Below are 68411 nucleotides of genomic sequence, written 5' to 3' on the forward strand. Positions count from 1 at the left end.
CAAAAATCCATTGGTTTGGCACTTCATTCTGCATCATGAACAGATGTCTAAGTCAATAGCAATAGCTTGTGGGGATTGAACACTCGAAGGTGAAGTGTGATCTCCCTCTATATATTAACATGAACATTAATGATGAATAGGACGTACATTTTCATGATTTATTTTTCTAAAGGTAATGATTTGATGGAGTTAATTCCCACGACTCCCCTATCTGTATCATTTTGCAAGAATTAGTGTTGGATATTGTTCTTTTTTTTTTTTTCAACTTGTTAGGATAGTTTAATATTTGGTCTTGATTGGTTTAATTTTTAGTTATTTACTATTATAGTTGTTATCTTGATAGTTGAGTTATTCTAGGCTGTCAAAAATGGGAAAGGGACTTCAATTCTTAGTTACAATTCCCCCTTAAAATTATGTTAAATCATACTTTAAAATGTGTTATTAAGTATTTTGGTGTTCATAATGTTATAATGTAATAGATTTTGAAGAAAAAAAAATTTAAATACTATATGTTAAACACTAAACTATGAATCCTAAATACTAATTTTTTTTTGGTAATGAGGGAACCCATTGAAAGCGTATTCTACCAGACTCCACCCCAATGGTAAACCGATGGGCCACACGCAATACCCACAAACCACATGGGCCAGTTAAGTCCTGGACTGAAGCTTAGAGCTAAAATAACACCAAAACATGCTAGAGTGGGTGTTAGAACTTGCGAGCTCTCACATACATGCACTAAGTTGTTCAAACACCTAACTTAATCACCTGAAGCAACGATTTTTTGTTCCCTAAACACTAATTCTTAATACTTAAATTCCATTGTCATTTCAAACAAAAAAAAAACATGGTTTAACATGATTTTTTGAGGAATTATAACTGAAATTGTAGTTAAGAATTGAAATCCCTACTAACTTGTCCAAAATGAAAATCTGGGGGGTCTACTACTCGCAGAGTACTGTACAATTTTCATGCAATAGTTGAGAGGTGTGTCACATAACATCACACTTTTGTATTTTCTCAAAAAAAATTATTTTCTATCGTTGGATGGGTATTGTAATTGGTAGGGTTTTTTTTGGCAGAAAAATGTGTGTAGTTGCATACAATAAATTGAAACCCGAATTCATGGGTTCTAAATATTGTTGGAAACTGTAAGCTAATTAGCAGGATATGTGCCATTTTTATTGGGCCGGTAAGACAAAACATGAAAAATTACAATTCGTTATGGGCCAGACATTTCCAAGAAAGTATATTGGAGGCCCAATGATAAATAATGGGCTACGTAGAAGCCTGGGACGCGCTAGCTGTCAATATTCTGTTATAAAGTTAATCACTTATATCTGGGCCAAAAAATGTCATCCAAACTGGCCCATAGTCCAATTTTCCATATATCTGGGCCCAATCAAGGGTACTAGTAATGGTACTACCACTACTACGCAACGTTGAACAATTTAGTCAACAATTATGAGTAATCAGCTGCGCTCAAACCACGACGTTTTTCAGTTCCTTTTGCTACACTCAACTCAGCAATCCAATCCTGTCTGCCGCCCACAGGTTTTGTTTGGGTGCACCCACTTTTACGATAAGCATATATACGACTCCATCGAAACAGAGACTCATATAATAAGAAATCTTAGAAAACCAGAAAAAAGGAAGAAAAGAAGTGCAGAAAGAGAGAGATGGCGGAGTCGGAGGAGAAGAAGAGGAAGGTGATGCTGTCCATAGATGAAAGCGAGTGCAGCCACTATTCTGTGGAGTGGGCTCTCGACAACTTACGCGATACGCTTTCCAATTCTCACCTTGTCATCTACACTGTACAATCCTTCGCTGATTACGCTTACATCTATGCTTCCACTCATGGTGTCGCCGGTGACTTCCTCCACTCGATTCTCCTTCATTTCTCTTTTCTTTCTGCTACTGATTATTTCTCTTGCACTTGGGGTTTCTTTTCCTCAAGTTAAATTAAATTAGTTCTGCAGCTGATAGACTTGCCTTCCATGGACCGTCTTTACCATCTCTACCTTAGAATTTTATTGAAATTAAAGGAATCTGCGCGAAATATGGTAATTAGTATCATGAACATGTAATTGATTTCCTTGCGAATTTGAGCTAGAACCAGTTGACGCGTGATTAATTACACCGCATATACTGTATTCTTGCAAAACCATGGTGCTCTGATCATAACTGTTATGTTTTGCTTGTCTCCAATTTACTTCGTGACAGCTCCAGAACTGATTCGATCTATTCAAGAAAATAAGAAAAGGGATTCCCAAGCACTCCTGGAGAAAGCTAAGGACATCTGTTCCAAGCATGGGGTATGTGTTTCCTGAGCTTTGCATACTAGTATTAGACAAGTAAATTTTACTTTGAATCCAAATTTACGTGTAAATGAAGGTGTCATGTTAATTCCACTGAATTGTTTGATTCAGATTCCTGTAGAGACAACCATTATGGAAGTTGGGGATCCTAAAGATGAAATATGTAAAGCAGTTGAAAAGCTTGACATTCAGTTACTGATACTAGGTAGCCATGGTCGGGGAGCCATACAGAGGTTTGTCTCAAGCTTGTGTTGACATTTCATAATATTTCTGAACAGAGTAGAATTTGTAAATTACTCCTATTTGTTGTTGATACTGTCTTCTATCTGAAATTCACCTGGACAGGGCTTTCCTGGGAAGTGTGAGCAACTACTGTGTTCATAATGCCAAGTGTCCTGTTCTGGTTGTGAGGAAACAAGATTGAAGAGTTTTTTGTTACATTGTATGTGAAGCTGAATTACTCAGTCTTATTCTAAAGAGTAGTAAGTTATTTTTTCCTCTCCATTACAAACTTGTCAAGTGTGTAAGGGTGAATCAACACTACTTATTTATCCATGCTTGTAGATATGGTTAAATTACAGGACCTGTGAATTGGATTGGAATTTGTACTTATATAAGTATATATCTATATGTCTATATATATGGTTAAGATTGAGGAGTTAGTGACTTCGAAGTCAATATTTGGTATTCTTTCACTTCACCAGGATCCTACATACATGAAGTGGTTGAGAAATCAATATATGTGACATTTGGGGCCCTGATAAATCATAATAAAACATCGACAATAGAAAATGACACTGAAGCAACCAACTACCCATCACCAAGATCTGAAGAAGATTTGGTTGACATATGGAATCGTATTTCATGATTATGCGTTGGTTTCGGCTAGCCTTGCTACTTCCTGCATAGAAAAGTAAGGACATTTACATATGTTATTCATATATTGATCGCATGCACCACAATGTGTGTATTCATCCATTGATTACTTACACTAAAATATATGTTATTCATGTATATTATATTGACTTGTATACTGAAAATACTAGAGGGTCATCTACAAATTGGAGTAGGATGCTCTGTTTTTGGGATAAAAAGAAGAAGAGTACGTTCTCTGTTTCTTTTTTCGTCATCAGATTGATGGGATTAACGTAAATCTCACGTTAATGCAAGAATTATTTTTAGAAGCAGGTACACCAAGTTGGTGTTCAAATGTCAATTCTTTATGTTGTTCATGGAATAAGATAAATTAGCTTGAGACAATCTAAGCAAATTCATAAGCTTGTGTTTATTATGTTCTGCTGATCATCACACTAAAGAAGGGTACGAGAAATGTAAAAAATTCCGATTTTCTCAGATTGGCAAGCTATGTCAAGAACTTCCAATAAGTTGATAGCATTCAGACATTCACTATTCAGTTGCATAAATTTACACAATAATTCTATTCTCAACTGAAGATACGGTTGAGAGTTGCTGCCAATCGGACCCCGCCTTGCGCCAATCGCAACTTGACTATCGGTAGCCGGGAAAGGAAGTAGTCATCTGCAAATAGTTTCAAAGACATTATATCTATTCTACTGAATGAATCAACATACCCCAATGCAAATGAACTAGGAGGAGTTTCTTGCTGTACCTTCCAATGTTGATCCTTCAGTCACACCTTTATATGACCAATCACAGGCTGCTTTGATGCTTTCAGATGCATATCTGCATAAAAATGGTGGAATATTGAAAGAATGGATCGTAGATTATTGCATCGTAAGAAAGCCGGTTTGTGGAAACATACACATCTGGACAAGTAATCTGATTACTACTGCAGGTCTCCCACTTTGGAACTAAATCAGCCCATCCAGTCTGTTAAATTCAGGACAAGTAAATATCAGGATGAATGACAGAAGAAATCACTAATTCCTTTCAACTGAAGCAAAGCTGCGAGAATTTTCGTACCGTGATATTCTTCTGAATTGAATCCGCAAATTCATCCACATTGGAGTCATAGAACCGTTCTTCAGCTGTTTCAATTATATTGACATCCCATACCTGTCCTTTCTTAATACAGTTAGTACACAACTTACATTATATGTACATAAATCCATCAAGAACTTAAGTAGACTTACATGGTGAAGATTTTGTTTCCTGGTGTACCAATGGATTTCAATGTCATTACCTCCCCTATCTGCAGCATACCCACAATGCAATGGCTGCATTGACACCGTATACGGAATTTAAATCGGAAGGAAAAATTCTACTTGGTTGTTGAGTTGGTGTTGAGAAAATCATTTGGCATACCTGATGGATGTCTCCCATGAAATGAGAAAGGAAGAGGAGTGATTCTGTGAGATTATAGTCAGATTTAGAGGAATCTTGTTTGTAGGTAAGAAGCTCAGTGGTGTAATTGTTGATTGCTGCTGCTACACACCTTCCCTTCACCCCATCTTCATCTTTACAATCCCCTGATGACAAATAATAAAGTGAAAGTGTGAAACCAATAGCAAAGTTTTGATTAATTTCTTCAAAGTAACAAGTTAATAAACCTTAGGCAGCTACAATCCTACATGAAAGGAAAAAACACAAAACTCGAAATTACTCAAATTAGGGCTAATAGACTTACTGTTGTAGTCAAAGTTGCAAACTCCAGGAGTATTAATGAAATGAAGAGGAGCAGACCAGTGATAATGAAATCTGACTTGGTCTGCCCATGAACATACACTCGCTAAATCATTCTCTGCAAATGCTGGCAACAGTTCCTTCACAGCATCTGCTGCAGCTTCACTCAATCGAGACTACATGAAAAACACAAAAACCCATTTCACCAAACAACAAAACATCAATCTAAAAACAGACCCAAAAGACAGAATTGCCCGAGGACCTGCGCAATTTTGCAAATCGTGTGGTGCCCATCAGCACCCCAGCCATGTATGCCTGGTAGAAGGAACACAAGAGAGAGAATAGCCACTACTATGTGAAATCTGCAGGCACCCATCTCTGTATTTTTCTCTCAAGTCTAAGACTGTTCAGTGTACAAACCATGGTTTTATAGAAGTATTTTAGTAGAGGAGATGGCGAAAAGGAAAGAAAGCATAACGTATACAGATCTTAAATGTGTCGATTGGTGTGAATTAGACAATAAAGAAAGATGATTTCTTGCTCGATGAATGAATGACCGGCACATCCGTTTGTTTTTTGTTTTGAACTGATTTAGTTAAAGGTTGACGTCTCCTATGAATCTTGTGTATCTGTTCACACTTGGGGTTCTTTTTTGATTGAGATTAATATACATCGCATTCTTGTTCTGTGTGCTTGGGAAGGAAAGTCGGATTTGAATGATGAAATTGATGGAGATTTGGTTCGGAAATGATTAATGAATGAATCTTGAGAGAATATACTATCTGGGAATGAAAAGATTCTATACATTGAATTCCCTGCAATAGTGCAAATGTGCAATGCATCCGTTTCAGATTTTTCAAATCCGGATGATTGACGAACTTGCGATGAGTTGGTTGGAGAAGCGAAAACTGGGCTGATTTGTATCGACCGAAGTTCAAAATTGGGGATTGGGCCTCTTGCGAAGATCTGACATCTATTTTGAGGCCTTAATGGGCCATGAGCTGATTTTATCCAGGGCCCATAAAGTTTTTAAAAAAATAAAAAAAGGAAAGGAAGGAGAGGTGAATAGAATATCATAATACCAAAATCACCCTCCTCTAGAATCTTAACACGTGGCATAGGATACTGAATTGACGAGTCAACCTAGGAGCTACACATGCTCACCTTGATCGCCAACCTAGCCAGAGTCGAGGAGTCCAATCGAAAAAAGGCATCCGAAAAGTCCACTTAGAGCATGATAGTCAAGAAGAGAGCATCTCAACAAGAACAAGATGCTCATTCGGTACGATGTCGATCATCTTACCTTGGAAACTCAAGTGATCGAACACCCAAGGGAACTAAGAGTCCAAAAGCGGACCAGCTCCACTAAAGAAATGAATCAAGATGAGATTCATCCTCCTATAAATCCATATAAAGATCAAGGAAAAAAAGATTTACTACTATCAAAGTCTCCAAATCATATAAAAAGGAATCTCCACCTCCATATAAACTATCTTGAACCCTACACTCTTAATAGTGATAGAGAAAATTCGAACACCGAACATCTCCACCTCTATGTAAAGTATCTTGTACCTGACGTTCTTTTTAATTAATCACACACAAAAAAAAACACAAAAAGCTTTTTGTGAGGAAATGGGGTGCAGTACACGTGTTCGTCAAAATGCCTTATCCAGAGTTCATAAAGAACCAGTATATTAGCGTGACTGCTTTGAACCTTATTTTTGGCATTGTTATCAGTATTTCTCTTCGACTTATTGGAATATTAGTTGGAAACGGACCAATCAAAATCAGACACCAAAATTAACAATACAAAGTTGTTTTGACAACAATAATTATTTAAATAGTAAATAATCCCACAAATCTGGGTGGTGGGACGACCATCTAATCATATCCAATTTACGAGTAATTGCTTAGCGATTAATTTTCTATTAATATTTTTCAACATTGTGGGAGCCACCATAACATGTAGCTGTTTCTGGAAAGACAATAAACGAGGATCCCACCGTCTCTTACGAAACAAGTGGATCAGATTTTCTCTGATTCTGACTCGGACCCCATCATATGATTCGTCGCTGACTCAGCCTCTCCTTTTGTGCTCCAAAAGGTTTATGACGTGGCATGCGATTTATACAAAAAAAACCAATAACTATCCGCCACATCAGAAATAAACTTTTATTTCACTATAGTTCTTCATCATCTCTTGCGTCTATATAAACTAAATCGTACCACATTTACAATCCTCCTCGCTTGTTTGCTTAACAGCCCTATTATCATCTCCTCTGTATTCTCCCCTACGCCTAGAAAATTTTCCAAATATTCCATATTTAACCTCCTCCTCTGCCCAGATATACATCTAATAGAAATCGTTGTATATTAGCCATGGAAATCCCCGTGCTCAACAGATTAAGCGATTTTGAAGCTGGAATGACTTCTTTACAGAGCCCAACTTTTCTTTCACAGATTGTATCGTTTTCAGGGATTGAGGATCTCCTTCAAGATTACAGTTTTTGGAAATGGGGAGCGTTGATTCTCGCTCTGTTAGCCTCTTTTACTACTTTGGTCAATAGAATCAGAATTCTTATCATCAGATTTAGATTCCAGGCAAACCAATCACTACCCACAAAACCCCTAATTGAGGAAGATGACTTTGACAGCGAATCTGATTCTTCTTGCTCGTCCTCTGATGATGAAGAAGAAGAGCCGGCAGCATCGCCGTCTTCTCCCAGATGGCGACCCACTGAATATCAAGATTTCCGCGTCAGCGGTTCTGCTCATTACATCGACGATCGGTTGAGAAACAGTGACTTGAAGCTTCGGAGACCCCGCAGCAGCCGTAGCTTAGGAGATTTGTTTTCACTGTCTGAATTAGCGAACAGTAAGAGCGTAGTGAAGCTTTGGGACAATTTGAGTAATTTGGGATTGGGGTTAGATCTCAATCGCAACTCGTCTGGAAACGAAATCGACACTGCAGGGTTGGGTATTGCCTCGATGTTTGGTTGGAACAGCAAGATTCAAGCTTTTCCGGCATCCTCGCCGCCGGCGGTAGTTGTTTCCGCCTCGACTAGCAAATCCAGAAATGTGGAATTGAAGGTCTGGGACACTCGCGCCGCATTTCAGTTGCCGGCGATGATCGCAGAGTGGAGACCGACTTTGGGAAAGATTGTGGGGGTCTACACCGGCGGCGTGGAGAAGGTTTACGTCAGAGATGACGTCGTCGGAGATTTAACGGTTGGTGACTTACGCAAAGTGAGCACGCCGTTAGGGAACTTGACGGAATCTGACGTGGTTGGATGAGGAGGGCGGTGTTGACGAGCTGGCCAGTTCTGAACGATGGTGATTGGTGAATCGGTGTATTGCGACGCGTACGTCCTCAGCTGGCGCATCCAATATGGGGGTAATATGGTCAATTGCTTGATAGTAGGTAGAAGGGCAGTTTGTAAATAATTGTGCATTAATTCATTAATAAAGACCTCAAATATTGGTATTTATTCTAATTCCCATTTATTAGTTGTACTCAAAAATAAATAAAAAATTAATTGTTTAGTTCATTTTATATTATTTATGCTGTTTTTCTAAGTTTTTTATTTTAATATCACTAAGAAATATGTTTTATTAAAAATCGAACATTGGACATACATACGCCTAACACAATCAATTGCCATCCTAATCATCTACTGTTTTCCTAAGTTTTCTAGTCAGTTTATAAATGGTCTTGGAAGGCTCATTTGGGCTTAAATTGTAAGAAAATTAGGGAAAACACGTTTCATTCCAAGCACACGTGTCAAACTAATTCACAACTAAAACAAAAAAAAAAAGAGTGATTTTCTAGGTTGGAGTTGACAAATTCTTCAAGTGAACTCAAATGTGTTTCGAATTATTAAGATATACGTATATAATTGAGTGCACCAACAACTTCTCAGTCGAGCTCGTTAAGTTATATACTTTGAGTTGATAATACCAAAGTTCGAATCTTTCACCTGCTTACCTAGAAAAAAGGTATAGTTGAGTGCATATTTTAAAGGGTGGTTTTGATGCACCAACCACCCTCGATCGAGATGGTCAAGCTAGCTGATTGGGCTTTTTGGGTTTGGTCCTGCTAAAGCAATGTTACGAGGCCTTCTTTTGTTGATATTAGCTTGCGGAACAAAAAGTGAGCTAAATGGGCTTTTGGTATTGGGCCTTCTATAGCCATGTTACGAGGCCTTCTTTATTGATATTTGCTGGACTAAGGTTCAGGTCATTTGGATCCTTGATTTAGGTCCAATCTATTGGCATTTAGACTTAAAAATATAACATTTTTAACTCAAGTAGAGAGACTATACACCCACGGTCGTCTTCTTCCAATGCCGTATTAATTCTAGTAGAAGTGCTGCAAACCCTAGTCCACAAACAATAATGGGTCATTCTTCATTACTTATTTTAAATCTCATCTTATGTCTAAAACAAAAGCCACAAAGTAAACAGAAATGCTGATTATTATAATCCTGTGAAAGAGTTGATACCTTCCATATATATCTACATTTTAATTTTCCTCTTAAGCATGATTTGCATTTTCATTTAATTTATCATTCTACTTTCAATGCCAAGCTAGGGTTTTTTGAAAGTGTTGTTAGGGTTTAGTTAGACATTAATTGTAAGCCAGCTCTTCGTACCAAGGCAGTTGTTCATCATCTCCAATTCTCCATACAGTATCACCAATGTGAAATTCTTGCATTTCATGCTCCTTTTTTTAAAGAAATCGGTCAATAATAAAAATCTCACATCAGTCTGACATAAACCAGTCGAGTGATTTATAAAAAAAAAATACTCATCTCCTCTCACAGTCACATTGTAATCACGTTTTATGGGCCAAAGTGTTATAAATAAAGTGACTCATATTAGAAGAATTACTTTACACTTGTAAACTCTAGAAAATGAGAAGTTGTGCAAGAGGGGAGCGAAGCCCCCGCAATATGATACGGTATTATTGATGAGTGTTGGTTATTTTTAGTATGGAGTGTATAATTGTATTTTTGGATACTTAGGTAGTCAGCTATAAAGGACAAAACCTAGCTCAATTGTAAACACTAGATTTCTCATAGTGAAAATAAGCCATAAACTTCTTGGACGTAGGCATTCTTGCCGAACCAAGTAAAATTCTCATGTTCTTGTTCTTTCTCTTGGTTTTGATTGCTCTATTTACTTTGCTCAATTATCTATTTCGTCTTCGAAGATTCAATTTACAACACTAAGTATCAAAAGCGACTACTCATGAAAAACAAATTCGAATGGACAGTCATTCACAACCGACAATATTTTCATTGTTTTTTGGCTAAGAATTTCAACAAAATAAAGTACGCGAACATATCAAAATGCATCAAAACACGTATTCGTATACATGAACCAACAGATTACCAAAGAATGAATTGAATTGAATCATACAATAATTGTCAATCTCTAAAGCTGATCTTCTTTCTACCTAAGATTTCAAATTTCAGAGATTGAAAGGAAAAAAAAATCGAATCCGAATGAGATCGAACGAAAGAAGAAAAAACCTATACATGAACAAGAATGAATCCATTATTTTCGAAGAAACCAAAACCCAATTCACCTTGGTCAATAATCAGAAAATCCTCTCAGGAACTCCAAAAAAGAGGGCGAGATAGGATTAGCCTTGTTTGGAGAGCAGAAGAAATCGGCAGCGGAGGTTGGTGTGAAGAGGGGAATATCAGCCAGACGAGAATCCTCATGCCGTGTATTCAAATCAACACCTGTACTATTCTCTCGAACAACGTTTGTTTCTGATTTGAAATCCTGATCAGAAGCGGTGGTTTCTGATGATATTATTTGATCGTCTGAACTCGAACGACCGGTGAGTTTCTGGACCAACGCCATGAAATCTTGGGGTTTGGTATGAATAATCTTGGGCGAATGCGTGTAGATTATTACCGGACCATGTTGTTGTTGCCGCTGCCGCTGTTCTTGTGGTTGTTGTTTGGCGAAAACAGAGGACGAAGATTTGTGAATGAGATGCGAATCCTTATGGATCCTCAACGGGGATGGACGTAGACCGTTGATCTCCCTCCTGCTGCTGCTGTGATGATCAAGATCAAGACTGAAGGCAGTGGTTACAGGACTCATGATTAAACTCTGTGTGCCCGATTTCTGCCACAAAACCAAACAGAAAGAAAGATGTGGATGTGAAGGGTAAGGGGCGTGGTTGCTGTGTGTATATATATAAGAGGCTCGTTATAGCCAGCAATTCTGACCGTTGACACTTTGGAGGTGTTGAAATGTAAGCCTTAAGCAGAAAGTTGTTTTTGTACGCTAACTCTCTCTCTCTTCGCTCTTTTGACTTTTAATTTTTTAATTTATAAATGTTTTTGCGCGTTTTCCTCGGCTGAAGCAGTTGGAGCCTTGGAGGTAATAACTAATAACTAATAAGCAGAATTTATTATTTTTATTTTTTAACGAGTAACTCATCCGATAAAAGATAACATTAGATCCTACTTTATTTAACCACGATCCACGGGCAACACATACTAGGTAATTACATGCCTTTTGAACCATGGCCTGCTTCGTAAGAAATTTGGTGTACGTGAGAGTTGAACCTAGTATCACTTACCTTTGGAAGAGTTAATCCTTACAATTTATCACCACCCAACTCATTTAGACTACTTGTGAATGCCTTTTGAATAAAGTCTTTGTTTATAAGTGATAATATCAAAATACCCCTCTAATAAGACACTGATACATGTCATTACGAAATGGATAATACTGGGAACACCTCGGTCTGACCAAGTGGCACCTCGATAGGCTTATCATCGGTTACCATGAAGACTATTCCGGGCAGTTTGATAAGGTGTCCCATAACTACTTTAAGTGGATTTTCAGGGATCCAACCCGTAAATCCCTCCCACGATTATAAGAAATCAATTATTTCAGAATCATATAAAATGGTACCTCCACTCAGGTAAAACTCTCACACTTTTCACTTTTTCAACTATTTGCTACGAGAGAGCTCCTAGTACCGAGCTATCTCATTAGCCTTCTTTTCTATTGAACTGATTTAAGCGTCAGAGTGACCTCCTGAGGTACCTCGAGGACCCCATAGTTCACGTTCATTACATGTGTAGAGAAGAACCTATATTCAACGGCTCTAAATCTGATCAACTAAGACGACTACGGGTCCGAGCAACAACTTACCGAACAATCACTTAGTTAATCCGATTCTGCACGACATCAATAAGTATGAAAGTCTTTATATAACGTGTTAAATTAAAAATTAAACCACTTTGTGGTTTGGTGTGCGGTGTTGGTCTTAGGCATGGTTTGATTAGTGTTAAAATTGTTGGACATTATCCACTACAAACTTCTTTATTCGGTAATTAATTACTCTAATTGAATTGGGCAAATAAAAGTGAGGTTCGAAGAAGAAGAGTACTGTTTTCAAAATTCAAGAGCAACTTGCGATTTTCAAGAACAAAGTTGTGGAGCATGCTTGACCTTGAAAAACAACCGATCAAGTGGGGAATTAATTAACCAAGAGTCTTAAGACAACAGGGAACTAAGTCCTCAGCTTGATTGATACGTACAGATATTGACATTTAAATTAAAAAGAGAGTTGTATAAAGTCCAATTTTGTAAGTCCGCAAAAAAAAAGGCCTTAAATTCGACAGCGATTTGTGGGACAACCTTGTCTATCATTTTTCAAACAAGCAGTTGGTATATCAGCTGCTGAATTGGACGTACGTGATTCAAATGAATTTGTGCGTTCCACGTGATGCACATCAACACATGAAATTCTGTGCTTACAACTCAGTAACTGAGATTAACTGTGACAACGGCTGCTGGGATCCCCATCCTAAGTGTAAACTAAATTAACTACTATTCTTTCTTTCTTTTTTTCAACATTGGTCGATTCGATGAAATAGTAAATAAATAACAGATGTGAATTATTGAATAGTTAAGGTATATACCTATTACATATGAAGCTTCCTTAATTTTAGTTTGAAGATGAATAGATGATGTCATGATGATCGATCAGTACTGGTCAAAGTGGGGCGGGATCACCCATGTCAATGATAATGATTAGAGATATACTGAATTAAGTTGCAATTCTGAGGTGGGATTGACCAACAAAAAGATAGAACAAAATTGACATGCAGAGGCGTAGAGCGTATATCGACCACATACATTGTTGTTGTTGGATTCAAATTATGTGAGTTTTGACCCACATACTAGTTTATCCCAAAAGATTTCCACAAGGAATCTATATATGTTCATTTATGACATGTATTTCATTATAGTAATAGTGTAATACGGATGTCGGATGACTTTTCCTCCTTTAGACAAGCGCAGACTATAACCGTGAAGGAGAATGATATTAGACAAATTTGTCCGCTAGATAGATAATATGGTCATAAATTCGGATAATTAGGTATTCAAGTATAAATTTTTTACCTGACGATATGTTAGATAAGGCAAAAATCTAACACGTGATGACAAAAATATTATAAATGTATTTACCAGTAACTTGTTAGTGTTTGAGTTGACATTTTATAAAAGTATTTACAATAAAAATATGGTCAAAATCACGTGTAAAAATGCTATCCATCAATATTGCTTAGTCATGTAGCGTTAGTCAAGAAATTGAATTTCTGTGCTGCGAATGGTTAGAATTGGCCGAAAATTAATCTCCAATCCTCTCTATTGATGTTTTGTCTTTTACTTTGCTCAAGATTATGATGACCTTTCCTGTGGAGCCACGAATAGTCAAAGTTGAAGCATAGCTGGATCTTTTAAGGTTTTTAGCTTCCCCATTGGTTATTTTCCTAGGTTTGACCTAAGCGTATAGTCCACGTCACAAACTACACTCCAAACCGGGCCTCCATATGTCCTTCCACTTGGACTCCGAAAGTGGGCTCAACCAAGGCCTTGATTCATACGGGATAGCCCACCTACAATTCGAAGCAGCCACAAAATTCAGGCCCATAAAATACATTAGCTGCGTTGCGGTGGGTGGGTTTGGACTTTGGAAGTTTGGATTGGAATTGCTACGACGGGGCCATGGACCCATGGTAATGGGTTATGAATAAATTTATGAATATTCATTATCGATACGAAATTCAAAAGAAAAAAAATCAACATCGCAACTATGAGGTTTTTCTTTTTCCTCTTTCAATCTCAAGTCAAATTGGGTATGATGATGTGCAAAATCATACCAACTATTTGGTTCTATAGGCGTCTCAGTTAATCAGATTAGGGATGAGGAGATTGTCTTTTCGTCTTTGCACAAATAGAAAACGTGAGCTTTGAAGTTCCCGAATTGTAGGGAACGCTCCGACACACAAGTTAGATTGGTAAGGAATGAGGTTAGTGAGACAGCTCAGTATTTAGAGCTATTTCTTTAGCTGGCAGTGAATAATGAAAAAGTGAGGGAAATTTACCTAAGTGGATCTCCCATGTTATACGAAGTTCGAATTATTGATCTCCCTTGATTGCGGGTGATTTTTGGGGGTGAATCCCCTAAAGATCTCATTACAAATATTTTTCTCGATCAGTGATGAGTGATCCTCAATACCCTGAGATATTTTGGTCACCCGTGACTCCCAAAGCTCATGCTTGTAAGGTAGTACCGAGGTGACATCTGGGTGTACCAAAATACTTCCCAATCCGATCTCCTCGCCTTCATTTTGTACGGTTACATGTGTCAACATCTCATTAGAGAGGGGTATGCTATTATCAGGGTCAATGTAGGGATGCCGTAGGAGTAGGTAAGCGTGGCACATATCATTGCTCTTGTAGAGAAGTTCATAGCACTCCCAACATGCGAATAGTTCTAGTAAGACTAGTACACCCTCAACACATGGACCAAGCCTTGTCTTGCGTCTCCTAACAAATAAAAAAAAAACAACATATATGCATCGTTTGTTGGGTGCGGAGCCTTGTAGAGTTATAGGATCGTGCGCAAAGGAACCGCACGCGGACTGACTCCTCTTCTCGGTCTCTGCCACAAAACCCATCATGTTTTCCTCTTCTAAACATATATTATTGTTTATTCAAACCCAAGGTGGAAGGTTGATGCATTGTATAATTGTGAATGAATTCTAACAATTGTTTGTTTGTTTGCTCTTCTCGAAGAAGTTTTTTGTCTTTCCCGGACCCTTTTTCTCTCCTCATTGGATCTCTCAATTCACAACTTTCCATCATTCCCTTTCTGTCATTGATTTATTGGAGCATTTGTTTATTAATCACCACTTTGAAGCAAGCAAACAACATTCTTGGGGCAGCTTCACCAAAACCAGCATGCCCACACCACAATAATAATAATAATATGTTTTCATTCAAGCACGTCTGATGCTTGCTTCAACACTTGCATCTCAATTAATGGGACCCATCAAATTATAATATGCCTCACATCCTCGAAATCATGATTAATAGGCATAATAACATTCGCTTAGGATGAGCTTGCTTTCATATACGACTTGAGTATATTTAATTTGTAGTGTATTGACCAACCAGTTACTAATAGGTTGTGTGGAGCCTGATCATGAGAAAGTTGGGCTTCGGGGAATTCCGTATTATGATTAAGGGCTATTACTTTGAAAGACATGAAAAACTTATCGTATCTTATTCTTCATAATAGTGAAAAAGCGACGACTATCGTGGATGTAGTTTATACGTTAAAATATTGTGTTTCTCTTATTTCTTGTTGTTTTAATTTTCTGTCATTCGTTGTCAATTGGAAAGATCGATTCCCAACAGTTCCTATAATCTAGTACATGTTGTTACTCACAAGGTTTCATCTGTATCTGCACCAACACACTTCCAAGGGGAACTATAGTATAGTTGTGGCCCTGTTTTTGTTAGTTCCAAGACTTCTCTACATTTCATTGTCTGCCATACACATAATGTTGCATTATATAGTCCCAATTGCCTTTTTTTTTTCCTCCTAAATTTACATGCTTTTTAGTGCTAATTTCACATGCGTATTGATCATTAAGCAGTATGTGATTGTTCTTCTAGTCTTTCCTTGCAAGGAAAGCCTTATTGGCATGAGAATAGGAACATTCCATTAACTAACTACTAATCAAACAATGAAACGAAATGTAAACGATAATTTAAGAAGAAAACAAGTCTAGTCAACAACATTTGTGCTTGTTAGGCCAAAAGAAGATGAAAAAGAATTAAGTACCTAATTTGGAATTATAATTAGCACTTGTGAATGTGTTAATGGGGGTGGGTTGACTGGTGACATTATTATGATTTCTGCAGAATGGTCATTAAAGAGTGATCAAGTAGTCGAACGAAACCCATCAACATGAGCTGGATCAACAAATGCGTACACAAGTAGCTAGGTCAGTCCAATGGCTATTATTGCATATGCTTTCAACTTCCAATTTGAGGTTCTTTAATTGAAGAAGATGGAGTTGGTAATTCAAAACAAGATTGAAATTTATGGGTTTGAGTAAATGTGATTGGAACCTGTAAATTCTGGCTTTTTGGAGCAGGGGAGGGGAGTATGTGTCTTGGTCCCCCCCACTAAGCAGATGAACTTGGGAGTATACAAAACAAAACAAAAAAAAATCAATTTTGGAGTTTTAGGACAATGATCTGAACCTGTCCAATCACTGAAGTTTTGGGCTATTGTTTGATCAGAAGATTCAGACTACTTTGAATGCTAAAAAAACAGAGTCCTATTGAATTGCGTGATTGGCAATAACATAGACCACAAACAATTCTTTATTGTTTGATGCCATTAATGTCCAATTATATTCTATTTGGTTAAAATTTTACTACTTGTTCTCTTCACATTTTGCATTTGAGATTTCTTCACCTCCTCTGGATCAATCACAGCATTGAATCAACTTTATCTTCCAAGTTGAGGTTCCTAAACCTTTTAATGTTTATGGGTTGTATTCATAAACTCAGTTTGTAGCTATTCGCAAGTGTGACAGCAAATGGACAACCCATTTGATTACATCTTAAGAATTTGTGTGTTGGATAAAGACAAGAGAAGGAGACATTCTCCACCATCCTACGAGAATGGAAAGAAAGTATCAACACATCCCATTCAACTGTCCTAGCACAGAATTCAAAAATCATTGGTAGCCTTGGGTAGGAATTTAGAATGAGGACCACCTCTTATTCTCAACTTTTATGTCCATATTCATAGCATAGCAATGTGATTTAGGTTAGGTAGTCCTTGAGTTTAAACCCCAGTCAATGCAGGGTGTAAAGTACACTATACTCTTTAAAAAAGACATCTATTTTCCTTATAAAATATAGAGAGAAAAAAACTTTTAGTATTGACTATCAGTGTTTAAGATTGTAAGTTATCCATATATAGTGAAAGATTAACAAAGATCTTTTAAGAGCGATCTTTTAAATTTATGCTTTGTCTTTAAGTATGATTAGGACAGTTAATTGTAATCCAGATCTGCCAATTATGTAATATGCTTGAAAATGTGACTTGGGATAACACTTGAAAAGGTAGAAAACAAGAGGAGAAAGAACAGAGGGCTTTTCTTCATCCAGATAATTGGGTCTTGAATTGCCGAATGCGCGGTGGTGTTGGAAGCCACAAAAGGCCAATTTTGCTTGTTTTTGTTCTTCCACAACTGGACTACCACCACTTTTATCCGCTACAGAACAAAACCAATCTTTGATCAAAATGGCATTTTATAGTTCAAAACTGTTGTCTTTGTCCCAAAAAGTCATCAGCTTTTCATTCTCCACCCCAAACCCAACTCACTAAAAGAAAAAAAAGGGATAGTTTGTAAAATTTGTATCTACTCTGTTTTTTACACTGTAAACCCAATGACCCAATCGAATGAACCAAAATTTGTCTTCCCCCACATTAACAAAGTGAACTGACCATCTACTCCTCCTCCTCAAAGAATTGCTTCACTATCTTCATGGTTGGCTGCAGTACGTCCTTGTTCCATATATCAATCCACCTTCTGCTCTTCTTCTTCTTCTGGTTCTCCGGTTTCAGTCTCTGTTTTCTATTCCTGTCGGACGTCATCAAAACTTCCCTAAATGCCATCGTGGCGTCAACTCTATGTAGGTCCCACCCGGCCCCTCTCAGCTTTTGGATTTTCCTCAGCTGTCTCTTCACAAGCTGAAACGTGTTCTCTTTTATCTCCCTGACTGCCTCATCGTACGCTTCCCTCCGCATGCGACGCCACTCCCAATCATCCTCCTTGGGCTCCGTCATTGGCGGGTATTTACTGAAATACCTATCGAATTCGGGCACTCCAATCGCTTTCCTCAGCCCGGTTTCAGTTGGGGTTTTAATCCGATCCGGGTTATAGAACTCGGCCAATTCTTCGAACATACCCAAGTCGAGCATTTCGTCGACGCGTTCAGCCAGATAATTGCATAAAACTGGAAATGACACATCAACCCAGATGAAGCAACAGTTGTACCTGAACTCCGTGGAAATCGATTTCGAATTCAAATCAGTAAAAACGTCGTCGTCCGGATTAAACTGTTCCACGATTAGGGAGTGAATGAACGAGTTCGACCCACCAACAATTAGCGGCAGTTTGCGCCGTGAAACAATCCCCGCAATGGCAGACCCGCCGAATGAGCGGAAGTCGGAGGGATTGAACTCGCCGTCTTCGGGGTCAATCTCACCGAGGAGATGGTGAGGAACATTGCGTCGGTCTGGGATTGAAATTTTATTGGTTGTGATATCCAAACCGTCGTAGACCTGCATTTTGTCTGAGTTGACGACTTCGGAGGGGAATAGTGTGGCGAGGTCGATAGAGAGGCTGGATTTGCCGCTACCGGTGGCTCCCATAAGGACGACGACCTTGTCCTTTCGAGGAACAGGGGATACGGAAGAATCCATTCGAGGTGGGACCCACCGAGAGGGCCGGCGGAGGCATTCGAAAGGTGGTCCAGATGGGAAGGACAATGAAGGTAGCTTTGTGGGAGAATAGTATTGTTGGTGGGTTGTTAATAAGGGTAATATTCTCATCTGCGGAAGAGCAAGAAAATAAAATACTGAATAATCTAATACAAATACGGAATATGTGACTGTGTTTGTGTACGCTGTTCTTGGTTAGAGAGAGAGAGAGAAGGGAGATTGATTACCTGGGTCTGGGTATCTACTGCTTTTTTTGGATCAGATTTTGGCGGGGAAAAAGGACTGATGGATTCATGGAAATGAAAGATGGGGGCTTTGGAGGGGTTTTTGATTTGTTAGGCGCTGGCGTTGCTGTCTGACTGTGTGTGTTCTGTTTTGAGTATATGCTCTGCTCTGCGCTCTGGTCTCTCGTATGTGCAGTAAAAACCAAACCCCCTCTGCTGAGTTGTAGTTGTACTGTGATCAGTCCATGGTGCTTTTCCGATGGATGGCGTGAAAATTGAAATTAAAATGATATTCACAGGATCGAAATAGCCCAAGTACCTTTTGCAAGTCAAAGCAAGTGTTGATGATTTCTTCAGTGATGGGTAGGGTCATTACCCAGTATTTCTGCTTCACAGTTATGGGGATGACTTGTGTAGTTGTGTGTCTCTCAATTGCTGAGCGCAATGTGTTTCTGGTTTCTGGCTTTGTCTCGGGGGTATGCTACTTAGCTCTTCAAGGTTCGTTCACTCTTTGGCTCGGGATTTGGAGAACCAGTCTTTTAGTTCCCGTTTCTTTCTGTCTGGAGTTTTGCAGGTTTTGGAGTTCTTTTACGGGTTCGTTTTTAGGGTCATTTGCGTTCTATGGCACTCTGTCTCTGTCTTAATTATTCTCCATATATATATATATACAAGAGAGAGGGCTCCTATACTGACGCCCGTAGTTTTTCAAATCACAGGGCTTCACTTTTTGTGACTAAAATGTGTGGCTCAAGCCAGTGGACCCCTTCATAAGTCGGAGTCAGACTCTTGACTTGTGCAAAAAAACGGACGCCCTTTTTTTCACACTCGTAATATGAGCGTAATACGAACGTCCGCACTAGAGCCTCATCCTATATATATATGTGAACAATGGTCGGTGGCGTACTCCATACTTGAGTTTTCGGGATTTTGGACGAACTCTAAAAGATTGATCATTTTGAAAAAAAAATATCGTATATTACTTAAATATGTTATTTTAAAAAATATTTTGAGATATAAAAGCACTAATATGGTCCTGAGTATTTGAGGGCCTGGGACTTGTTAAAACGGGTTCAACTAGTTTTTCCAAGCATCGTCCTAAATAATATGTAATGCAAGCACATGATTAGTTGGCGTCTATATAAGTATAATTAAAAACCAACGATGAGGTGACTCAGTTGACAATTGACTAGGTTAGACATATATGTGTGCTCTAGATTCGATTCCAATGAAAAACATATTTCTCAATAGTATTTCAAAGATAAAAAGTATAACTATATCAGAAATTCAAGGAGGACCCTAACGGGTTTGTTCTTTTGAAGCCCGGCAAGTAAGTTAAGCTCAACTTACTAAGTTTGAAAAAAATGTCTACTTATTTGTTAGGGGTGCGCTTTACCCATATAAACCCATTGATAGACTTTGTGTTTAACCAATGTGAGACTTTTACGTTCTTAACAAACTATATAAACAAAAATAGATCAAAATTACTATTTAGGATGAATGAGACTTTTTCAAACACGCAAAATACATTTTACCTCTCTTTATCGAAGGAATGACTTAATAAGAGCACTTTTTATAATATTCTCCATTTCATAATTTAGTACAATGTGGTCCAACATGATATTCATCAATCAATCAATTCAACATCAAGCAAATGTACGTTCAGTTGCTCAAAAAAGTCTCCATGGGTCTCTTTGAATCCTTTCCGAACAACCATTCATGCATTGGACATATAAAGTTAGGAAACCAAAAATCAAAGATAGCCCCTAAAATATTTCATGCATTCACATCATAATTTATACCCTACTTTGCTCAACAAGTTGTATGTCTCATACCTTAATTTTGAACAATACACACACACACATATATATGCTGAAACTCGAAAGATTTTTCTAACAAATCTCACGTGCGCAAAGAATGGAAATGAATTCTTTTGTTTTTTTTTTCCTTTCTTTCAAAAGGAAGTGTGGGTAGCTAGCCAGTCAACACGAACACATGGAAAACTCATCATAACGAAAGAGGAAACTCAGCAAAGAAGAAGTAGAAAAAAGAGGCGTGTGACATTACATAGATATCAATCTCGAACTCAAAAGTGACATGTAAAATATAGCTTTTGCCGTCTCATCTTTATATCTTCTGAATTGAGTGTTGAAAATCCATCGGCTGTGGGGAGGGTCCCTATAGATTTCGTTGTGGGCCTCTTAAAATCTCGACAACTTTAAAATTTTCCATTCTACACGATCCTCTCTAAAAAAAGCAAAAAGCAAGTGTGTGTAGATTGTAAAAAGTACCATGCTTCTAGAGTGCACATGCACACATATTCATTTTTTAAACCGAGAACGATTATCATTTAACACTCAATATAAATCTAAACTCGGGTCATAACACTCACGACCACAAAAATTTATCACTTAACAGCAGGATAAATTGGGTCGAAACTATGTGTATGGCGACGTGGTTACAAGAGTATTGCTCCCGATGAGGATCGAACTCAGGGTATTTCGAGTCTAACAAGTTTGATCACAGAGGAATTTACCACCTTGCTATCACCCTAGTGATTCACACATATTCATCCTAAATTTAAGAAATAATTCCTTCGAAGGCGAGTAATTGCAAACTCCTACTTAATTATACACCTGAATGGAAACGCAAAAGAATATCGCAGTAAACATATCATGCAATACTCCAAAAACACATGTATGATATACATGATCAATATGAATAAAATTCTAACATGATACGTAAGAGAGGGAAGTAAATTTGTCATCACCACGAAGATACATGAATCGTAAAATAGTTGCCTTTCACTTCCTCCTATTTTAATCCGTCAATTTAATTTTCAAGTGAACTAGTCGCCTCTTATACTGGTTAGAAATTAATCAGTGGACGTAAACATGAATGAACATAGGATATATCTTTTAGAGTAGTCGGCTAGCTGGTCTTAATCTCCATGTCTTTTCCCGTTGATGGCGTGTTTGTTTATGTATGTGTGTATATATATACATATATCATTGATTTGAAATATATGGGACCCAAAATAGTGGGCTCTACTTATCATTTCATTTTTAAAAACACTTAAAAAGTGGAGTGCATAAGTTATTAAGTTGCGGACGTCTACACTTGAGAATTTATATATATATATATATAGTAGTGATATAATTATTTGACAATCATGTACTTATATTGTAGTTGATTGAGATGTTGATGCAAAATTGCCATCACTGTTTATGACCTTACTGGAACAGAATTTGTTTCATAGAACACTTGGATGATAGTCGAGTGGTGAGTCTCACTAGGGTCAAATCCTATGAATTCGCAAGGTCATGAGTTTGATTCCCACTTTTAATAATACACTTGTGACTACGCGATGAGCTTTGTCATAATTTTTTCTGTTATCATATGAGAAACTTATGTGCACGTTGGCCTTATGCTCTGAATTTAGACTTATATCGGATATCTAAAGGGTAAACTTGTATGATATAGTTATCGGTTACTCAAGAAGAATTTATTTCATAGGCTATGGTCACTATTTCTTTAATTATTATAGCTACTAATCGCAAGTTCTAAAGTCAACGCCTCCAAGGACTAGCTCCATGTTTAATGGTCACAAGAGAATGACATGACAAAAAAAGAGACGTACACTGATTAACATATTAATCATCAATCCTATACGCGACCTAAAATTAGCCCCAAATAAGGTTACATACAACACACAAAAAAAAAAAAATATATATATATATATATATATATATATATATAAAAGTTAAATTTGGTATTTGTATGTATGTATTTAGCCCATCAATATTTGTCACTAAACCTTATAAAAGTTCATTGTATGAACAGTCATTCTGACGGACTAAAAATATATATGACTATTAACAAACGCAGAAGGTAAAAATGGTAGTTGATTTAGTAGTTGACTATAATAATGTAAAAGAAAATATTGTAGTTTTGATGAAATGAAATCGAGTTTTGTGGAAATTATTAACATGCATGCATGGGTTATTCCAAGATCCTAATGATTATTATAGACTTGAAGTTTTCGTTCGAACGATGTAATATTAGTCTCTGGACATCAACATCACAGAAAAAGTTACTTACAACCCTTTATTGATGATTATTTTGATGGACTTTTTTTTTCCCTTGACTATATTGCCGCACGTACGCCTTTTAATTCTATAATATTGTTCATCTATATCTGGAGAAGAAAATAAGAGTTTCCCCATCTTCGGAGTGCCTTTAAAAAAATAAAAAAAAACAACTAAAAGTAAGAGATAAGATTCATCGATCCCAACCAACACCCCAACCCTAATTGATTATTATGAAACAAATTGTAATTGATGACGTACAAGACTCGCTCAATTCTGTTGACCTATCAGGTGGTCGGGCTAGCCGTCAGGAAGTGACTTTGCAATTGTGTTTTGATGACCTGCACGGGAAGAAATGAGAGTTATGGGGTCCTCGGGGGAGGGAGTGGTCCGACGCTCAAGTCAATGGAAGTGCTATTGGGAAATTGAGTGTGCTCGGAGCTCTCACTTTTAGCAATCAAGAGAGGAAAATATCTCTTCCTTCATAATTCTTAGGAGAATTTTGATTGGGGGGATCCCTTCCAGATTCCTTTCCTAATAAGTCTAACTCCTCCCGAATTCTCGGCTCCCTCTTGTGTTTGGTCACCCAAAATTTTCGATGTGATGTAACTCATTTAAGATCGATATCTTCTCTTTTCGGCCACATTGCTTGGGTGCACCATTTGATGAGGGTATCATTTGCTCGGCTCAACACCTCGATTATGTCTTTATTGGCAATTCGGTGGGAGCCTGTTCAGAACCCTTGACAATGTGTATGCTTGACATATTGGTGCCACTTATCGTCACTCCGGTGGAGAGTTTTTTTTTTTTTTTTTTGGGTATCATCAGTAATAACACATATCAACTGTGATAAATGAGTACATCATTTCTAATCTAATTGAGTTGACCCATACCAAATCGTTCAATAAGAACATGATTTTCCACTTACCGACCACTTCACCCAAATTATTCAATAGTTGGTATTGCAGGTTGCATCAAGAAATTTGACTTGAACAATATAATTTGAAAGTCACATGAAAACAAAGCTAGCTAGGTTACTCTCTTCAACTCTTCATCATGATTAATGCCATTTTTGCCGGAAACATTTGAATCGGCTGGGATTTCGGGGAACCGTACTTCAAACACAGACGTGTCCAATTGTTAATGGCATAATTTTCTCATCAATTTCTTGACAAAATTAGTACAAGTTTCATCAATTCAATATGGTGGTAGCTAATAAGTCGTTTTAATGATCACAATTAGGCCCTACCTTAAAAGTTTCAAAGAATTCTCAGTCCTATTCCTTAGTCGGCAAAGATATATGTCCCTTTTAATAAAGTCGTTTTATGCACAGTCTCCTCTGCCCCATCACCCTAAAATCTACATCAAGATTAGCTAATCTCTCAATTTTGGACTAATCTTGATTATTTGTGGGTCCTAAATGCGGTTCGACCTCGGTCAAGAAAAAAAAAATATTAGACTATGATTAGCTCACGAGCTCAAATGAAAGAGACATGTAAGAGGGGATTAAGGTCGGATTAACAGATAGTTTAAAAAATTGAGTTGATTTCACAAAGCCAAAGTCGTCATCGATCATGAAGTGTTTTGGTGTATTGTTTATGGGCTAGAATGATGGTTTATTGGGTAATTGCATAGAACTTTTTTTTTTTGGAAATGGAGGAGAGAGATTCGAACCTAGTGATCAGGATGATATACATCATCATTACCACTTCAACTAATGACTTTGGTGTAATTGCATGGAAACTTATATATGAACATAATATATGTACAAAGCATGATAGTTAGTTTAGAGGGTTAGAAGTTGGTGCAGGTTAATAAATTAGGGTTAGACTTGGTTTTCAATTTTTAGGTGGAACCCACACTTGAGGGTGGGAGAAAAAAATATTTTTGAATTAATGATTGTTTAATTTAAAATAAGACCAACATGATGTACCAACGAGATGAGACTCGGTTGACAATCAATTGGGTTAAGCATATGTGTGCCCAAGATTCGATTTCAACCTGAAACATATTTCTCAATGGTATTTTAGAAAAAGAAAAGAAAAAAAAGACTAGCATGATGTGATGACCCAAATAAGATCCATGTTCCGGCCCACTAATATTTAGGATGCGAGGTTTCAAGTTGGGCTTGAATACGAGATCAATCAAGTTTTGGTTTAGCCCATAATAGAGGGCTGATTCTTGGGCTGCCCACCATAAAAGCCCACTCTTAGTGGCTTTCGAGTTTCGAGTGAGTATTGAGTAAGTCCTCCAACGAATAGCCTTGGAAAAGGCCATATCAAATAATTTCGGACTACGTACCGTTTGATGCCATATAAGTCCACTCCAAAGAGAAAAAAAACAACTCATTCAACTACAAGGGCCCATCTCTCATTGGACCTTTCATCGTATGACCACTTGGGCCTTCGCCATACGGGCCTCAACACACCCCCATAACCTCCGCTACAAGGTCATGTAGACATTTTGAGTCTTGGAGAGTCCACATTACATGGGCTTAAAATTGGGTATACAGGACAAATGAATGAGTGACCCATTCTTTCTCACAACACCATGGGCCATGGCATGTTAGTTGGGTCCAAACATGCACTTGTCTTATAAGTCACTCAACATTTTCTTTTCAATGTGTGGGTTCTTATACAAATATGTTATACTAATCATAATCTACACACATCCAAACCTTAACCATCCATGGGTGTTCGAGTAACTGGGGAATAACTTAAGTTCAACTCTCCACGTTAATATTCCACGATATATTCAGACTCTTGAATGAACATGGCGATTCTAGTATCCTAAGTTTACATTGACAAAGTTGCATACCTTGTCATAAAGATGTCAAAACCTCAAAAGCTACATATAGAGTGCTCCCTGCAGTTTATCTGATCATCCCGATCGATCTATGGTTGTTATCAATTAGTACAAGCATACTATTGCAAGAAAAGCCAAACTACACTATGTTTGCTCCAGTATTGTACTTTCATATTTCATTATTAATGATATCTTAACTTAATGAGATAATCCAATCAAGTACAATCTATTAGCAAAGCTATTGTCAACCAACTTATATCAATCCCATATTGATTGAAAAACAGCTATGGCTAAGTGATTGCGCCGGGCAATTTTGTTTGTGGCGGAGACAATATCCCAAATTAGATCGCGAAAACCCTAATAGATTTGTGATGGTACAATCATGGTTAGGACTCAGGATGCGTTGGAGGGGGACCATGTAGTTTTAGTGTTCAAGGTATATAAGACTGGCACTAATTGTATTTGGTACCAGGAACATTTAGTTAAGATAAAAAGGACATAGAAATTGTTTGATGGGTCATATCTTTTAGTAAATGAGATCTACAGCAATCGATATGCTTATATACAACACATTTAATTCATTATATATATGATTGAACAAGATATATTACTACTAGTTGTTGTTGTAGAACAATAGTGACCTAGCTAGGGCTCCTCTTGACTGAAGCAAAGTCCCTCTCATTCCCTTCTCACTCACACAAAACCTAACTAGCTAATAACACTATCATCTACTCTCTCTCTCTCTCTCTCTCTCTCTCTCTCTCTCTCTCTCTCTCTCTTCTTGGCCTTTTTAAAGTCACGAGACCCACCGTCCCTTAGAATATTAGAGAGAGAGAGAGAGAGAGAGAGATATGAGTGCAGTGTGTGTGTGGGGTGGCAGAGTAACTGATAGAGAACTTTCAAAGCTCTACTTACTCTCTTTTTTTTTGGCTCTCTACCTTCACTCAAACTAGAGAGCAGTATCAAACTCAAGTCTTTGCATATATAATCTCCCAATCTGAAAGACTTTGGTCTCCCCCTCACATTTTTCTGTCTCTCTCTGTCGGTACCATGTAGGTCTCCCCCCACACATACCTCCTTATATTCTTCTTCAACTCCTAAATACCCCACAACCATACATGTAACTTTCTTTTGTTTTGTAATTTAATTTTTTTGCAGGAGACCTGAAAGCAATAATAACCCGTTAGACCTCAACAACTACCCTGAAGACTACGGTACTAGAGACGGTAAACATGTCATGGAAGAGGGCTCTTCTTCTGGTACACACACCCATTCTTTCCTTTTTCTTTTTTTTTATTTCTCTAATTAATGCATCAGATGAAACAGGAAGCAGTAGATTTGTTCGAAAATGATAAAGATCCTAACAATTGAGATCCCAATTATATTAACTGTTGAGTTAAATGCATATGATACACGTAAAATCTTGTGCGTATAACTCAACAGCTAGGATACGGGATACCAATTGTTTGGATCTCTGTCGTAACTGGTTTTGATTAAAGGAAACTATTATGGTTTTTTTTTATTAAAAAAGAAAAAATGGGAAGCTAGGGTTTGGTTCAATTAATATTTGTCAGTTGCAGGTGGTGCAGGGTACAGGAAAAAGAAAAGCGGCGGTAAGGATGGGAAGGATGAGGAGAGCGGGAAGGTGTACGAGTGTAGGTTTTGTTCCCTCAAGTTCTGCAAATCTCAAGCTCTCGGTGGACACATGAACCGACACAGACAAGGCAACAACAACACTCTTCATCTTTTCTTTTCTTTTTTTCTCTTCTCTTCTATTAATATTATTTAATGGAGCTGCAGTGTGGTTGTTATTAATGGGCAGCTGCTCCTGCTGCCACTGCCATGAAATTAACGTGGTCATGTCAATGTTTGTTATAATGTGGGGAGCTGAAATCTGTGCTTTTCTTTTTGGATTTTGATTTGATTTGATTCTTCATGTTTTTTTGTGGTCAGAGAGGGAGACAGAAACCCTGAACCGTGCTCGTCAACTGGTCTTCACCAACGATAACCTAGCCGCCCCTCATTTAGGGTATCTTATCTCTAAATTACTTATGAATAGTTAAAATAAGGATTCCAATAGTTGGTATATCAATTATCCCAGCTGTTGAATTTGTTTATGTGCATCGTGTGTAACATGTGGATCCCATGAATTCATTTGAATTCTATACATCAAATTCAACAGCTGAGATAATTGATTGTAATTCCTGTTTTTGTTTTAATCTTGGCTGCAGGTGCCACCCGATTGCACCAGGCGATCCGTTCAGGCCAATGTACCAGCAATCAAGATTGTACCCTGGCTCATCCTCCGTAACGCCGCCGCAGGGTCCACACCAACCACTACTATACACATCTCCTACGCGATTAGTCCCTTATCCCTCTCAATACCCACTACAACAACCCATCAACGATTACTACGTTGGTCACGCCCTTACCCCACAACAATATCCTCACCAAAATCTAAACTACATGGGCGGACCAGACTCCAGCAATAATTACACTTGTGTCGGTGCACCGGTTGGGCAGGTGTTAGGGCACCGCTCGGGCCGGGGTAGTTCGGACATGGGAGGAGCAGGAGGAGGTGGAAGAGATGGGTCTGTTCAAGAGGAGGGATTGAATTGGGGGAGGAACCATGGAGGGATTTAATAATTTGGGTTCTAATCTTTTCTTTTCTTTTCTTTTTGTCTTGTTTTTATTTTTGGAATTTGTAGAATTAATTGATAGTATGGTTTGACACGGAATCTCTATCCAGAGAGAGAGTTAAGAAACTGACAAATGGGGTCGGAGGAGGAGGGTAGCATGCACGGAAGGAGAGAAGCTATTTTGGTTTATGTATGTACACACAACAGCCAACAGGGGTATGAGGCAGCTTTTTGGGGGGCATATATATATGATATATATGTGTGTGTATAGTCTCAGCTAGTTTGGCTTGGAGTGTTAACTTTGTACTCGAGTACTAACCACCAATTCAAGATTGAACTGAACTAAATGTGGGACAAGTAGTTAGATTTCAACTGGAACATCCTCACCCTTCCTTTTGCATGGCAAACCATTTTTCTTTTTCTTTTTCTTTACTTTTACTACATTGATAGTTCTCTCCTTATCACAAGAAACCCATATCACATATATCAGGTATTATAAATGTGTACATATATATATATGCATGATATTGAGATCAGTATGGAAAATTGTAGCCATATACCAAGTCAATAAAAGCATACCTTGCTCATTGATCGTAATTAATTATATTTGCAGTTCGTGTGGGTAGTTGACAATGTTAATTAAGCCAGTACTGAACAGAAAAAAGAAATAAAGAATTCAAAGTCCTCCCCTAAACATGGGAAAGATAGTGAGTTTATAAGTGTGGATCACAATATCTCCATTGCTATGAGGCCTTTTTGGATAGAAATCCAAAGACAAATCCATTCAGACCTAAACTTAAAACAAACAATATCATACCAATACCAATGTGAAAATATGTAGAATCCATATATCGAAGACGTAGAAGTTTAAGGGTAATGGCAGCTCGAGAAAATTTAATTTATACTACATCCTCAAAGCTTTAAAAGAAACGATGCCGCCACATATTTGAATCGAATGCCGTGGGGGGGCTCGCATTTGAATTAGTACTGAAGAGAAGATTTGTGTTTCAGGTGATCCTCCATCAAGAAAAAGGAGGCTAGGTCTTGTGCCTGCCTGCAATTTAATTACTAATGTCAGCAATTTAATTGGCAATATTGCTGAAGCTAGAAGCACCCAAATGACAGGGTTTTTTAATGAGAAGTAAGTGAAAGTAACCCTAACGCTAGCTATATAATCAGACCTAATAGTTTGAGACAACACAAGCTAGATATGTAGTAGGATAAGCTGCACTGCAACTGCAAGTCTGAGACTCTCAATCACTTTGCTTGGATCATGTATATATGTCAACCAATCAATCTGCATCTCGATCGGTCCATTCCACTTTTAACCATAAATGGTTATTCATCTGGATATGAACAACAAATGCGAACGCAATTAAATATATACATATATACTAGTATATATATACACACACACACACACCCCTGTGTGTATGATAAAGAGCCTAGCCATTGAAACAGGTTTTTTCAAGTCTTAAATCGACTCATTAAGTAAATAGAATCTAAATTAAATCTATAACTCTAACTTTGTGTATAGTTTTTTTCTTTGTCGGTCATCGAGTAAGTCGAGAGCCATATATATATACTCCATAGTGATGAACCTAAGCGTACACAAGGTGAATGAATTGTGTCCCTAAATCCCAAATAAGAATTTCCTCAAACCAATTTGTAAAATAAAACACCAAACAATCAATTATGAACAATTTATGCAATAGTTAAGAGCGTATAAATAAGTAAAGTCAATTTGATCACTATCAATGAAATACCAATCTATTAAATGCTCAAATAAACAAGAGGAACCAATCTCATGCAAATCCAACACACAATTTCATAATAAGCACTATATAATCAGAATGGGCATGCAAAATTGTATAAACAACACGAAATTTATCAAATTCAAGTGCTACATTCACAATTAAATCAAGTAGATGAATAATGAGTCAACCACAATCCATAAAACAAGTTTTGGGCAATATAATCAAATGTGAACTTAAAATCCAAATTGAAGGTAAAATAATGCACGGATAAAAAAAATTAACACAAGCAAGCAATATGACAAAAAATCAAGACAACACATGAATTTAGAGTAGTTCGGAGGTCTTTCTCCTACATCCACTATCTCAATTCACTAATTTAGGATTTTCTAAATTGAATTAGGGCAATGATTTTTCAGAATTCACAAACAACTTAGTGCTTCCAAACAAAGTTAACCTCAAACTATGGATTTTTTCAGTCAATCCCCAAACTAATCGCACTGGGGTTCTCACAAAGGTTGAGGGTTTAAAACAAACCAAGAGAGCTAACTACTTAGGGTAACTATTGAGTCACTGTAGCTGTAGCTATTTGTCTCATAGTCATTCAGCATCTTTGTCCCAACCTCCCTCTAATATATCTCGGGATCGGACCGAGAGAGAGAGAGAGAGAGGTTTTTTAATGAATATATGTGTGTATATATATAGAGGCTAGGGGAGAAGTAGTAGTAGACTAAAAAAGTGGCACATAACTGTCAAAATAGTGCAAGACAATGCATATAGAGGGGCGGTAAAAACAGACGGCTATAGACCGATGTTTGTTCATGCAATTTACAGCAGCTGGAATGTTTAAAGCTGCTGCATGCATGCCTTTGTGTTTTATCAAATATTTAATTTAATTACCTTATTTAATTTGTCTTCTTTCCTCCAAATTACGCGTTGATTAATGCATACTTTAACAGCAGCTTTTGCAGTAATTTTTTTTTTCTTCTGCTATTGAATCTATGCCTCTGTCACATCTGTCCTAGTTTTCATTGACCTTTTTTGCGATCTTAGCCTCTATATTTAATGCTTTTATATGCAAAGGTAACAAGATATAATATATATATATATATATATATATACACGAAAATATTATACCATATAATTCGACTGTTCTATTAAACATGCATTGATGGCTTGTACTATACCAAAATAACATAAAGACTTGAGTGAAATTTGTTCATAATCAAGCTAATAAAATCTACAATTAGTCAAATGTTGCTTGATTTTGTTTAAGCTGGGCAGCCTTTAAACAATAAGAAAAAAAAATTAAGACCATACAAGCTTGTTCGGGCCGTCATACTCACTCACATATGAGTTTTCTACATGAAAAACATGATAAGTTGGGTCAATACTTAACGCGTGACCACAAGAAAATTATTTTAGTGGGAATCGAACTTAGGACCTTCCGAATCCATACTTTTTTATCATATAGAAAAATTTACCAATTAGGTTATCACCAAGAATATTACTCTAGATTATTTAACGCACACAGATATATGCTTTATATATAAAGCTTTCTTTTTAGCTCCAATGGAGGATGCACTAAAAACAAGAGCTTGAAAACAAGAAAATAAACATGGATCTTTAATGTTACATAACTTTACCATACTTGGGCAATCATTTCCCAACAAAGAAAACAAAAAAACAAAAGAAAACTTATTATTAGAAAACGACCCTTCAATTCAACAAAATCAATGTATCTTGTTAGTGTGGCAGATGAGATCACGCGAGGGTAGAGTCCTACTCTTCTTCTTACAACATATATATATATGGAATGATATCGTTCACACATTTTTCTTTATTGGTTTGTGTCCTTAACTAAGGACACATTTTTATCAGTCACTCTCCCTCTCTCTGAATGAATATATATATTACGATATCATCTGTACGGCCCATTTGTGTAAAAGATTTGGTTTCATGGAGATATATGCATCACTCTGTCTTTTCTGAAACAGACTTGGGTTTTTAAGTTAATATTGTTAATAATATATATATATATATATATACACACACACATTCATTCATGTATATATGCAGTGTGTACTGTGCAGATGATAATAATAAATTGGTGTACGCATGCTATGTTATGTTGAAACTTGAAGCGATATGTACATAAACAACACAGACGCTGATTATGTGAAAAATCCCTAAACATGACGGGTCTCAGATGTAACCCTAGACTGTTTCTAGGTCGGTCCATTCCAGAATACCAACAAGAATGTTTTGGTTCTTCTGACCAGATTTTCAAACTCTCTCTCTCTCTGTCTGTGATTGTCAATTTCTTTGCTAATCATCATGTTCACCGAGCGATGTGACATTTTAACACTCTCCTGCACTTATGCGCTCGGTTATTCGAGACCCAACAAGTGTAGCGGTCTGTCTATAAGAACATCTGAAAAGTTCAACGAATGAATGTCCTTTTAGGATTGAGCATATGCTCTAATTCCATATTATAATTTGAAGAAAAATGCGAGAAGTAGAAGAAGAAGGCAAAAGAAAGGTTTTGACGCATACCATTTGAGATATTGTCCACATTTTGGGTCCAAAACCTGTGTGATTTTATTCTTCTACAACGCGACTCAAGGATATTATAATATGGACATGGTGTGGTATGATATTTATATAGCTCAAAGCCACCAAGAATTAACAACAAAAGCCACCAACATTCATGGAGGTTGTTGATCGAGATCGAAGATTCATGCATATAGCGTGACTAGGCGTATCGGCCTTTGGTTATGATTATATCTGACTTGTTTATCTTTATTTCTATCTGAAGATTTAATCTTCTTATTGTATGGGGATTCTACTGCTGTTTTTTCTGGATATGGGGGATCCGTAATTTTTTAGAGTTTATAATTCATATCCAATGATGAAGAAAAAGTCATACAAATTTTAAAAATTAAAAAACAAAAATATGGTATGATGTGACACATCTCTCAAGCCATTAGATTCCAATTATAGACTCTACAATTTAAAACTAATTACGGAGCCCTCTAATCCGTTTTTTCCCATGTGTATGTTTTTTTTCTTACAAGTTCTTATAAATGATGTCAGGACCTCTTTTTTGATTGTTTTAAAAAAACAGACAATTGACATTAAGAGTATTTTGGACAACTTAATTGTAAAAAGGTCATGGGTCTTTTAAAAATTGTAAAAAAGTGCAATTTAAGAGTAATTTAGTCATCTGACTTAAGACATTTTTTGATTTATACCTACAATACCCTTCTTCTTCTCTCCTCTTCTCCTCTCCTCTCCTCTCCTCTCCTCTCCTTCTTCTTCTTCTCTCCTCTCAAATTCTATTTGGCTTTTTATGAAGCTTTGTCATTGATACTCTCACAAGAACCATCTTATGCATCACAATCTCTGCTTTGTACAGCAAGTATGAGGAGGACATCGATAAATATTGCAGTATGATTCATAGAAAATTTTCTCGACACTATAAAATATAGAGAGTGAGAACTGATGAGGTGATCCTCATCAAATTGATCGGAATGACTCTTCTTTGGTCTTGTTTTGTATTTGTTGTCTTTTTTTCTTCTCGTATAATAAGCAGAAGAAAATTTAGGAAAATTGATACTGTACAGCTGCAGAGATGTATTACTATAGTATCACCAACACCAAAAATCCACTAAAAAGATACAATTGAAACAATATGCATACTTCCTCTTCCTAATTACTTTTTCTTTCTTGATTTTATTTTCTTGGTTTGTACCTCTCTTGCTTGTTCTAGAAAAACATTTACAGCTGCAGAGATGTATCACTATAGTATCACTAACACCAAAAATCCACTAAAATGATACAATTGAATCAGAAAAACATGTAATGCAATCAAATTTACATTCCAACATTTGTATCATCATTTTATGAGGAAAATATATAAATTGAACACTAAATTGAACCTTCTAATTAAAAGTATCACTATTGTACCGCAGTTCGTGGAGAGAGAAATTAAAATTTGAGGTTATTCAAAATCCACTAAAATGATACAGTTGATTCAGAAAGACATGTAATGCAATCAAATTTACATTCTAACATTTGTATCATCATTTTATGAGGAAAATATATAAATTGAACACTAAATTGGACATTCTAATTAAAAGTATCACTATTGTATCGCAGTTCGTGGAGAGAGAAAATCAAATTTGAGGTTCTTAAAAATCCACTAAAATGATACAATTGATCCAGAAAGACATGTAATGCAATCAAATTTACATTCCAACATTTGTATCATTATTTTATGAGAAAAATATATAAACTGAACACTATACTGGATTTTTTGTTTAAAAGTATCATTATTGTATCACAGTTCGTGGAGAGAGAAAATCAAATTTGAGGTTATTTTGGTAAAAGTTGGTCCCAGTGTACTTTTTCAAAAGAATGTTTCAGTGGTTGCACCTTTTTACAATTAAGTATAATTTAGTGTATCGGCCTACAAAAATTCCAAAAAAAAAAAAATGAAGGGAAGCCCAAATTAAAAGGACCCAAAGCCCTATAAAAACAAGCCCAAACCAGCAGAGTAAGCCCAATAGAAGAGAAAAATTGGGCCCAGAGGCCGAATGTGTTGTAAAGCCCAAAAGAGTTTCGTTGCTGCGGTCAGAGAGTAGCATTTTATTTTTTTAAAAAACAATTATTTTATAAAACGAATCATACCTCCCTATCCATATCCGTTTTCATGTTACTAGAGCTCACGAAGAAGAAACACGCATTGGCATCGCCATGGCAGCCTTTCTCCCTCTATCTTCTACTACTCCTATGAAGACAACAATAACTTCCCTTCATTTTTCTTCCGCTTTCGTGGTATTCTCGCTCTGCGATTTCTTTGTTAATATATGTGTTTATGTCTCTCTGCCCAATTGATTGAGTTTTCTCGACACTTCAGGGAAATTCTACGAAGTTGAAGGAAAATTCATGTCAATTTCTCCCTCTGAACGTCAATTTAAAGACCAAGCAACAACGGAGACAGCAAGGGAGGTCCCTCGTCATCGTTAATCAAGCCGCCGCAACAGCTGTTCCTGCAGCCCCGGTTTCTAGTGTGAGGTTCCGATTGAACAATCTAGGTCCGCAACCGGGTTCAAGGAAGAAAGGCAAGCGAAAGGGGAGGGGTATTGCCGCTGGGCAAGGCAATAGTTGCGGGTTCGGTATGAGGGGCCAGAAATCTCGGTCGGGTCCGGGTGTCAGGAAGGGCTTCGAGGGAGGCCAGATGCCCCTTTACAGGCGTATACCCAAACTGCGTGGAATTGCGGGAGGTAACATTTTGCAACTGCTTGAATATTTGTTCCTGTTTTCCTATTAGAATATATAGTATTCTTGTACTTCATATTGGTGATTAGTTGTTTCTTATTCTGTGAAAACTGTTGGCCCGATGCCTGTTTGAGAAAATGCTCCATTTGGGAGTAAGTTTCTCTATGCCTCCTTAGTTTTATGGTTTTTCTAAGGGAATATGCTCCTTGTCACATTATCTGATTTCCATTAGTAGTAATAACTGGTATGCAGCACAATGTCTTGGGGAATGCGGGTTAAATAAACTGTTGTTTAACTGGAAATATATATCATCCTTTAGAAATATTGACATATTATGCTTCTTTCATTCCCATATTCAGTCTCAAGATGTGGAGTTGTATGCTTAGGTTCCCAGCTTAGCTTTAAATTTGTAATCACTTTCACTTGGACCAAGTAACGGAACTATAGCATGATATACGTGGGGATCACTTTTGGGCTCAGGCTCCTAATTACCAGGAACAAATTGAGTTTTAACTACCAGTGAATCTTATTATTAGCCACTGGCAATTGGCACTTCCGTACTTGTACATTTGATCGGAAAACGTCTCTTGCCATAGCATCACTGTGGTAACTCCTAATTACCAGGAACAAATTGAGCTTTAACCACCAGGAAATATTATTCCTAGCCAATGGCAAGTGAGATGCTTGTACCTTTGATTAAAAACGCCTTTTTCCATAGCATCACTGTTGCCATTCAAAGTTACCACCACTCAAAGACTAATGATCATTGTGATGATCATACTAATATTATGAAAAACAAGCAAATAAAGAAGTTGTAGTATATTTAAATAAGTTGCAAACATTTAGGATGCTTTACTCAGATAAAACATTAGTTACTGGATTTCATGATAAGTGTCCCATTTGTGATTAAGTGTTGTCAAACCGGATTCTAAGTATTCTGCCTCTATGTAAGGAGAATAGTACTATGCGAGATTAGGAATACTTAATCTTTTGCTGTCACTTGTTTTTTGGGTTTTGTTACAAGGTATGCGTGCGGGTTTGCCTAAGTACATCCCTGTGAACATAGAAGACATAGAAGCAGCAGGGTTTCAAGATGGGGATGAAGTGTCACTGGAGACATTAAAGGATAAGCGTTTGATTAACCCATCAGGGAGAGAAAGGAAACTACCTTTAAAGGTATTGGACAATACATTGATTTAATTTTGCGACTGTTATATGGGAGTACAGTTGGAGCCATCATGTTATCTTCTCTCCACTTCATTTCTGGTCTGAATATTCTTTTGACTGTTAAAACTTGAAAAGCCTTTGAACTTTGTCTTAAGTTTTAGCCGGAGCTTATATGACATATCCGATTTGTGAAATTTTCAGTAAAAAAATCTTTGTTTAAATTTCGAATCATTACCTGTTTGTTACTTCTAACTTTTCATGATGCCGGCCTTCATTACTTTTGGGTTGGCTTTTGAACTGATTTGGTGAAAATTTTATTCAGTTAATAAACAGAGTATGCCAATTGCGTAGATTGACTCAATTTGGCAGTATTGACTGATGTTCTCTTGATTCTATTTGGGATTGTGGTACAGAATTGTATTACTGCGTAATAGACTATAAAAAACCTTTGCTGAAAGGGTTTCCCTGTCTTATGACTTATGTGATGCAGAGACACACAAGTAGAATAAGATGCCATGAGTACTATAAGCTGCTCTGAAATCAAATCTGTAACTGTCTACCATAACAAAAAGCTCAATGAGGGTACATATGTTAATTCTTTATCAGAAATAATGACCAATATATTTAACTCGTTTTTGTATTTTTGTTTTGGATTTAGATTCTTGGTGATGGTGAATTAAGTGTGAAGCTGAATATAAAGGCCCGTTCTTTTTCAACATCTGCAAAGGAGAAGCTAGAGGCTTCTGGCTGTACATTGACAGTATTACCAGGCCGAAAGAAGTGGGTCAAACCATCAGTTGCAAAGAACCTAGCACGGGCTGATGAATATTTTGCCAAGAAAAGAGCTGCAGCTGCCGCATCAGAGCCTGCATCTGCATAAACCAACGGTGGTAGATCAATGTAATTTAAAGTTGCATATGAATGTTGCGGCAAGGTAAGTTCCATGCTTTTGTATTCCTCCCTTTTATCATTTTTTTTCTTCTAATTCTCTTAGGCTGTTCACTCGGTCATGTAGTTTGTGGTGTTTAACATTTAATATCATTCATGCATCTGAGACGATGAATCAAAAAAAATGTGTGTTAGTACTCTTACAAATCGATCACTGAATTTCCATTACATCACGCTTGCTTATCTTACTTTGCTATTCATTCTCACTCTGGGCTTTGCTATATGACGACATACAGTCCTGGTCGGAACCCGGGTGCAACGATAAATGAGCGACAATCCGTGTTTGCGGAAAAAAACTTGATAACTACAGCGGCAGCAGTAGCTATGGAGTATTATCATAATTATTTGGTCATTTTCCGTTGCTATTTTAGTTCCTAGTTAGTTAGTCTTGCTACTCTTAACCACTAAAACATTGTACAAGCTATTTACTATTCAAAAGGCTCATTAGGTCCGACCTTTAGCTAGTCCACAACTCACAACACAAATGGGCCAGGCCTATGCAATATTCTTGTCCCAAATTCAAAGCTGGTCCGTTCTTGGCATTACACATTTGTTGACTCAGGGCTCGGCCCAAAAAGGTATGGCCCAAATACTGCCCGCGAGGTTCTTGGGACGGGCCGCCGGCCCGTTTCACATCTCTATGAATTACACCTCAGAGTTCAGATTTGGTAAAAAAACAAAAAGAAAAGAATCGAAGTCGCATGCCAACGCAAGTTCTTTCTTTAACGCGTGCAAAACACGTTCATCATCAGTTGGACGGGTAGTTATATTTGCCGCGAGTGGTTTCAACGCTCTCGATCCTCGTGCGGGTCTAAAACTTTTGGCTTTTTTTCCTAACCAAACAGCCTTCGCTGCTTTCTTCTTCACTGCGTAAAAAGTAGGTCCTCGCTTTCCCACAGTTGCTTTTCTTATCAGCTGCTTCACTCGATCACTGGGACTTGGGTCCTCTAGAATTTTCTGAATCAAAGAGATGGGAGAAGGAAAGGGCTCGACCCTGGTGCACCTACTGGTTGTGGTGTTGTGCCTGGTTGCGTTTGGTTTCGCCATTGCTGCTGAGAGACGACGAAGTGTTGTATGTCCCTTTTTTTCTTTGAACATTTCGATTGTTACTCTTTCTAAAGCTGTAGTTGAGGCTAGGGTTTAGAAAATACAGCAAACTGTAAATATATGCTTGATTAATCAATTTCGATGCCATCAATTCATTCATTTGAGATCGGTTTCTTGAATTAGATTCTTGATTGTTTTTTGTTTCTTGCAACACCGAGTAGTTTCTAGCTTGTGACTAATACAGATCCCTTCTTGTGTTCTCGTGATGTGTGCATAAGTGAAGACTTTGTGTGATTTGTTACACATTACTGGTAGATTTATATGTGAAGTGTGCGAACAAGTCGTATTTAGACTTAAATGATCTATTTAAGTCTTTCGGATTTTTCGTAGAAGTTCTTTCCTTATTTGAGCTCGTAGGTTGTCAAAATTTTCTGATGATGCTTTAATTCTTAACCTCTGCTTTAGTCAATTGGAATTGCAAATTGATTCTAGAGTTTCCTTAATGGAAATGGGATAACGTGGTTCTTTACAGTTTACAGCAATATGTTCAACACTGCTGTGAAAATGGTTTGTAATGTCACAGTCTCCCTAGCAGAGAGTGTAATAATAATTTAATACCAGGTTTTTAAGTTTTAAGAAGGGCATAGCCAATAGGGTATCATTTGGTTTAAATATTGATTGCCTAGCATGGGTATATCTTGGTGGCGTGGCAAGGACCAGTCACTATGTTTAATAAACTTTGTCGAAAACAATTAAAGATGATTTCGATGACAGGAGGAAGGTGGGATGATTTGTCGCGAGATGAACAGTTGAATTCCATTGATCATGCTGTCATTAATACTAAGGTGTCTTGGCTGAGTTGCTCCATGGACATGTCTGTTGTTTATGGAAAATGCGGGATGATGATAATAGATATAAGCTTCATGGTCAAACTGCTATACATTTTGTACGATTCCAGAAGATATTATTTGTCTGAGGCTTAACTTGCACCACTTTTGCCACTCTAATTAGACAGTGTTGCCATTCCATTTTTAGTGTCATGTGCACCTATTTATCAGGAGGCATGCCATGATATGCCATTATACTGCTTCACTTAGCAACAGAGGAGTGTTGTGTGCCAAGACATAATACCCATTTTCTGTTTGCTTCTATTAGCATAACAGCATCAATCTGGACATGTTGCATGGCATCTTAGTATCTACGTGATCTTAGCCTATTGGAAGATCTCATGCTAAGAGAGGCGATATGCCGGTTTCTATACTTTCGCAATGCACCAATAAAAATTCATGTTTTTAAACTTAGAATGAGATGCTCTTGTAAGTCAAGCATAAGCTAACTCTAAGTAGACTTTCACGGTGTCTTGGTGCAAAAAATGTTTCGATTTACATAATCAAACTTGTGCTGTGAATACTGATAATCAAACTTACTACTTGTTGTCTATTCAGCTTAATCATTATATGACTATATGATCGTTTGTGTTAATGCAGGGCAATATAATCAAAGATGAATTATCAAATGCCACGTATTGTGTCTACAGCTCAGATGTTGCAACTGGTTATGGAGTGGGTGCTTTTTTATTCCTTCTTTCAAGTGAATCACTACTCATGGGAGTGACTAAATGCATGTGCTTTGGGATACCTTTAGCACCCGGTGGGGATCGAGCTTGGTCAATTATATACTTTATATCGTCATGGTGAGGCTTTATATTCCATAAATCTCTGAATCCAAGATGTTGAAGCCACACAACTTTCTTATATTTTGCATTGTTCAGGGTGACCTTTCTGGTGGCAGAAGCATGTCTGATTGCTGGTGCAACAAAGAACGCCTACCACACAAAGTACAGGGGAATGATTTATGCGCAGAATTTCTCCTGCGAGTCATTGCGGAAAGGCATTTTTATTGCTGGAGCCGTCTTCATTGTTGCAAATATGGTACTCAACGTATATTATTACATGTATTTCTCAAAGGCAACTACAACCCAAGCAGCTCACAAGACAAACCGTGCTGCTTCAACTGTTGGGATGGCCGGGTATGCATAAGATTGAACTGATAAGAGCAGTTTGCAAAGTTTTGTTTCTTTCTCAAGTAAAGAGTCTGCAGGGGAGTTGCATGTGTATTGTAATGTATTATGCTTGTCTAGAGATATGTTGTAGTGCGGTTATGAATTCCGAACCAATTTAAGGCCTTAAAAGCCACCATGCCATGGTTGAAGTATCAAATGCTCTTCCTCCCCTCGGCCTATTGAAGTTGCCTACCCACCTCGGACCTATAGGTTGCATTTCTGTAATTCTATCAAATGCTATATGTTCGCGTATCATATAGGCTGCCTCTCTTTTTCATGTATCTAAAATTTTAATCTGTTGTGCTTGTGCAAGCTGCAACTGTCAGAAGAAATTTCGTGTATCATAAGGAAGAAGTAACAGGGAAAACTTTAGTCACACCCCACCTTTTACTAAAGACACCCCAATTTGAGTTGACCATCCCTTGTAAAACTCAGTTGACGTGGTGTTTTTAATAAAAAGTGGGGTGTGACTAAAGTTTTCCTAACAGTCGTTGGTAAGAACATCAGTTTTTGCGAGCAACAGACATTATTTTTGTTCTCAAGTTGTGGATCCAATGATGAAAGATTCAAACTAGATTTCTTATATATAGGCCCAATTAAAAAAGCTAACTAGATCAGCTATTGTTTATTGCTGGCCCAGCTTGTGAATTCAGTCCGAAACTAAATATGGGCCCAATCTAAAGGTTACTTGAGTCGCTTATTGTTTACTACAGTCTACAGGCGTAGCATTTGAACTTGGGCTTTGTCTGAGAGTAGACGTGAACAGAAATTCAAATAGATCCATGCCTTGCTCTTTGAATTGGGTTCTTCTTCTTCTAGGGAATCTCATTTTCTTATATGTTTCATGTGAATCTTCGTCAAATAAGTTCAGCTACAAACGGCATGAATTGAATGCAACCACTTTGGTGATATCCTAGTTGGTGAATCTCTCTGAGGTCGAATTGCACAAATTCAAGAGATTATGAGTTCAATTTTCACTAGAAACAATACTCTTGTCGTCGGATGAGAAACTTTTGTATGTGCAAGCTTGAAGGTCCAAGCTTTACGTTTATATCGAATGTCTAAATGGTGAATCTTTAGTTAAGATAAAGAAAGAGGCATGAATTGAATGCGGAGTATCGATATCCAATTATTGCAAGTTTAAGGGTCTAATGTCAAATACTTGACTGAGTACAAAAAGGGAAAATCCTATGCAAAAGCCAAAATAAGGATTAAGAGTGTTCCATTAACAGGAAAAGGGCAAGAGGAAAAGGAGGAAGAAAAAAAAAAGGGTCAGGGTGAGGAAGGCAAACGCAATAAAAGACAGGTCGAAAGGATTACAAGTTTCAAACAGAAAAAAGACCAAACTGGAGAAGTAAAAGACATCCAGAGAATGACAAAAAAAGCGTCTGATCATATAGAGAAGTTAAAAGTTCTCTCCACTCTAATACCTGCAGAATGTCAGATTTAGGGTCTTTTTAAAAAATATATTTTTACTTTTCAGTGTCTTAAGACAGACTTGGAGTTATGTTCTTGTTTTATTATCATTTTGACAATATAAAAAAAAAAACCAGACCAAAACAAAAACTGCTTTTCAAAATCCTCAAACTTTGAAAAGATTTACTTACCTGTGTCCCCTACCCCTTTGTAAAGGAGCGTGAGCTTTACTCGCAACACAATCACGTGGGGGTTAGATTTGGTTTACAGGGTATGGATTCACAAGATATCTGTGTCCCTATTAACTGGGTATTTATTGCGAATAGCTCTCTCTGTTTTTATTACTATATGGAAATGACTTTACCTTAATTTATGAATTTCACAATCCCAGTAATTAAAATTTAAAACCTTTTTCTTTTATTTTATGGGCAAGGAATAGACACGGTGATGAATCAATCAATCAGTTTTCCACATGATCACTGCAACTCTGAAAATTGTCTTAAATATTTTCTTTCATACTGTAACATGTGTGAAGTTGCAGCTCGTACGTACGTACATGCTACTACCTGTGAAAGCTATACTGTGACAATCAGATCCAATTAATATGCTCCAGATCCAGTATTGTGTGTGTTTGCAAATCTGGTTGTGCTCGAAATAGATGGTAAATTGTTGTACTTGAGCTGAATCAAAAGGTAATAAGTAGGGAATTGTTTAGATTAATTGGGACACATGTTCCTTGTTACATACGTTAAAACCACACCGCCGCGAGATTCCCGGCCAGCCTCGACCCAATCCCATGTTTTTTCTTTAATATATATAGGTGTATAATACAGACATTCTTGTACGTGTTTAGGGTTACTAATTGGGGGAATGTGACCCATATTTGTTTTCACGTTAAATGATAACAATAATTGTGCATAAATAAAAATATTATGTCTAGTCAGTATGACATGTGTTATAGGGAGGGAAGAACGAATTTCTTAGACGTATCTTTATATCACAACAGCCCTAACGACAAGATCAACCTAAATGTCAAGCTCAAATTTAAATCCCGACGAACATAACAACAAGGATAAGAAAGTCTCAACAAACATCTCACAATGCCTTTAAAAGTAACTATCAACCTGAGACAAGGTATGTACTGTGAATTACAACATCTGATATTTTGATTCATTCTTGACAAAAGAACACTCACTTGAGCGTCGGAATGTCCTCACGCCACGAATGACTGTCCTCTCTTTGCTTTTGTAGGCAAAAGATTCGCCGTGAATGTCACAGTTTGGACCCCTACTGCTCACGTGTGGGTCGTAGAAATGTTTACATCGACAATAATAATAATAAAAACAACGTTATCGTTGTTATATTTTCTTGTCACGTGGGGCCAGTGTGGGAGGCCTGGGGGTGGGGGGCATGAGTTTCCATCTATCTCTTCCATTTCCATCTCTCCTCTCGCTAACCAAAAACACCTCTCATTTACATATTTGAACCCACCACAGACAGACAGACAGAGAGAGAGGGGGAGATATGACATCACTTGAGTTTGATCACCTAATCAAACCTTGAGTAGTGGAATATATCATATCATATCATTTTGGGTCTAAAGAGAGCGAGAGGGTGTGCGGATTTGATATGTAAGCTTTTATGTGGATTTTCCAGTGATGTCGAGGAGAATCATATACTCATCTTTCTTGGTGCTTTTGGTGGTTTTGGTCTCACATATCTGGGTCTGCTGCGAGTGTAAGGCAGGGGCAGTACGGGTATTTCCTCAAAACGCCATGATTAATGTGAAAGATGGCATTGACAACAAGAACAGCGCAGAGGAGGCTCTGTTCCATGGAAGGGATGATTCTTCTACTTTCAACAAAACCCAGAGAGCATTTGAAGATAGCAAACGAAGAGTCCCCAGTTGTCCAGATCCTCTCCACAACTAGCTCAACTCTTCACCTCCATTTTTCTTTGTCCTCTTTGTTATTTTGAAGTTTTGCTGAATATTATCCAAAATACCCACGTTTTTCCCTTAGTGTTTTGATTGAATTTTGTACTATTTAGGGGGAAAAACTGGGGTATTTTGGTACTTTCAGGGGGATTTAATTAGTCTTGTTCTTCGAATCCAGTTCCAGTCGGTGATCATGACGATGATGTGTATACAAGAAGCTCAGGATATCTTTCAATGTTTGTGTTGATTACTTACGAGAAATCCAATGCTTCAATGTTTCTGTTTTTTTGGATCCTTGTAGAGAAAAAAGAAGAAGAAGAAGAAGAAGAACACATCACAAACAGTGGCACAATGCGTAATTATGTACTAATGTCTGTTTATTCAACTGTTTCGAATGGGAAAAATACAAAACATTTTTTTGGCTTTGTTTAGCACGTAAAAAACAACAGTTTTACGAATCTCAGTGTTTGTTGTCTTAATAATCTCAAATGTTGATATGGATGTACACGATTTTATATAGATCATATGGAGCATGTGGGTCTCATGATTACACATGAATCACATACCTACATCTTAATATTTGTAATAGTTGAGAAGAAAAACTCCGATATCCTCCCAACTCCTAAATCTTTTGGGTCAAATCCTTTTTTTGCATTCTACGGTATTCATGCAATCTTAGTAAGTCTTTTTGTTTTAATTATGTTACAATAACCTCTAGCTAGCTAATTCCATATCTTTCCACAAACAGTAATTTTTGAAATAACCGAACATGTCATGCACCAATGTTCTTTCTTTCAAACCAAAACCCCATTTCATGTGTACATATTTTTTTGGAAAACAATATCGGTCAACGACAGTATATATAAGTATATATAAAGCATGACTTTACACACAGATTTATTTGACGAAAAGCAGTTGAAAAGTGTGAGTATATACGTTGAATGTTATATGGATTTTAGTGTTTGTAGACTTGTGTGTAGATTTGGAAACTTGTATAAACTTTTTTGTAATATTTTCTTCAACGGACAAAAGGTGGATCAAGACAAGTTTTAAGTCATCGAGTACAGACAGTAAAAAAGGAGGGTAATAGGAAAATGACAGGAGTCTCGTATTCTGGTAATTTTGAAGTGCATGCAGAGAAACCAATGCGAGAAAGCGCCACGTATTACGCGGCCTAAGAAAAAAAAAATTGCCCCTCAATAGGTAAATGTCACTTTTCATTACCCAAAAAAACTCACATTACGATTTAGTCACTCGTTATTCAAACGTTACGTTTCAGTTATTGATCTTATATATAACTGTTTCTCAGACAATTGGTGGCTTATCTCGAAAAATAAAAATAGAATAAGATACATTTTTCATCGTATTTGAAGTGATTTTTTTGGTTCGGATCAAAAAAACATAATCACTCGATTATTATCAAATTGATTGAAATCTTTTTTTGTCTGTGAGGATCCTATCAGAGTCGTCTTCTACTTCTAATAGATCATGAACTAGATCAGAATCATTGACAATCATTTATGTGGAATGAGATGAGCCACTAATTGATTGAGAGACGATTATGTAAGATCAGTGATCAAAACGTAAGGTTTGAACAATGAGTAACTAAATTCTAACAGAGAGTATCTTTTGGTGATGACAAAAATGACATTTTACCTAGTCGTGTAGTTTGTCACTTTGTGTTTGGATTTGGAATCAATTCCACTCCCCTACAACTATAAATTCGTCTCTTATTGTGGTCAACTTAATGTATTTTTTTTTATCTAACCAATGCATGCTTCACTGCCACTCCCTCGCTGTCTCTACTTGTACTACCACCACCACCACTTACATTATTATATTTATGAACAATTATGGACAATTATACCTTAAATACAAGGCATGCAGACCCTTAATTTCAAGTGGACCCAGACTAACAAGGATATATATTGAGATTTGAATTGTCAACGCTTTCAAGGATATAATTGTGAACGTGATGAGGCAGGGAGGTTTGTTGATGAGTTATTTTCAGGAATAAATAATAATTATTATTATATTATAACCATAACCTAATTCAAGGTGCACGTTTTATTAATTGCTAAGCCCATTGACAACTCATTCCCGTCCACTATCTGATTTGCTGGACGCAGACAACTTTCAATTATTAATTGGTGCATGTATATGTCATCATTAAGCCCCCTCATTATTGCTGGAGGACCATGAATATATTTTCTTTTTGTAAGGGTTGGTGAATATTTTTCACCCAACTTATCTTGTCCTCATCAGGTGAGAAATTTTGTGTGTATGAATCTAACAGATTGAGTTTAGGTTAAATTTATTTGGTGTAGTTCCCCGTTACGAAAAAGAAAAATTGGTGAATGTTGCTGATGATAATCATAGGGAAACAGATGCCCTTGATTGGGTTGTACATCCAAGATGCTGTTGGTCTAGCTAGTCAGTATCGCTGTCGTAGAACATGAAATGCATATGAAGGGCACGTTTGGTGCAGCTTGAATTTGATGGAGTGGAAGAGTCATTTTTTAATACCATGACGATGGATCCAAATGGGAGAAAAAAATTATTATTCTTTCCCTATTTTAATATTTCAGTTCAGATACGATAAGCCAATCATTGTCGGTATATTTGACAAATGGTGCCAAAACTAAAATAATACTTATCTTTCAATTAAATAATTAGTTTCCATTATATATTCAATTGAATAGCCCAATTTAAATAGGCCCGGGATGGTGTTTTCGGCCCAATCATGAAGCCTTCTACATTTGTGGGCTTCTTGAGTAGTCAAGGCCTGGAATCTATTAGTGCCTCAAGCTCCTTACGGCTTACGAGTCAGCTTAGCCACGAGGCTATGGGCCTGAAATCAAACCACGTGGTGAAACCTGGACTTGAAAGTGGCGGGCTAGAAATTGCCTCATGGACCCACGGAAATGGGCCAAACAGCAGTCGTACATCCGGACTTGGGTTACAAGCTCATGCGAGAGAGCTCAGAGAATGTATACTTGCATATTGATGTGATAAAACTTTATCCGGTCTGGATAATCGAATTTGTCAAACCCAGATTAAATTATGTGTTCACATAAATTATATGTTTGAAATGTATGATTTAAAATCGGGTTCGAGTCCAAACACAGAATTTTGCCTAATTTACTTGTCTAGACCCTAACCCAAATTAGGTTGTTGTCCGGATTTAAATCAATCCCGATTTGATCAATTAAATATGTCTGAAATTTAATCCGAGTTAAGGTCTGCACATGTAAATATTTCGTAAACGTGTTATGTTCTTCAATCCAAAATCGACCCGAAAAGAATTTTTTTTCCACCCCTACTTGCTTAGTAGCCATCTCACTTGTTCTTTTCAGAGACTTATTGGTCATCTTCACTGTAATGCATGTCGCAGTTTGTTGATGGAGAAGATAGTTGGATTTGGAAAAATCGAGAATCCTAGATGGGGATCACCGTATATTATATTGTTTGATGCTTACCCGTTTTCTTGTTTCTGTCATCAACCATAACTTCCATTGAGGCCATCCACTTGGCATGAACGTATGTTACGCAGAGAGTCATCTTCTTTGTAGATGGAACGCAAAGTACCAACATAACAAAGTATGACACGTACATGACATGATATATATATATATATTAAGTATTGAAAATAAAATATGGCTGCTCTCAAATTGATGAAATCCTAGTCCGGAACCCCTTTTTAAGGGTCGGTTGTTAAATAAAGTGGCTCATATCATAAAAATTATTTTATATATGAGAATTTTAGAAAAAAGAAAATTGTGTGAGAGGAGAGCGGAGCATATCAATCGAACACTCTTACCAAAACACATAAAATCTCGTGTTTTTTTCTTTCTCTATGTTTTTTGGTTGCTCTGTTTGTTTTTTTTTACCCTCTATTATATGTGTTGTGTGTGAAGTTTTATTTTTCACATCATTATATGTTGGGAATTCAAGCAGTTTGGAGGAGGACATGTGGATAATTTTGCATAACGAATCTAATGATATATTTTTTGTTCAAAATAAAAATCAAATTCATCACGATCATACATGAAATTCTAGAAAACATCACGTAAAAAATTTGGTGCACCAAAATATCAAAATAACTCTCGAACTGATTTGAGCGTTGGAGAGGCTCCCGAGAACAAATTTGGAGTCTCGATATCTTACTTTTCTTCTAGTGCAGGTCATCGAAGAACAACCAGGCAATTATTATTCAAATCAATTGATATGTCGATAATTCGGGCAAGTTTTTAACCTCATCAATCACAATTATTTTCCAAGCAAACATTACTTTATTTATGGTATCCTTACAAAAATTGAAGGAGACCAAAAGATCATGACTTATCAAAATAGGGACCACCGGTGACATATCAAAAATAGGGACCACCAGTGCATGTTAACCACAAGCTCCTCAAAAGTTTGAAATTTAATTGATGGGCCACTATCACTATCCAATTTTACCTTTCAATATAGATTGAGAGACATTGTATTTTATATATATATAAGTTCATAATAAGTTGCTTAATTTGAAACGACATGTGGTTCGGTTAGCAATCAATTGGGTTAGGTATATGTGTGTCTAAGGTTCGATTACAATAAGAAGTATATTTTTCAACGGTATTTTAAAAAAATTGCTTAATTTGTGTTCAATTAGGGTTTAATTCTGTCAAGTGTTGCGAGATGAATGCGTGGCATAACCGTTAGGAGTACAAAAACTTTCACGTTCACCGACAAAATATGCTTCTATTCGTATGAGACTGGACGCTTTGGTGGAAAGAACTTATGTGTTTTTTAGTGATTCATGTTTCGTTCTTGGACTCAAGTCATGTATAGCTAGATATTACATTCTGAGCACTGCAATGGAACAACAGTATTATCCTGTTATCTACTCTCCTTTTTTAGTAATCAAGAATTATCCGGCCCAACATGGCCATCGCATTGTTAAACTATCTCTAAACTCGGACCGCCAACCCAATATGCTCTATATTGACGATAGTTTAGACCGACTTGAAACCCTTACGGGAAAAACCTCCAAATCTACTAGGCATGGGAGTTAAACCTGTAACCTTTCGCATTTACATTCATTTGCTTTATTGGATTTGTGCAAAAGCCAGGAGGCTAAAAAACACACCCATTTTAATGAGCAAGTGCAGAAAACTTAGTGTTAGCGAATGAACAATTTAACAGGATGCTTGAAAGGACGTCCTCTTGACAAACCTCCCTTTCATTCTTGGCCTCTTCTCGGCATTCAGTTTCCGAACTTCATACCTAATTTTCTTCGAGAACAACCTCGTTCGGCGCTTCTCTCTGTACCTTGACACTCTTGCCTCTCTCCCTCCGTCCCCCATGGCCCGATATCCACCAAAGCCACCGTAAGGATGCTGAATTGTTGTTCCGCAAGTACCCTGAAAGTGTTCATGAGCACAAAGTGTTTGTTAAAATGTCTCTATCAATTATTCCAAATGGATTAATAGTAAACAACAGCAAAAACCTACCATGCAATCAGGCCAGCATTCGTCGATATCCGGCCTACTCCCAGTAGTCCATGGACACCCTTGGCTTGCCCATGCTGTCATGACCCCTTCATAATCTAAACTTAATTGCATCTTCCTCTTCTTCTTCTTTCCACCATTTTCTTCCTCCCCTTCACAGTTCTTGACGACCTTCTCCTCGAACCCCACCTTCTCTTCTTCCTCGGCACATGTTGCATGAGAGTCATAGTCAAAGTTCAATTCGAAGGGTTCTCTTGTCATATCAATCTGAGCACCATGACGTTCCCTTACAACAACTTCAACTCCATCTTCCTCTTCTAGCTTCACTTTTCCCTTCTCAACAGAGCACTCCCTCATATCCTCCTCTGTATAATCCATAAGACCAAGCTCTTCCATTCCAAAACACTCGTTCTCAAGACCCCTTCCAAGCAAACTCTCCACATCAGCTGCGAATTCCGCAAGATCCATCTCTGATGGAAGAAACCCGTGACAACTATCTCCATCCCCTCCATATCCACCTATCAAATCCTTCGATTCACCTCCATTAGCTACAGTCGGGGCTGCTTCTCGTTCATTTAAAATAGTTGAGGTGCATAGCTCCGACTCAAACGGGTCATATACGGGAACCCTATAAAGAAGCTGCTGCTCCTCCTCTTCATACTCTTCATGTGAGTTCTCATCAGAACCAACTTCAGGCACAAGAGGAGCAGGGTTTCCTGCCTTTTCTTCAACCTTCACGGATTTCGCTTGTCGTGGTGTCCGAGCCTTTCTGGTGAACCCTTGGTGCCACGATGGTGCTGAATTCTTGATGTCCAGACTCTTAAAAGATGCAGTTTTCAAGCGAACCCTTTCGTGTCGACGGGCTAACGGGTTCGCCGAGTGCACCGAAGAGTCACAAGCCTGGCAAAGGAAAGCATCATCAGCTGCACAATACCATCGTGCACGCTTCTTGATACAACTATCACAGGCTCTAGCCGTTTTGCCTCCAACGGCGTTAGCCAAATTCTTGCTAGAAATCATGGTCTATACTCTGTATATAAAACCCAAATCAGAATTGGAATATAAAAGAAGAAGCAATACCGAAAATATCAGAATTCAAATCAAGCAGGGCGATTAAGGAGTTGGCTCTGTAGAGCACAATGCAATTATTTGTTTATAGGTGATATGTCCCACAGAAGGTCCTTTTACAGACTAACAAACAGTAATGGATGCACTTTTGGTTCCACTAGAGGGCCTTATCTCGTTTTCTATTGGCTGGGTTTAGAAAGTTGATCAGAATCTCTGTGTGCTCATTGGCTGACTTATAATCATAGAGATTTCTGGTGGTGGCCCAGTGGGGGAAAGGATGAGTATGAGTCATCTGATCCCATTATTTTTGCTTTCACTGTCGAATTTTTCCTCGCTAGAATTCGATGGAGACCCTTTTGTTGGATTGTCAACAGTCACTCACATACCTGTTCAGAGTTTCCGACTTTTTTGTTTGCGGTCCCCATGATCATCTTCATCTCTCTCACACACAGTTGTTAGTCTCCTCTCCCAATGGATCCTAGGGGTGTCCATAGCAAACATGGTTATTGGATTTTCGGATCTAGTTATAGTTTTGGATACGGTTATAATTTTAATAAATTTTTAGATATTTTACGATTATGGTTTTTTCGGTTATGATTATGGATATAACAAAAAAAAACGAATAATATAAATATATATTAGATTATATTATATATATATATAAATGTTACATATTGCGATATGAAATACATCTTCATATAAATTAAGATTGATTGTTGCTAAAGCGAAAGTGGGGATACATTTTCATGTATGTTTTTTTTTTCTTTTTTCTCTTGATCTTATTATTTCTCTCGGTCTTGTAAATTTATTTTTCTTTAATTGTGATGAGATAATATATTTATTATCATTATCATTATCATGAATTTTTATCAAACTTTGTTAGATGGAATTGGAGTCGATCATGGGTTATTTTCTCAATCTATTTGAGATTTATTCATATTTTTTTCATTTCTTCAAAAATATGATTATTTTGGTTTGGTTATCCAAACATATATGGTTCGATTATGGATTCTAAAACATCATAACCAAATCAATTCGGATATTTCGGTTACTGTTAAAAACTGAGCCGAATGGATACCCCTAATGGATCTCACTGTCATGATTTTTTTTCCTAAGAATGTCATAGTATGTTAAAAATGTAATCCCACATTGACTGTGACCCAACCGAGTGACTTATCAAATCAAGCTCACCCATTTACTTATTACAAAGCCTTTTAATGAGCCTAGTGAGTTGGGTTTTGACTCGTAGTAGTTGGGTTTGCCTAGTGAGTTGCACTTTGACCATTAGTGGTTGGGCTCATGATGAACAAAGTCGTTCGTGCCCAATGTATCCACGGGCATCAGACAATATTGTTGGCATGTGTGGGGGTGTGAATTTTTGACATGATATTGGAGCAATTCGATCTAGTTAGACATGACCTCTACTCCACTTGTTGGGTTTGACATAACCAAGTCCACAAGTGCGGAGGAGTGTTATAATCCTACAGCGGTTGGGTGTGACCCAAGCAAGTGGTTTATTAAACCAAATCCATCCCCTTATTTACAACACAGCCTTTTCATGAGCCTAGTGAGTTGGGTTTTGACTCGTGGTAGTTAGACTTCAGCCATTAGTAGTTGCGATCATGAAGAACAAAGTTGTGCAGGTCCAGTGTATTCACAGGAACCAAACAACCCAAAACATACAAAATTGTTGACATGTATGAGGTGTAAATTTTTTATATGTTGGAGTTTAAGGAAGGGTCTAGATTTTAGGGTTTTGAGAAGAGAATTGTAACCAAGAATCGGACCTCCTAGCCTAATCCCAGTATAGGCATAGTGAGGCAATTAACCAATATTTGAACCTTGTCATGTAAGAGCATGTCCAATGGACACTTGAAAACTATTTTTCAAGTGTCCAAAAGTGAATTTTATGGAAAATTTAGAGTGCTAGAGTTCTACAATGGATGAAAATGAACACTTGAAAACACACTTTCTTGATAATGGATATAGTTGATGAATAGTGAAGAGAGATGATGAAAAGGAAGAGAGAGGTGATGAAAAGTAAGAGAGAGATGATAAAAAGTAAGAGAGAGATGATAGAAAGAAAGAAAGAGAAAATAGAGAAATGAGTTTGAAGTGTAGGAAAGTATGAAGTGTTGATGAATAAAGTATATTGTGGGACCCACTCACCCAATTAAATTATGCCATCCAGGATAGAAGAGAAGAGAGAGAATGATTTTGAAGTACTTGATATTTATTTTAGCATTGGAGATGCTCTAAATTAAGCAGATAAGAAACCCCAAGACTCTTTTTTTTCTATGTAATAAATCAACTGATATGATAAGAGTTGGCAGGTGCTGCGCAATGCATAGATGTGTGTCAATAATTTTTGACAATAATATGGATTCAAGACTTAGAAAATTGACGAAAGAAAAAAAAATTGTGACGAAAGGGAAACGAAAAAATCCTTGTGGAAGCAGGAAAGCAAATGTTGATATATGCAAAACAACATCTCACATTCTTTCTCTTTCGTTTTTCCATAAAGATCAGGGATATTTTTTCTATTGGACCACACAAGGAGCATCTTCCGTTGATATTTTCAGTATATAAACATATAAATAAGGAACTAAGTAAACCCTAACTTTAATAATAATAATAATAATAATAACACCAGTCTTAAGGATCCCAAGTTTTATTTTGTCTCATATATCCTAAATACTGAGAGAAACACACACGATTTCATATAGATCATGTGAGGTCTACAATTTCATATAGATCGCGTGCATTCATTCCAACATATACGATAGGTGGGACCGTGGGACAAAGAAACATTGAGGTTTTTTGCATTTTCTATGTAAAACCGAAATGGCTGTTACATATAGTCAGGGGTTAACCTCCAAAGTCCAAATAGCGACTGAAAATGATAGCCTTCCTGCCTTTCGGTTATCTTTTGTGATCCAGTTATTTCATTTCATTCTGGTGAACTATGAAGTCCTGTTTAATTACATAAGACGCTGAATAAGCTTTCTTCCTTCAAGGCGTCGTTTGAAATATTTGGGCTCAGGAAAGTCGGACTTTGAAGTTTGATCCATTACAGAAGAGTATGGGCCATTAAACTATTTGGGCCGAAGCTGAAACCATTCCTCGTTTGAGATTGGGAAATCGTACTTTACTACTTTTGTTTTGGTTTGAGGCTTATGCGGATTTTGGCCCATACATCCGGTAATTTCGAGCCCAGCCCATGTCTTCCTCAGTTGTCACTCTCACTAGGTCTTTCAAACCTCCTCCTCTTCCTACAATAAGTGTGATAAGAACAGGATGACGTCGGGTTTGAATGCAGTAGATTTCAATTCATTGTTGCTCACTATAAGTTTAATGGCACAACTAAACCGGACCTGTTGACCGAGTGGACATACAACTGTGTGGTCTCCCGGGTAAGGGTGGCAAAACTCAATTCTGGGTTGGTTTCAGGTCGAACAACATAATGTGTTTAAGAAATATCTAATTATCCGGACGCTAATCCGGATTAGGTCATCGGACGTACTTAATTAACTAAATCTGAATTAGGGTCCGGACAAATTTACCTGACAAAATTTTTATATTTGGACTCGAGGAAAAAAATTTGTTTGAATCCAGATTTTGGATACATAACTTATTTTCAAATTTAGTTTAATCTGTGTCGAACAAATTTAGTCATTCGAATTGGACGGGATATATTCATCCCTAGCTCTGGCTCCACAATGAAAACTTACCAAAACCAGACATGTCCATCCAAAATTTTTCCTGAACAAGTCATCATTCACTCCCTATATGTAATGCAACACTGAATTAGTCGATACTTCCTTTTCAGCCTTGACTCAACAATCTTAAATAGAGTTCAATACAGGTACTATTCTCACAACTGGCAAAGAACGCGGAATTCAGGGAATATGTGTCAATTTGGCATATTCTTTTATGAGTAGTATAGCCACTTGTTGCAAAGAACCAACATAATCATTAGTTTTCTACCATGCAGGCAGGACTATCAATTACATTATCTCTCCATGTGGTAGAGCTTATATTTTGGAAGACGGGTAGTTTATAAGCTGTCAAGTGTTTAATGATACTTTTAAAATTGCTCGGACTTATATTTGGGTAAAACAGTAGGAGAAACTTGTGTGCTAGAGTAAATGTAGAAACAAATTCCATTTAGGAGTTTTCAATTTTGAATTGGAAGCGTATGTGCTATCGTAATATATCCCTAGGGTATTTAGGCTGTTTGATAAGTGTTTTAATCTGACGTAATAGCTAACGAATAAGTTAATGTAATCGTTCCACCAAACGGAGTCGTTATCTCTGTTTGTAATACTTGATTGTGTAAAATATAGGCTACGTACATTTCATATAGACATAGCCTCTCATGTTCTCCATATAACTTTAGAACCCAAGACCAAAAAATTTAGAACTCCATGATGCTTAGATGATCACTACTTAAAAAGATATCATAGAGCCAACCTCACATCGCACACACTCTCTTACTGGCACTGCATAACCAAGTCAGTGAATTGGACATTCCATTCACTCGAAAGAAAACGACAATGAACCCTAAGCAATAGATGATCGATCAACCTAACTCTAATTTCTTTACCACCAGTCAACCTAACTCTTAACTTTTAGTTATTTCTCCTCCAAAAAGTTTACAATTAATATCCACCTGTAATGTAATAGCATACTGGATCAAGCCAGACAAACTCACTCACCAGGAAAAAACCCACATTAATGATACACACGTAGTTAAGCCATCACCTTCATATATCACATGCAATTCCTTACGTTTTGCTCAAGTTGAAGCGTGAACCATCAGCTTCATGGTTGACTGCCTCTTGTTTAGCAGACTCAATAGACTCCCCGCAATGTTTATCCATAATAAATCAAGGCAAGCACATGTCAACTTGAATGAACAACCATACTCACATTAAAGATATTGTCCGCTTTGGGTTTACTTGTTTCCGTGAATATATCGGGCTCGCACAGTTTTGTTCTTTCTGCGTCATCTCACTTAATGATACTCAGGCCCAAGAAAAGACTTCTATAACTGATAGGGACTTGGGTTTTCTTATAAACCACATGGTTAGGGCATCCCAAACCGATGTGAGATATTTTAACAAATTCAAAATCCTCCTATTAGATAAAAGAAAGCCAATTCAATCATTTAAACAATTCAAAATCATCCATCCTTTGAGATCCTTTTCCACTCATGGCTCTGGATTATTATAATCAACTCACCTTTTTAACTTTTCTTCAAACTTCAATCTGTGCATTTCAAGATTTTTCCTTTAAAACCATCATTGAATTTAAGTCTAGTGTTCTTACCCAAGTTTTCTGCATGAGAGCTTTGGTCTTCCACTCTTAAGCATTCACAACAAATCTCAATAGTTGTATGTACGCACATACAAAGAATCAACAAAGTTTTATAACATTCAGATATATTGAACTATAGTTTGGACGAGAAATCCCCAAAGAAAACAACACTATACAGCGAAGGTGGGGTTTGGCAAATACATACATGATACATGTGTACTGTGTAGTAATCTTACTCTGTCATTGAGGAGAGAAATCCCTAATTCAAAAGTTCTCTGATTACTTTGAATGAATTCTTGTTTTAAAACAGGTCCTTCGATGACAACAGATAATAGAGGGATAAAAGACAGAGCAATCAAAACAGTAAAGAAAAAGAAGAAAGACAAATTCAATATGAATATAGCCTTCTTACCTTGGCGAGAAAAGACAAAATTTTCCGAAGACCTTTGACTCTCCCTAACCTTGGTGGGACCGGACACGTAAATGCTCGTGCGTGGTTGACTTCTTACTGAGCTGGCCCATGATAGCGAACTATCCATCGAAAGCTGAAGTTACCTTTATACCCTCCTTCCTCAACAGTCTTTTCCCACTAATTAATAATTCTTCTTCTATCTTCTTTTTTATATGAAATATATTTAAGCATTCTCTATCATATTGTTGTGTTTGGAACCCCTTTGATTTTGATTGGTCATGCACTAATTGTGCGTAGGTATATGTACATGTTACACAAGCTGTCACAAGGTGGACTTTTATGAAGCAATTTAAGTTGATAGCTAGGTAGATTGTTGATGATGGTGCATGTGATTAGTTAAAAGTTGGATTTTGCTTTCATAATTCATAACATGATGGCTACAAATTGATTAGCGTAAGTTTTAGTGCCCATTATAGCTACTAAGTGCAAAAGTTAGCGATCTATATTAATTGCTATATAAAGGAGTTTTTAGCTTTTACCAGCAGTCATGAAACATAAAGTTCGATCTACTTAATCAATGCAATTACAGTTGCTGAGTTGAAGACGTTTGGCTATTATATGGATATAAGCCGTTTTAATCAAGGGTGTTCACAGTCGGTTTCAATCGATTTTTGACATAAATTTAATCGACGAATCTGAAATATTCATGAAAAGTAGATAGAGATCAGTGAACAGAGGAAGAAGAATAATAGAGTAGAGAGGGGAAGAGAGAAACGTGAATCGTATTCATGAAAAGCTTAGGGTGTCTTTGGAAATGTTTTTGTTTTTTTGTTTTCAAAAACTTATTTTAAGTTTAGATTTTGAAAACAATTTTAAGAAATAATGATGAAAACAAAATTCATTTGGTAGAGGATTCTGCATGGAGAAAGAAAAAGAGAAAAGAGGAAAGTGGAAAGAATTTTAGAAAATATCAAATACTAGTTTTGATTTTTGAAAACCAAAAATGATTTTCAGTTTTACTGAATAATTTCTAAAAACATCCACTCAAACGAATTTTCAATCCTATTTGAATTTTCAAAAACAAAAAACAGTTTTGAAAACTGTAACCAAACAGAGCCTTAGTTTTCAATAACAGAGTATAGAGATACAAAAGTAAGCCAGATGACTAACGGTCATCAAGGTTTGAAATAATAAATAAAATAATACATGTGAATTGCCAAGTCACGATTACAAAACGAGATAAACTCGATGTCGTTCAGGAGAGCTGTAAACGACAGCGTATGAGGCAGTAAGTGAAACGACATAGTTTCAATAAACTCTAACAGAATCGATCGGTTTTTGTCTTCTTCTTTTTTTTGTTCGATTTTTAGTAGAGAGATGTATAATTTTTTTAAAAATACCGATCAATCGATGCGGTTACAGTTGATTTCGATTTTGATGATTTTTTTGAACAACGCTAATTTTAATTATACTCTTCACTATGCTTGAGAGTTTTTGAGAATGAGTAATGAAAGTTAAATAAATCACTTTTGCAAGTATTTATTTTAACTATTTTTATAGATGCTTTTGGAGACCTACTTCATTTTAACCAATGTCATTTTTGTTATCTATTTTAGTTACTTATGTAAGTAGTTTACAGAGATACTGATGCAAGTGCTCTAAGACAAACCTGATCAACAACATGACGGCAACTGGTTTCGTAGAATCAGATCATTTCCTGACAACCCACCAATAACAAGTAATGCTAAACTATAAAAATCATTCTTGTGATACATTCCTTTTTCATTTCAATATCACCTTTCATTAATCTGGGGACATGTTATTTGACTTACAGGTCACAAAAGAGAGTAAATTTTTCTCCCTCAACTATGCAAATTCATAAGGATTTCATTTAACCCTTTAGTTACAAATAAAAGAAATACAGTAACACAGTAAGTATCTACTTACAATAGGAAATGAGAAAGAAGAGGAAATCCAAGCATACAGGGACAGAAGTAAATGTAAACCCAGAGAATTTTTGATGATTCAGGACTCCAAACCCTAGAGCTTCACAACCTCAGGAATATGGACTGGATACCTGTCAATGCAGTCGGCCCAAGGCCCATCTGTCGGTGTTTTAATACTTTTATTGCACTTCCATACTGCACTGTTACACTTGAAACCACTCCCAAATGCAATCTGCCATACCCTATCTCCCTTCCTCATTCTCCCTTTTGCTTCTATATACCCCATCTCATACCACAGCGAAGACGACGACGTATTGCCAAATCGGTGCAGTGTCATCCTCGATGCCTCCACGTGTTCCGCTGATAACTGCAGATTCTTCTGTAGCTCGTCGATCACCGCACGCCCTCCGGCGTGGATACAGAAGTGTTCGAATGCTTGTTTGAAGTCTGGAATGTACGGCTTCCATTTTGGATTAAAGATTTTCCGACCAATCAGAGTCGCGAGAAAGAGGAGTTGTTCCGATGCGGGCAGGACTAGGGGACCGATTGTTGTGATGTTTGATTTCAAAGCCTCGCCGGCTATGGCCATTAGATCTTTAGAAAGGGAGATACCGACTTTGCCCTCTCTGTCTTCTTCTTCGAACACGCAACGGTATGCCTTGTCATCCGCACCTTTGTGGGTTCGAACCACGTGGACGAGCCGGTACTTGGCTCGCCGCCTCTCGGAGCGGCGGTTCGATAAGAGGATCGCGGCTCCACCCATCCGGAACAAACAGTTAGGGAGGAGCATGGCGCGTTCGTTCCCTTGGTAGTAATTGGGCGTGATAATCTCCGTACTCACAATGACGGCGTTTGAATTTGGGTGAACTTGCAGAAGATCACGAGCTAAATCGATCGAAATCAAACCGGCACTGCATCCCATGCCGGAAAGATTGAAGCTTTTAACGTTGCTTCGCAGCTTATATTTATTAATCACCATGGCCGATAGAGACGGTGTCGGAGAAAATAAACTACAATTCACGATCAGAATGTCAATGTCCTTAGGCTTAAGACCCGTCTTCTGGAACAGATTGTCCATGGCGGAGAAAATAACAAGCTCTGCTTCACCTCTCGCAGACTCCATAGTCGGCGTTGGAGGAATGTAATGAATCGCAGGTGGCAAACAAGTCTCTTCACCTAACCCAGACCTTTCAAGAATCCTCATTTGAAACTCAACACTCTTGGGTTTATCCTTCAAAATAAGCCTCGAGTGTTCCATGAAGGTGGAGAATGGTACCCGGCAGGTGACCGGCGGCTTGTAGCAGGCGTAATCCACCAAATAGATCGTTCTAGGCTTAGACATGAAGTAAACGGTGGCAACGAAAATGATCAAGAAAAAGGAACAGAGGATTTGCACCAAGCCAAATTGAAGTGATCTCCAGAGACTCAAGATTTCGCCCGGTCCCATACGAAGAACCTCGATTAAAACACCGACCATAACTGGAACCAAGAGTAGGTACAGAATGTGGTTGACAAGGTATTGATAGCCGAGTTTAACGTACTTGAGCTTAACAGAGTGGGAGAAATCAGGCAAGATTGGAGGCATTTTGGAGTTGGGAAGGATACACAGAGAGAGAGAGAGAGAGAGAGAGAGAGAGAGAGAGAGGAGATGGAGTAGTAGTATTAGCTATACGAAAGGAGGGTGTGGAGGATGGAGATTTAAAGGCTAACGGGACCGGGAGCAATGAAGGTGGCAGATGAGAGGATTAAATGATACAATCCCTCTCACTCAACGCTCACTTAACTTGTATTAATTTCCCTAACTATATATATATGTGTATATATATTTCCATTCCAGTTGTAGCTAAATTCCACCAAAACTTTTTATTTATAATAATAATTATTTACATATTTTTGACCAGTTGACTTTAATTGATTAGGCTTATTCTTCAGTTTTGGTAAATGGCAGTGTTTTACAAATTAAATCGGATCCAATCTAAAGATATGCCTAGATTGAAAAATGAAGAGTCGAATAGAATTAAACTAGGGAGAGTTAAGTGAGGGGAGTTATAGGAGGGAGACTACCCCTACTCACTCTTACTTGGATAGAAGTTATGGGACATTTGGTTTAAAATTGTGTGAGATGAACATGAGATAAAGAAGGGGAGAAGTTTTCAAATGGCCCATGTACGTTAATGAAATGATCATTTTGGCTCTTGAATTTCATTTAGAGTTAATTCAGCCCCTCAACTTATAATAATGTAGCCTGTTAGCCCATGAGTCCATTTTTCGTCAATTTTTGCTGATGTGGCATGTGTTTTCCGTTATTTATACGACACATGAGTTTCAGACTTGCTGTCACATCAGCTAAATAGACCAAAATTGTAACGGACTACAATTTTGAAAGTTTAGGGGCTAAATTAATCCATTCACGAAAGTTCAGGGGTTATGTCAATACTTATCCCATAAGGAAGAGATTAGTGCAATGTGAGTGTGAGGTGAGTATGGGGTGAGCATGGTCATGTTTGGTATAAAATAAAGAGTGACTTTGAATGTGAGAATATTAATAGCATAATTTTCATATTACCTTTGTTTTTTCTTTATAACAAATGTAAAAGAGTCATTACATATCAAAACTCATTCTCCCTTGTGGAGAATAGTCATTTTCATAATTTTGGTGAACTTGGCTATTCTCCACAAAGGATAATAGAGGGTGAAATGAGTTTGGGATTTCACCTTTCAAAACTCAACCAAACAATATAATATATTAATCTCCCCTCATCTCGTCCTCGTTGCCCTTCAAAACACCAACCAAATGCTCCGTTAGAGTTAATGAGAGTTAAGAGATGTGATTACAAAACTTTTGTGGATAATATAGGAAATAATAAACAAAATATCAATTGAAGTCAATATTATATATATATATATATATATATATATATATATATATATATACACACGTCCCAAAGTGGGTTCCTAAAATGAAATCCTAATTTTTAGGGATCAAAACATTTTTAAAAAATTTGAAAAAAATATATTTGCATTTTGATTGGTCTTACGAACCCAACGATATTTTTTTGTTCAAAATAAAAATCAAATTCAACATGAAAAGTGCATGATAATCGTGAAAGATATTTCATACACATTTCAGGTTGCATTTGATTTTTGTTTTGAATAAAAAATATATCGTTAGGTTCGTAAAACCGGTTAAAACACAAATATATTTTTTTTAGGTTTTTGAAAAATATTTTGGACCTTAAAAGTGAATTATAAAAGTTAAGACCTCATTTTTAAAAACTCACTTTAAGACCTGATAAGAGAATTCCTCTATATATATATATATATTTATTATGTGTACCAATCAGCAAGTTGAACAGACTATAACGCGTACCAATCGCCTAGTCCGTATGATTCTAATACTGGTATTTAAAACAGTACTGGCAAATGGTACTAATTATGAGAGGAATTTCATGAGATATGTAATAAATCTGGGATTATTGGCTAATCATCTGTTGGTCCCGAACCGTAAATAGCGTGATCGGATTGACTGGATTTGCTCTATTGACTTCTTTAATAAGTAGTCCTGCGTTCACACAAGGTAGCCTAAATGTGTGCAAACGATTGTGATAATAATCAATAGAAGTCGCTTTTAGTACAATTTGACATTTCAAGAAATTCGGAAAATCTATCAATGACCCAACCGTAAAGTGGGGGATTTAGAACATTGAATTAGGGTGGAGAAATCGTCTAACTAGCTAGGTTCATAAACGCACAGAATTTCTTGTACATTATATGAGACATGTGAAATTCATGAATTCGTTTGAATCTTGTAAGTTCAACTCAGCAGCTAGGAGAACAACTCGTGGGATCTTTATCATTTTCGTTTAAAATTTAGGGGTGGAAAAGTAGTAGTTTAACATACTTTGTAAGAGGGAAAAAAAAAACATGCAAAATATAATTTTGAAGGGTTAATTATAAGTATTATGCAAGAAAATATGTAATTATGACTAACTTTGTCAATTATAGAATGAATTAGGTCATTTTTTGGGATAATTGTCAAGTTCAATGTTCAAACAATATATAAATAGCAAATGGGTGTCAGGATGAAAAATGCATTGATGATATATCTCAAGCTAAACCATATCTTTAAATCAAAATTAAGATGCATAACTATTTGATTTTGAAGTGTGAACAATATCATTGTGTTGCCACTGTTTTGGACAGTTGGGATGGTTGGAAATTAGTTATGTTCAATAGACACGTTGTGAATTTTGTGTGTAACGTTTTTTATAATGTTTAACTTCCAGTAATAGAATTTCAATTAATTCGAAGAAATGTTGTGTACGTTATATGGTTAGATGTCATAATTCAAAGACCTTGTAATTAATGATTACTGATCACCAAACTAAACAAACGCATTAAAGATTGTAGGGTTACTATACTCTCCAACTTCTTCTTCTTCTTTTTTCTCAATTCATGATTTTGAAATGCAAGTTAGGTATATTGCATTTTAGAGAATAGGCGGAAATAACAAAGGAGATTAAATCAACGTTTAATCAAGACAAATAAAACTGGAATCCATCAGATTTGAGAGGAGTTCTCAGGGTTTTTCAATATATTTCTTAAAATTAGAAGTGAATGACCATTAAGGCTAGTTATAAACCTAAAAAAATGTATAAAAAACATAAAATTACTGTAACACCCTGAAACATAAAACGACATATTTAAGACCTTAAACGATGGATCTAAGTCACCCAATCGAATTTCATACAACTCTAACAACGTGATAGCGGTTTTATTGTAAATATAGTGCCACTAGTACTACATCAAAATTTTCCATCTGATAATAGTAGGGTAAGTTTTATTAAAGCCCAGGTATGACTACAAGAGTATTGTTTATAATACAAATCAAATTTAAAAAATTTCAAGTATACAGGATACAACCCCAAAGAGATTCACCACTAAGTTGTTTCCCAAACTTGTAGTAATTGGAAATTATTATACTTGCCTTTCAGACCACTGAATATTTTCTTATAAATTTTTTAATACAATATTGGGTGGCATGGCCACCACCACATATCATTGGGGCGTATATATATCGGGTTAATGTAACTTTTGACCATTGAAAGATTTTAAATTTTCCATTTTGATCACTGAATGTTCAAATGTTTCAACATGATCACAAAAAATAGTAATATGTTTCATTCTAGTCACTTTTGGTGATGATATTGAAACAATTAAACACTGTAATAATGATGATATTGAAACATATTACAATTTTTAGTGACAATGTTGACACATTTGAACATTCAATGACCAAAATGGAAAATCTAAAATCTTTTGATGATTAAAAATTGTAGTAACCATATATTTGTATCCTTGTGTGATGGAAAATCAATATATCATGTGTAGACTACAAAAGAGTAATTGATGTATTTATGTGGGAAGATCCACATTGGAGGTTTCGGTCATCTCGTACCATTATTAGTACATGGGCTTTTGTATTATATTATTGTGTTTTTCAAGTATTAAAACTGTTGGATGGATACACGTAGCTAGTGATTATTTACACCCTTACTCGTATGTTCCACGTGTCAGCTTTATATAGGTAGGTAAGTGAGGTCAATGGTTCAACTTTTTTAGTTATGAGATGATAAGGAAACCCTAAACCGTATCCGTTTGTCTGTTTCCTTTACGCAAATATATGCACATGCGAGGATGCATTGTAGCAACCAACTCGAGTGGGCGGAATCACAAAATTTTACAGTGTCAAATTTTTTGATGTTGGATGAGTTATCAAGGGGTTTAAGAATTCAGTGTTCTAAATTTCACATCGCGCCCAAAGTAAGAAGTGAAATACTACATATAGTAAATCGAATCTCCTAACCGAATGAATTCCTTTTTTTGGGTCAAAGGGTCCATTGGTCCAAAACCAACAATATTCATTAGGCCCATAATTAACCTACGGTGAGGCCAGCTGTAGTTAAACTACTGCAGCCCCCCAACCTGCAAATGGATACAATAAAAGAAGTCATGATAACTAGCCTCTCGAAGTTTCCAACTTCTAACATCGCCAATAAATGAAACTTTTTGTCCGTGACTGTTATTGACGAAGACCACTAACTAAACAGTTAAAACCAACAAGAAAAACACTCTTTATTATAATTTCGAAAATGAAACAGATCTAAGTAGTTGATATTCAAGTTGCTGAGTTGGACGTATAGGATCCAAGTGAATTCATAGGTTTCATATGATGCACATGAAATCGATCATGTGCGCAATGATGCACATGAAATTCGTGGGTTCCATGTCCGAAATTCAATCCGATTTAAGGTCCGGATATGTAAATATTTAGTAAGAGTAAATGCAATGGGTTATTTTAATGGCCCAATAAAAATCAATATTGGGTCTCACATCTATTACATAAAAAGTCAAGTCAAAATGTTTCCCAATACAATCACATCAACAAAACACAAATTCCTATACATCATCCCTTCCCACCCAATATGGAGGCCAATAATATTTCATGCCTCCACGTTGTCCACAACAAAACTACACAAAAACACAAAACCTCAATACAATTACATCAGCAAAACACGTATTCCAATACAACCACATCAACAAAACAAAAAATCTCATATATTTTTATTGGTCCAGTAAAATTTTACGATTGTGGTTGCTTATGTGATGTTATCCGACTGGAAACTGCTGGCCCTAATTTCGTGACTTGTTCATAATTCACAAGATGTCACCAAAAGGCCAAAACTTCAGGCAAATGTGGGCCGGTTCTATTGGGCCCACATCTACTAAACTATTGTAGTTCCAAGCCCAGGTGAGAGCGTTCATTGGGCTCAGCTTCGTAATATTGAGCCTCCCACACAAGAAGTTAAAACACAAACGAATTATAATGGATTGAGGGGCTTGGCGGTGAATTAAAGTGGCTCCAATTGGCCACCAAAACATTTGTTACGTCATTGGACTCCACTTCATTATATTGGGCCACCGCACAGTCTAAAAGAAAAGTCGAGCAAGCCCACTATACTCTAGCCCAATTAAAATTTCTAGCCTCATTCAAATCTGAAATGTGGCGAGTTCGTGTTTGGTTAAACTTTTTTTTTTTTCAAATTTATACGTTGCCAAATATACTAGTTATTGTGCTTGTACCATGAAGGATATCCTCAACAACGGATTGATGGTTCAGATGATGAACTTAACCGCTCTAACTGTTAGCACAAGCTGGAGATCGTGAGTTCAAATCTAATGGATATTTTCATTATCGAAATTTGCGAGATGAGTTATTGCTCAGTTCAAAGTGTGCGAATACCACTGCATTATCTTTCTACACTGGATCGAGACACCACCTGCACTATCTTTCCACACCGGGTCTCAATCAAGCATACAAAAGTGGTGGCATGCACAGACCGAATGAATCATCTGCTAACATGCTAATTCTCCACCCACTGTTAAAATGAAGGTTTAAACATAGAACAGATGATCACGCAACTTTCGTTGCCCTTGATATAGTTCAACAATATTGACAACAAGCAGTGTATATATACACGCAGAAGCAATGAACATTAGTTGAATTGAAGAAAGAGAGGGAACAAAAATGCCAGAATACTGTGTAACAGGGGGAACAGGGTTCATTGCAGCTTACCTGGTAAAGTCCTTGCTTGAAAATGGACACATTGTGCGTGCCACAGTCAGAGATCCAGGTACTTCAGGCTTCTTAATTACTTGCCAGATGATCAGTTGAAACTAAATATTGATATTCTACCATTAATCTTAGACGATATGGGAAAGGTCAGCTTCCTGTGGGAGTTCGACGGAGCGAAAGAGAGATTAAAGATTATGAAAGCTGATTTGCTAATCGAAGGAAGCTTCGATGAGGCTGTCAATGGCGTTGACGGGGTCTTCCACACTGCCTCGCCGGTCCTTGTTCCCCATGACAATAATGTCAAGGCACAGTTTCTTCCCACGCAATTAGTCTTTGTCATGATGTTGATTTACAGACTGGCTAATTCCACATTTTGTGCAGGAAAACTTGATTGATCCTTGTATTAATGGCACGATAAATGTGTTGAACTCTTGCGCGAAATCAAAAGGCGTGAAACGGGTTGTGCTCACGTCTTCCTGCTCTTCGATTAGATACCGGGAGGATGTCCGGAAACTTTGTCCTCTTAATGAGTCCCATTGGAGTGATCTTGACTACTGCAAACGCAACAATGTAAAAAGAAACACTTTGTTTATCTTTCTAGTTGTTAATTACATATATGTATGTATGATGTATAATGTATTTGATTGGTAATAATATGTGGGTGTGGTTGCAGCTGTGGTATGCATATGCAAAGACAGCAGGGGAAAGAGAGGCATGGAAAATAGCAGAGGAAAAAGGGATTGATTTAGTGGTGGTTAACCCATCTTTTGTGGTTGGTCCATTGCTTGCACCACAACCAACTAGTACAATTCTTCTCATACTGTCCATCATCAAAGGTTTGCCTTATCAAATTTCGCAAAAGTGCTGATGTAGAACTAGTGGCAAATTAATTACAAAGAAACCAACTAGTATGATCGCAAAACCACGTTGTCACAATTGCGCGAAATTTGACTGGGAGATTTGTTTCGATGTGATTGTCAAAACTAGTCGCTATGCCACTAGCTCCACCATATTTTTGACAAATTTCACTGTTTAGGTCCTCAAATGGGTCTTTCAATATTTTAGTGACATTTTTACGTATTTTTGTCTCTTTCACTACATCCGGCCCCAGGGTTTATTATCTTTTATTTTTGAAGAAATATACCAAAAAACTTGAGTGTTTTCTCTATAGCTTGTGGACTTCTATTCTTTTCTTGATTAAACGTTGGTTTAGCCTTGTTCGTAGTTTCCACCTGCGTCAAGTACTCCGTATCTCATCTAGTAAAATTGCACAATTTTGATCAGGTGTGTTAGGGGAATATCCAAACACAAGGGTTGGATTTGTACACATAGAGGATGCAATTTCTGCTCACATTATAGCAATGGAGGAGAGTAAAGCATCAGGAAGGATTATATGTTCTAGCTCAGTGGCTCACTGGTCGGAGATTCTTGAGATGCTCAAGGCCAAATATCCATCCTACCCATATGAAGACAAGTAAGTGAAACTACTATATATAATCTTGAAGGATGATCAGTTCCATTCACATATAATGTACATATGATAATGTATTTTTTTCATTGCAGGTGTGGTTCCAAGATAGGAGATAACAATCCACATAGCCTGGACACCAGGAAGATTACTGAGTTAGGGTTTCATCAATTCAAGACACTAGAACAGATGTTTGATGACTGCATCAAAAGTTTCCAAGAGAAGGGATTTCTGTAACATCCCCCAATTTTTATTCTCCAAGTGAACCCCAAAATAATAAAAAACAATCGAAATCAATTTCCTTTTACATAAGTCCTACACATCCCAACGTTTTTTGTCCGAGTTTCATTATCAGTTTTAGTGGAGCCAAATTTGAATATTCAAAGAAAAATGCAATTACATAATCATCCTAGATTAAGTGATGGAAAATGACTAGTTTTGGCTGCTAAACTATTCGACAGAGACATCCAACCTATAAAAACAAAGTCAGCCTCGAGAGTCCGATTTATTTAAGCTAAAATGACTAATGGTCTACGCAAACACTGCTTAGGCGGCCGACTGGGGACAAATGCGCATCTTTGGCCACATCAAGTATAGACTTAAAATGGCATATCAGAAATTTCAGCTCACAAACGTCTACAATATTATCAATTTTGAGTTTACAAATTCACTCTAAATACATCGTATCATCATGGATTTATCTTGTTCAAAATATTTGGACTTTTCTTATAAATTTTGTCGTTTGGTACTCTACAAACGCTATGGGATTCAAGTCAAGATTTAGGTTCCGAGTCATGTCATGACAAATCTTACTAGACTTTTAAATGGAACAGAATTGCCCCATCTACCTTTGACTTTAAGACAGGCATTGATTGATTCTCAACTTCATGGACAATATCGTTTAACTCCGACACAAAATTGATC

The 68411-nt window shown here is 37.0% G+C and overlaps 11 protein-coding genes across 13 annotated transcripts; 6 read left to right on the forward strand and 5 right to left on the reverse strand.

Annotated features, from left to right (window-relative positions):
- The first annotated feature begins 1611 nt into the window (after nucleotides 1-1611).
- LOC119980321 (universal stress protein A-like protein) lies at nucleotides 1612-2994 on the forward strand. The gene is made up of 4 exons (XM_038822987.1): nucleotides 1612-1869; nucleotides 2224-2315; nucleotides 2430-2551; nucleotides 2664-2994. Exons 1-4 carry the CDS (start codon nucleotides 1680-1682, stop codon nucleotides 2740-2742), a joined length of 483 nt encoding a protein of 160 aa, XP_038678915.1. The 5' UTR covers nucleotides 1612-1679; the 3' UTR covers nucleotides 2743-2994.
- Nucleotides 2995-3672: 678 nt separating this feature from the next.
- On the reverse strand, nucleotides 3673-5605 carry LOC119980316 (endonuclease 2). Its single transcript, XM_038822974.1, has 8 exons — nucleotides 5185-5605; nucleotides 4927-5098; nucleotides 4605-4768; nucleotides 4433-4516; nucleotides 4263-4355; nucleotides 4102-4169; nucleotides 3949-4022; nucleotides 3673-3857 (listed from the first exon to the last, which is right to left on the reverse strand). Exons 1-8 carry the CDS (start codon nucleotides 5296-5298, stop codon nucleotides 3763-3765), a joined length of 864 nt encoding a protein of 287 aa, XP_038678902.1. The 5' UTR covers nucleotides 5299-5605; the 3' UTR covers nucleotides 3673-3762.
- Nucleotides 5606-7301: 1696 nt separating this feature from the next.
- Nucleotides 7302-8216, forward strand: LOC120011246. Its single transcript, XM_038862318.1, has one exon. The coding sequence runs from the start codon at nucleotides 7302-7304 to the stop codon at nucleotides 8214-8216; it is 915 nt and encodes a 304-aa protein (XP_038718246.1).
- A 1984-nt stretch (nucleotides 8217-10200) lies between these two features.
- On the reverse strand, nucleotides 10201-11117 carry LOC120016337 (VQ motif-containing protein 8, chloroplastic-like). The gene has a single exon (XM_038869069.1). It carries the CDS (start codon nucleotides 11040-11042, stop codon nucleotides 10518-10520), a length of 525 nt encoding a protein of 174 aa, XP_038724997.1. The 5' UTR covers nucleotides 11043-11117; the 3' UTR covers nucleotides 10201-10517.
- Nucleotides 11118-17333: 6216 nt separating this feature from the next.
- Nucleotides 17334-19640, reverse strand: LOC120007094 (adenylate isopentenyltransferase-like). 2 transcript variants are annotated; one of them, XM_038857287.1, is made up of 2 exons: nucleotides 19324-19640; nucleotides 17334-19217 (listed from the first exon to the last, which is right to left on the reverse strand). In XM_038857287.1, exon 2 carries the CDS (start codon nucleotides 18889-18891, stop codon nucleotides 17785-17787), a length of 1107 nt encoding a protein of 368 aa, XP_038713215.1. In that variant the 5' UTR covers nucleotides 18892-19217; nucleotides 19324-19640; the 3' UTR covers nucleotides 17334-17784. The 2 variants fall into 2 exon arrangements, with proteins under 2 accessions (XP_038713215.1, XP_038713207.1); XM_038857279.1 differs by having other exon boundaries at nucleotides 17334-18891; nucleotides 19008-19640.
- Nucleotides 19641-26276: 6636 nt separating this feature from the next.
- Nucleotides 26277-28861, forward strand: LOC120011255 (zinc finger protein JAGGED-like). The gene is made up of 5 exons (XM_038862327.1): nucleotides 26277-26359; nucleotides 27053-27153; nucleotides 27475-27618; nucleotides 27848-27923; nucleotides 28126-28861. Exons 1-5 carry the CDS (start codon nucleotides 26277-26279, stop codon nucleotides 28535-28537), a joined length of 816 nt encoding a protein of 271 aa, XP_038718255.1. The 3' UTR covers nucleotides 28538-28861.
- A 6123-nt stretch (nucleotides 28862-34984) lies between these two features.
- Nucleotides 34985-37858, forward strand: LOC120014879 (50S ribosomal protein L15, chloroplastic-like). The gene is made up of 4 exons (XM_038866990.1): nucleotides 34985-35126; nucleotides 35209-35575; nucleotides 36595-36746; nucleotides 37396-37858. The coding sequence occupies exons 1-4, from the start codon at nucleotides 35046-35048 to the stop codon at nucleotides 37615-37617; spliced, it is 822 nt and encodes a 273-aa protein (XP_038722918.1). The 5' UTR covers nucleotides 34985-35045; the 3' UTR covers nucleotides 37618-37858.
- A 683-nt stretch (nucleotides 37859-38541) lies between these two features.
- On the forward strand, nucleotides 38542-41090 carry LOC120014889. The gene is made up of 3 exons (XM_038866999.1): nucleotides 38542-38757; nucleotides 40220-40425; nucleotides 40504-41090. Exons 1-3 carry the CDS (start codon nucleotides 38656-38658, stop codon nucleotides 40769-40771), a joined length of 576 nt encoding a protein of 191 aa, XP_038722927.1. The 5' UTR covers nucleotides 38542-38655; the 3' UTR covers nucleotides 40772-41090.
- An 8023-nt stretch (nucleotides 41091-49113) lies between these two features.
- Nucleotides 49114-50781, reverse strand: LOC120008669 (zinc finger protein CONSTANS-LIKE 6-like). Its single transcript, XM_038859059.1, has 2 exons — nucleotides 49642-50781; nucleotides 49114-49551 (listed from the first exon to the last, which is right to left on the reverse strand). Exons 1-2 carry the CDS (start codon nucleotides 50656-50658, stop codon nucleotides 49327-49329), a joined length of 1242 nt encoding a protein of 413 aa, XP_038714987.1. The 5' UTR covers nucleotides 50659-50781; the 3' UTR covers nucleotides 49114-49326.
- Nucleotides 50782-58215: 7434 nt separating this feature from the next.
- Nucleotides 58216-60047, reverse strand: LOC120016173 (3-ketoacyl-CoA synthase 6). The gene has a single exon (XM_038868819.1). The coding sequence runs from the start codon at nucleotides 59966-59968 to the stop codon at nucleotides 58478-58480; it is 1491 nt and encodes a 496-aa protein (XP_038724747.1). The 5' UTR covers nucleotides 59969-60047; the 3' UTR covers nucleotides 58216-58477.
- Nucleotides 60048-65971: 5924 nt separating this feature from the next.
- On the forward strand, nucleotides 65972-67724 carry LOC120016185 (tetraketide alpha-pyrone reductase 2-like). 2 transcript variants are annotated; one of them, XM_038868840.1, is made up of 6 exons: nucleotides 65972-66077; nucleotides 66152-66324; nucleotides 66401-66589; nucleotides 66693-66855; nucleotides 67304-67493; nucleotides 67583-67724. In XM_038868840.1, exons 1-6 carry the CDS (start codon nucleotides 65972-65974, stop codon nucleotides 67722-67724), a joined length of 963 nt encoding a protein of 320 aa, XP_038724768.1. The 2 variants fall into 2 exon arrangements, with proteins under 2 accessions (XP_038724768.1, XP_038724777.1); XM_038868849.1 differs by having other exon boundaries at nucleotides 66152-66318.
- Nucleotides 67725-68411: the final 687 nt, after the last annotated feature.

Source organism: Tripterygium wilfordii, chromosome 2, assembly GCF_013401445.1.
Source record: "Tripterygium wilfordii isolate XIE 37 chromosome 2, ASM1340144v1, whole genome shotgun sequence".
Taxonomy (NCBI): Eukaryota; Viridiplantae; Streptophyta; class Magnoliopsida; order Celastrales; family Celastraceae; genus Tripterygium; species Tripterygium wilfordii.

What these genes read in the sequence shown, in the direction of transcription:
- LOC120014889 (XM_038866999.1), top strand. Translation starts at nt 38,656, where the DNA reads ATGGGAGAAGGAAAGGGCTCGACCCTGGTGCACCTACTGGTTGTGGTG. An exon ending in CTGAGAGACGACGAAGTGTT is followed by an intron (nt 38,758 to 40,219) that starts GTATGTCCCTTT and finishes GTGTTAATGCAG; the next exon opens with GGCAATATAATCAAAGATGA. An exon ending in ATATACTTTATATCGTCATG is followed by an intron (nt 40,426 to 40,503) that starts GTGAGGCTTTAT and finishes TGCATTGTTCAG; the next exon opens with GGTGACCTTTCTGGTGGCAG.
- LOC120008669 (XM_038859059.1), bottom strand. Translation starts at nt 50,658, where the DNA reads ATGATTTCTAGCAAGAATTTGGCTAACGCCGTTGGAGGCAAAACGGCT. An exon ending in AATGCTGGCCTGATTGCATG is followed by an intron (nt 49,552 to 49,641) that starts GTAGGTTTTTGC and finishes GAACACTTTCAG; the next exon opens with GGTACTTGCGGAACAACAAT.
- LOC119980316 (XM_038822974.1), bottom strand. Translation starts at nt 5,298, where the DNA reads ATGGGTGCCTGCAGATTTCACATAGTAGTGGCTATTCTCTCTCTTGTG. An exon ending in TTGCAACTTTGACTACAACA is followed by an intron (nt 4,769 to 4,926) that starts GTAAGTCTATTA and finishes ATTTGTCATCAG; the next exon opens with GGGATTGTAAAGATGAAGAT. An exon ending in TCATGGGAGACATCCATCAG is followed by an intron (nt 4,517 to 4,604) that starts GTATGCCAAATG and finishes GTGTCAATGCAG; the next exon opens with CCATTGCATTGTGGGTATGC.
- LOC119980321 (XM_038822987.1), top strand. Translation starts at nt 1,680, where the DNA reads ATGGCGGAGTCGGAGGAGAAGAAGAGGAAGGTGATGCTGTCCATAGAT. An exon ending in ACATCTGTTCCAAGCATGGG is followed by an intron (nt 2,316 to 2,429) that starts GTATGTGTTTCC and finishes TGTTTGATTCAG; the next exon opens with ATTCCTGTAGAGACAACCAT. An exon ending in GGTCGGGGAGCCATACAGAG is followed by an intron (nt 2,552 to 2,663) that starts GTTTGTCTCAAG and finishes TCACCTGGACAG; the next exon opens with GGCTTTCCTGGGAAGTGTGA.
- LOC120016185 (XM_038868840.1), top strand. Translation starts at nt 65,972, where the DNA reads ATGCCAGAATACTGTGTAACAGGGGGAACAGGGTTCATTGCAGCTTAC. An exon ending in TGCCACAGTCAGAGATCCAG is followed by an intron (nt 66,078 to 66,151) that starts GTACTTCAGGCT and finishes CATTAATCTTAG; the next exon opens with ACGATATGGGAAAGGTCAGC. An exon ending in CCCATGACAATAATGTCAAG is followed by an intron (nt 66,325 to 66,400) that starts GCACAGTTTCTT and finishes CATTTTGTGCAG; the next exon opens with GAAAACTTGATTGATCCTTG.
- LOC120011246 (XM_038862318.1), top strand. Translation starts at nt 7,302, where the DNA reads ATGGAAATCCCCGTGCTCAACAGATTAAGCGATTTTGAAGCTGGAATG.
- LOC120016173 (XM_038868819.1), bottom strand. Translation starts at nt 59,968, where the DNA reads ATGCCTCCAATCTTGCCTGATTTCTCCCACTCTGTTAAGCTCAAGTAC.
- LOC120007094 (XM_038857287.1), bottom strand. Translation starts at nt 18,891, where the DNA reads ATGAGAATATTACCCTTATTAACAACCCACCAACAATACTATTCTCCC.
- LOC120014879 (XM_038866990.1), top strand. Translation starts at nt 35,046, where the DNA reads ATGGCAGCCTTTCTCCCTCTATCTTCTACTACTCCTATGAAGACAACA. An exon ending in ATTTTTCTTCCGCTTTCGTG is followed by an intron (nt 35,127 to 35,208) that starts GTATTCTCGCTC and finishes TCGACACTTCAG; the next exon opens with GGAAATTCTACGAAGTTGAA. An exon ending in ACTGCGTGGAATTGCGGGAG is followed by an intron (nt 35,576 to 36,594) that starts GTAACATTTTGC and finishes TTTTGTTACAAG; the next exon opens with GTATGCGTGCGGGTTTGCCT.
- LOC120011255 (XM_038862327.1), top strand. Translation starts at nt 26,277, where the DNA reads ATGGTTAGGACTCAGGATGCGTTGGAGGGGGACCATGTAGTTTTAGTG. An exon ending in GGAAGAGGGCTCTTCTTCTG is followed by an intron (nt 27,154 to 27,474) that starts GTACACACACCC and finishes TGTCAGTTGCAG; the next exon opens with GTGGTGCAGGGTACAGGAAA. An exon ending in CATGAACCGACACAGACAAG is followed by an intron (nt 27,619 to 27,847) that starts GCAACAACAACA and finishes TTTTGTGGTCAG; the next exon opens with AGAGGGAGACAGAAACCCTG.
- LOC120016337 (XM_038869069.1), bottom strand. Translation starts at nt 11,042, where the DNA reads ATGAGTCCTGTAACCACTGCCTTCAGTCTTGATCTTGATCATCACAGC.